Genomic DNA, 72,089 nt, shown 5'->3' with positions numbered 1-72,089 from the left:
TCACTCACTGAATCACTCACTCACTCACTCACACATTTGTTTAACACTTACTCACTCACGCACTTATTTACTTACTCTCTCACTCTTCCTTTACCCTCTTTTCCATTGCTTTCATCTATGTCATAACAGCATAGCACAGACATGAAAAAAAACATAGACATTTAAGAAAGGTTCAAGTACAAATGCAAGATAATACACAGCACAAAAATACATTACACTACAGAAAATAGCAGAGACTAAAAGTGCACTACATAATGAATAGAAAAAGCAATAAGTGTGAAGTCTTTATGTATTACTAATTCCTTAAGCAGATGTTCTGCTATAGCCAGTTAAAACTCGTATCCCATAGGTGAATGCACTATCCCGATAAGACTGATGAAGGCAGAGTTAAATACTAACTGAAGGCTGTGAGCTGAATCTCTGATATTCAGTCAGTTGTAATTCGAAATAGTCTGCCCTAATTTTGGCAGCTAATGGTTGAGAAGGGTAAGCAAGCCCCCTTTCTCTCTCCCTCTCTCTCTCTTTCTCTCTCTCTCTCTCTCTCTCTCTCTCTCTCTCTCTCTCTCTCACTGGTCTGTGCAAAGCCTGAGTCTTCAGAAACAGCTCCTATTAAATATTTATCACAAATAGCTATATTTATCATAAATATTCATAAGATAGGGCTGTTATTTTTCAGAGCAGAGAACATAACATTCTGCAATTATGCTACAGTCAAGGTAAAGCAGGGTATTAAATCTTTAGCAGGATAGAGTTTCATTTCCTTTCATTTCATTTCAAGAGTAAGATATGAGAAATTTTTAGGGACAGTTGGTTATTTGTCCCATCCACCTCGGGCCCAGTGTTCCCAAATTCACAGCAACACTACCCAGGATAAAGCATTTTTTTTTTTTTTTAGTAACCCAGCTACTGGGTTAGTGACTGGTTAAATCTCTGTGACAGTGGAGAAAAGGCAAATTGGGTTTCCCCTCCTCCTCTCCTTTATCACTATCAGGTGTTTCTGCCCAGCAGCTGGGTCACTCTATAAACCAGCTGCTGATTTATCTGTGAGATCGATGCTCCTATTTTCTAAATGAGCCACTCTGAGTCCTCTGAGCCTTTCTTACTGAAACAAAAGTGCCAGGTCCAGTGTCAAAATCCTAAATTCTCCTCAATAAATAAAACCCGATATCCATTAGGCCTGCATCTATCAGTTATTTTGGTTTTTGAATATTTTGAATCTAAAGGATAACAAGCAGCAAATTACAAATCATATTAAAGACTCTTAACAACCAAACATAACCCCATTTAATCTAAATAAAGAGCTTGAAACAGATGCTTAATCAGACCATGTACTTGTTTACACCAGACTGTATGAGTAACAAATTACTAACACCAAATGATAAACACATCAGAGTAAAATGTTACATTCGAGAATAAAATGAAACAGAGATAGCACAAATTGCATTTTTAATGAGTTTTAAACTAAATCCCTTCACCGGTCACTCTATTTAATCAATTTGTAGTAGGATGTCCATGATTATAATAATATTTGAATCGTTATTGTGATGTCAGTTGGAAAAGGGGGCTGGAACTCCTGAGATTGACAGGATTGACACTGAGGGCTGGCATAAAGAGGCAGAACACAGTGATACTCCTTATCTATACTAGATCAGACAGAGCCCACTCGCTGCTCGAAACTGTGAGAAGATATAAGGCTAGGAACTATAATTAATATATAACAGAAAAGAATAGGATGCATGTAATTAGAAAAGGTAGAAGTATATTCCTTTCACTGAAACCAGGGGGCTGAAATGCACTGCACTCCACCACGTCACCTCAGATCCTCCACTGGTCTCACTATCTCACAGGGTACAAGGTAGGTATGCATCATGACTCTACTCTGTTTTGGCACCTTGGTGGTGGAATGAACTTCCCCTAGATGTTCAGCCTGGCTGTCTTCCAACAACGGGTGAAGACCTGCCTCTTCCTGAAATACTTAAACTAGCACTTGTTATTTCTTGTTTGATTAAAAAGAACTGTTTGTCTGTGGGCTGTGTTTCCTCCCAACGGAGTTTCAGACTGTTGGTACCCTTAGTCTGTGTCTGTAAGCTAGTATCGGTGTGTTCACTGACAGAGACTTCAAAGCACTTTTGTACATCGCTCTGCTGTAAAGCTAAATGTAAATGTGTTCCAGCATGACAATATCCCTGTGAACAGTGAGGCCCATGAAGACCTGGTATGCCGAGGCTGGACCGTGAAAACCAGAGCGGCCTGCACAGAGCCCTGACCAAACCCTACTCAACACTTTTGGGATAAACTGGAATGATGTCAAGACCTAAGACCTTCTCACTTGATATCAGCACACAGCATCTTATGCTCTTGTGGCTGATAACTGTACATCCAAAATCCTCACACAATCTAGAGCGAAAGCTGTTACAGCAGCAAACAGGAAACAAACAGGGTGTGTGTCCTGGCTGCTAGGTTTATGTAAAATCATAATGCAATTGATATCACTTTGTAAAGTCAGGTATCAATTTCTATTTAAAGGAGATATCAGAAATAAAAGTTCCAGAAATAGAGTAATGATGAAATGGTTATTTTTTTTTATTATTTATTTCAGTTATTATCTGTCATCATTAGGCTGCTAGAGCTTACATGCCTCTTTTCAAACTGAAGCATCACAAGGCAGCCTGCTTCAACATGCTTAAAAGAGATGCTAAATACCCTACACAATTAGGAAGAGTTGCCCTAATCAACACAGGAAAAAGAAATACCACCCTTCCATCTTTACCACCCACAGAACAGCGCCAAGCATCTCTCTCAGAATTGGACAGCAGAAACACAATAAATACAATTACACCATAGCAGAGGTTTAGATATCAAGTGATTAAGGTCTCAGAAAGGGAGTTCTAAATGTAGTGGGTTTCTTGTGAGAGCAGCAATATTTTCTTGAACATAGAGAATGATATAAGAAGAGGAAAATGTGTTAACCTATCCATTTTTAATCAATATGCAATGGAAGTAGACATGATTCTCATCACCTCTTCATATTGTATTTTAATGTTGCTGAGGTATTCAGGTTTATTTGACAATATTTTGACTACTATGAAAGATTTCAGCCTTGTGTTTAAACTAAAGATCTCTCTATAAAGAGCATGAAAAACAGCAAACAGGAACCTTTTTTTCTTTTCTTTCTTTTCTTTTTTTGCCAATGTATTGTTGATTCGGTTCTCCTCCTTTTTCCTGTACACTTGACAACCACTCTCACTCTGTTTCACCCCAGCTAGCCCCTCCACCACCATGCCTTCTCATTTACTACCCCCCCCCCAAGCCCCCACCTTTTCCCCTCTACCCTCCCTCTTTCTCATGCTCATCTTTCTCCTGTTTTCCTGCTTTTGGCATCAGCATATCAAAATCATTATCATTACCACTGACATCAAAATTCTGTCCACTTCAACTCCACTTTGCACGATATTAGAATGACGTGCAACCTTGCACTAGTCCACAATTTCAGTCTAATGCAGGGCTGAAAGAACACATGCTAATGTTCATGTCTTATATAAGGAACAGTCTTTGTCATTAGAACCATACATTGAATGTTCATACCCACTAAGAAAATGTCTGACTTGGTGGAAAATAAAAATGGAAATTGAAGTGAGTGCAGACACAGCTGCCTGTCGCAGGCCAAGATCATTGCTCTCTCTCTCTCTCTCTCTCCCCTCTCTGTCTCTCTCTCTATAATGTGCACAGGTGCTGCTTAATTCAATTGGAAAACGTTGCCATGGTTTTACATTAATATGTTTCCATGTTACCCGCACAACGGTTGTCATGGAGATGATGGGACTTATTTAAGCTGAAACTTTAGACTGGTTGGAGGAGAGAGAGACAGAGAGAGAGCTAGACAGAGCTAGAGAGAGAGAGAGAGACAGAGAGACAGAGAGATGGAGAGAAAGCTTTAGTTTGTGTTTTGATTATCTCTCATTTAATTTAGATTTGTTTTCATGCTCGGTCATGAAAATGGTGTAAAACTGATGCACTGCGCACAGATCTTTTTGTGTTTCATTAGAGAAAGTGAAACAAGCTGGTGCTCTAATTAAATGACTTGCAGTGAGCAGTACTTCCTCTTATAACCTCTGATTGCTCTCTATTTCTCTCTGCTCTCTAAAAGGAAAAAAAAAACAAGCTGTAGGCTATTTCATTTGTTTATTAGGGACATTCAATGGATTTTGCTGAGTTTTTGAGGCAGGCTCTTTTTTAACAGACAGTTTAATTCCATTTTTTAGTTGAATGACAGAGAGTGTACTCTGTAAAATGGCCCCAGTCTAGAATTTATCTCCGCAAATGTTTCCCATAGATCTCATTCTGACTCTGACCAAAGACTCCATTGTATGAGCTTTTGCATCACTAAGCACTATTAAGCTATAGAGACTGCAGAGAAGAATGCTTTTATTGTAAGGATATTGCCATATAGTGTTATAGAGTTATTGAGACAGTACATAGGAAACCTTTTAGAGGTATATTTATATCAACCTTTTAACTGAGACCATATACTGTGTATCTTTATTCAGTCTGACATAAAGAATGAAAGGATGGCTAATACGTCTTTCTATCTGCCCATGTAAAAGATAGATAGATAAATCGATAGATGGGTAAAGACAGAGAATGGGTGCAGCTCTGACTAAATTATGATGTGCACCGAGTAAAAGAAAGAAAATACTGTATGATTGTTACTCTTGAGCTTGTAGATTGTGAGATTTGGAGTTTGATTCCAAACAATAACACAGCCAACTGTGGCAAGGCATCCAAGATAGATAGCTAAATAGTCCACGCTCCCTTGTCATTCGGGGGAATCTATGAGCTCATGTAGCTGAAACACTGGTAAGCAGAACAGCATATTAGGACGTACAACACGTCGAACCTTGAGGCAAATGGGCTACAACTTTTTTTTTTAGGGTTTTTTAGCATTCCTGCCTTCTTGCTGAACCAATCTAGTCATTCTCCTCTAGACATTCACCTGTCTTATTAAAAAAGCACTTCTTCTTGTAGAAATGCTTCTAACTAGATGTTTTTTAGGGGTTTTTAGCACCATTCTGTGTAAACTCTAGTGACTGTTGTGTCTGAAAATCCTAGTAGATCAACATTTTTAAAAAATACTCAAACCAGCCAATTTGGCACCGATAACCAAATTATGGTCAAAGGCAAAGAGATCATATTTTCTCTCCAGTACTGATGGTTTGATCAATTAAGTGACCATTAACTGAAATTCTTGACATGTATCTGAATGATTTCATGCAGATAGTTTGTGCTGCTGCCACATGATTGGCTGCTTACAAAACTGCATAAATGCATACAGATACAGGTATTCATTTATTATTTTAAAAAAAGATCTCAGTTATTTGATGTATTGTTACTTCAGATGATTTTTACAATGCTAGAATGAAAGTTTATGATTTCTGTAGGCAAATATGTGATAGGGAATGGCACTTTCTTTTATGAATTAGTTTAGGCTTAGCCTTGTTTATTCGAAGGCTACAAACATTGGCACGTTCACTTTCTATTAATTCAAACCTGCTTGCTAATTGTCAAAAAAAAAAAAAGAGCTCAGTTTCTCCCAGTATTTTTTCTTAGTTTTTCCAAATGTTAACTAGTTAAAAAACCATTTATAGTATTATTATAAATGAAGTAAAAGTGGCAAAAATTTGTGCACTAAACGTAATACTTTGTTTATGATATTTCGTATTACATAAGGCACATTTGAATAGTTATATATATAACATTATTTGTCTGTTAGTAGGATATACTTGGGCTGATTTAAAGTAAACTGCAGTGAGATGTTTTGTTAAGAGGAGCTGTCAAATATTTTCCATTACTCCAAATAGTCTACTGTCTAAATGTTCATCTCTTACGCTAGCATGTTGCTGTTCATCCTCATTTAAACTTTTCACAGCAGAAAAGTGACAATGTATTATTATGTTGAAATGATGCTGGAGAGAAAAAAAAATACTATTGTTAAAAACCAATAGCGAGCAGCACACAAAGAGAGAGACGAGAAAATGGCAGCAGAGTTGGTCACATCTATATGCAAGTCTGTGCTTTGTCATACTTTCCATCATCTTTATTCATTACTGAGTGACTGAGAGAGAGAGAGAGAGAGAGAGAGAAGGGAGCAGACTTGGTAATCCTTATTTGAACTCAATGTGACAAGATTACTTTCTCTCTCCTCTGTGACAGTTAATTGTAGATGAGGACAAACGTCAAAAATGTTTAGCTGCGCTTGACTGGAGTTAATTACTGACCCAAGGCAGAAGTGACTAATGCATTGATTTACTGATAAAAATCCATTCTCCAAATGTTTTTGCTCCTGATTTAATTTTCTTAATATTTATTATTACAGAGAACTCCGTCACTGGCGCGATGTTTTCTCATGTGAGTGGAAACAAGTGAGTTTGTAATGTTTGTGGTGGAAAGAATTTTAAACACACTGGATGAGTGAAAATACTTCTAGTGCAATAATAATTCACTAGTGACCTTGTAATCAAGGAAATACCTCAAGTAAACATAAATAAGTCATCTGGTGAAAACTGCTTAAATGACATGTTTCATGAGCTTTGCTGAACTGAAAACACTTCCGTTATCAACAGTATGAAAGATAACATTAGCTAGCTAGCTAACTGCCAAGTGATGTTTATCTTACTAGGTTCTTTAGCCAGCTAACTCATGCCAATTCATACTTGTTTCTATCTATCTAACAAAGATGGTTCTTACAAAGGATCCCATCCTATTAGTAAGTTACAGTGGATAGCAGCACGTCTTAAATTTAATACAGAACTTAAATTCTGGAAAAGATCAAAAGTTAATTGCTAGCTTTGATTCGCTAATGTAGCTCACTCCGCTAGTTAAAGGCTTACCTCCATCCTTACATTCATCCACATGTTAGTTGTTGAGCACAGAAATGCTAATTCTCCACAGGTTTATTTATTTATTTATTTGTTTAGTTGTTGTTTTTCTCCCCCAGATCATTATTATTCTGTTTCCTTGAAGATATCTGATAAATTGGGCCAGGGATGTTTATCTGTCTCTACTGTCTCAGACATGATGCTAAATAAAGCATTAGCTGCATGCCTAGACCTTTATTTTTGATTGGGTCTCAAAATTGAATTATTTAAACTGGACAATAACTAATAGTCATCCCTGTTTAATTGCATTATTATGGTTTACTCTGTAACTATTATCAAAAACAAATCTAGTGAAGCTAAATTTATTAATTAAAAAAAGGTCAATTTATTCCACTGAACTAAAATACATACAGTTCATTATCCTCATGCTCCCCGACATTAGCATTTCTGCTAATTATGAAATCTGTATAGTTAACAATTGTGCACTTTAACCGCTTTGCAAAACACCACTCAATTTGAACTACTCGTTTAACCTTGCAGTTCAGCATATCCAGATGTCAGGTACATCTGTACATTTGCACCGGTTTGAGACGCGAGAAGTAGAGCATGATGTACAGTTAACTTTAATGGCAAAACCCAGCTCTGTGAGATGCAGTCAAGCTGCTGAGAGCTGGACCTGCTTCTCATATATTGTCAGCTTTGAGTGATAAGAGCCTGGCAGCCTATTTATTTCACTGGGTCTTGATCAATACTTGTGAGTTCTGGCTAAATTGCCTCCATTGCTTATAGCTCACACTGTGAATGAGGATAGAACATGCTGGTCAGAGTTTATGGGAGAACTGAAGCCAGACTCAAATGCTACGGCAAATGTAATGGTCAGTCTGGGGAATTATATAAACCCTGTATTACAGAATTTCTTATCTCCCCGATCATTGACAAATATATAAATATATGTGTATAATATAATATATCTTTAACACTATCTTTTTTTTCAATGATAAGAGTATGATACAATGCGACATGATGGTGCAACGGGTAGCAATGATGTCTCACAGCTCCAGATGAATAAAAAAATAATATGATATTCTTATAAATAAAAGCATACTGAAAGCTCTTGTTATTCAGACAAAGGTGTACTATTACTATTGTGCTAGATGCTTCAATTGAAACCATGTTGCAGCTTTTAGGCATCACCATATGTCATGATGGGAATCAGTCTATTCAGTAGTATTTGGTAGTTACTTATTCTTGCCAAATTGCAATTGCAGCTGTTTTTTAGTCTCATATTTCAAGAACAAGAATCCATAAAAGTCTCATTAGTCAAACATAATGCACGCTGATGCAGAGGAGCAGTGTTGCCTGCTTACAGTTCCAGCGTAGCTGGTTGTTGCATCTTTTCCTGGTGTTCATGTGGGTTCCTCAAAGTTCTCTGGTTTCCTCCCACCTCCCAAAGCATGATGGAAGGAGGACTGACTGCCCTATATTGCCCCCTAGAGAATGTGTGTGTGTGTGCGGTGTGTATGTGTGTGCGTGCATGTATGTGTGTGTCTATGGTGCCCTCCAATGGGCCGCCCTCCCAGTCAGAATGTATTCAGAATGATTTATGTATGTTTGTACCTGAAAAACACAAACAGACATGAATAGAAATTTGCAATTTTCTATAAGAGATAATTTGCCTGTTGCCTGGCTCTCCAGCATTCTGCAAGATGTTGTGCTCAGCATCTCAGAATGCTCTAACCCTAATTATTTAATTGGTAAGATATCATATATGAACAGCTATATGGAAGAATTTGATTTTAACATTACCTGTCTTTAAGCATATGCCTTCCCAACATTACCGTCCATTTTATAGATTTGATTTTGTATAGATTTATGTCAAAGAAAAGAGATAAAGTACCTTAATAAATATAGAAATTCATTTGAATTGTATAATTCAATTCTACTTTTGAGATAAAAACCATAGAATTACTTTAGGTGTTGTGAAATTGATTCACTCGAATACATTAACATTTCTGAGTAATCACCAGCAGTTGCCCATGTGTAGTTCTTCTTACAGTATTTCACAAATTTCCTCAGATGTTTAGAAAAGGTGCAAGTTGTCCAACTTGCATGTCGCAGTGTTGCACCATGCTGCTTAAAATAAATGCAGAGTTAACCAGAACACTTTGAAGTGTTTTGACAGTTGCTTCTTCACTTAGTGACATTTCAACCCCTTACCACCTGTACAGAGAAGGGGGAGGGTTCAAACACTTCCTCTGACCTCGCTGTCCCTGTGCCAGAAATGCTGTTGTGGTTGCATCACATCCTCTATGAGACAGCCCCGACTTCTTCTGCATTTCCACTAAAGCATCATGCTGTGTGTTTTCATAGTAAACAGTCAGTTTTCACAATGAAAAAGCACATTAATGACAACTGACAACAAAAACATGGCTTGAAAATGATTTCAAATACATATACACAATCATATGCAGAATTCTATACAGATACCCAATGTCTGTCCTCGGTTTTGCCCATCCTGCCCTTGTCTTCATTCTTATTCCTGTGTTAGCGTTCACAATGACTCTACATCTCAGTTAATGTGCCAGCAGCTTGGATGAGTATGGCTGTCATTCCCACACACTTTGCCACAAAGAAGCACAGTCATTAGTATTATGCCACCAATGCCTGGGCTTCCTGCTACCACCATCCTTGACTAATTTTTTTTTACTTCTATCGAGAGAGATGGCGAAAAGAAAAGACAAATCCCCGGAGCACCAACAAGCCTTCACATCTCATTTGACTGCGCTAATTACCTTTCACATGATTAATTGGACCAATTTGGATTAGTCTTGGAAGAAAACGATTCTTGGCAAAGTGCAAGCCATTAGTTAGTCATGAAAACATTATTAATGTAAGGATTTAATCTGGGTAAATATGACAGAATTAAAGAAATAAGGCCAATTATTATGTGGCATGCTCAGTCAATCTCCAGTGTAGTGAGAGTAATATGCGTGACTGCTTCAATTAGAAATGCAGACCTGCCAGTCTCGCTTTCTCTCTACTCTATTTCACTCTTTTGTACATCAGTGCCACATTACATAACAATGAATAACTGGTGTGTTGGTGATTGATGAAGTATACACTAATCAGCCATAACATTAAAACCACCTGCCTGATATTGCTCCATGGTCCAATGTTCACATTGTAGTCACGTGTTCATTGCAGGTGTTTTCAGTGGTACACAGGGGCACTGCCTCTCCTCAGCTCAATACACTGTGATGCACTGTGTGTTCTGACACGCTTCTGTTATAGCCAGTGTAGAGTTTTTCAGCAATTTGTGCTACAGTAACTCTTCTGTGGAATTGGATCAGACAGACAAATCTTCTTTCCTCACATGCACAGTCTTGACCCTGTCACTGGTCCATCAGATGTCCTTCCTTGGACCACTTTTGGTATGTACTAACCACTGCATACTGGGAACACCACACAAGACCTGCTGTTTTGGAGATGCTCTGACCGAGTCATCTAGCCATCATAATTTGGCTCTTGTCAAAGTCACTCCTTACGCTTTCCCATTTTTCCTGTTTCCAACACATCAACATTGAGAACTGACTGTTCCCTTGATGCTTAATATATCCCACCGCTTGACAGGTGCCACTGTTACAAGATAATCAGTGTTATTCACCTCACCTGTCAGTGGTTTTAATGCCCTGGCTAATCAGTATATCTACATCGATTCACTATTTAGATGAACCTCATTAGACTCGCACCACAACAGAACACATTCAGGAAAGAGATTAGAACTGCAGCTGCAAGTGTCTGCCAAATAATAATGAAGATAACCATGTTCAACACTACTTTAAAACAGTCTGAATGTTAGATAACGTTGCCTGCACACAGTTTCATTTGGGTTATTGAACTGTTAGTACAGCAGTGCTTATAATGAGACAATGGTGGTGCTTATTACTGCATGAAATACTAGCTTAGTGAGGCTTTTTAAAATGGAAAACAACACATAGAGGAACTTTGGGCTGTTTTAATCACAATGACCTATTAAAAAGATAAGTGCAGGTCTGGATAGAGCCATTGAAAGTTTCATAACGATCCCTTCAAATTCGCAGTAGTAATGACTGCACGCCAAACCTAAGATGCTATGAAGATAAAATAATTCAAAATATTACAAAGCCTCATGTCAATGAAGTTAAACTAACAATGTTTACATGTACATTAGTGCGATTTTGCAGGCGCCCTTACCCCGAGCGCTGTGTAATCTCTATCAAAAACATCTCCTCGTGCTGTTTTAATAGTTTAGGGGTCTAAGAACACAATCAAGCTGAAGCACAGATAATGAGAGGTTAGCGCAGCAAAAAAAAACACACAAGTGAAGAGAGTTTTTCAAATAAATTAAATAAGTGCTAATTGACAACAACACAGTGTTTAATACTCTTGTATTGAGAACCCTAAATTCATTCATTTATCCTCTGTAATTACATAATACTGGTCAGGGTTGTGGTTGATCTGGATTCTATCCCGGGAACACAAACTGGGCTCCAGCTGAGAATACAGCCTGAATCGAAGGTCAGTCAATAGCAGAACACCACAAAAAAACACACACACACTCACAATTCACTCATTCATTAACTCCTATGGGAAGGAAACCTGAGAATCCGGAGGACACCTACACTGATAGAGGAAGAAATTTGGAAACTACACACAAGCGCACAATAACCTGAGCTGTGCAACTGTGTGCAACACGTCTTCTGGTTGTTGTATTGTTGTTGTTGTTTTTTAAGATATTTATATTAATGCTTCATGTCCATTTTCTCATCTCTATGATTCTATCAAGACACTCAGTGTTATAAATAATTCTGTAATGTTTTCTGTAATTTCCGTAGTGCTTTGACATTTTGTACATGTGTACAATCATGCCAATAAAGCCTAATGAATTGAATTATAGTGTAAAATAACAAATGTCAGAGATGTATTTGCCTTAGCGTCAGTGAATATCAGGAATTCAGACACGGGCCAATCAGAGCATCTGTTACCTCGTGTATTCAGAGGAGTGTAATTAAGGTTTTTCTCCATGTGTGTTCAACTGGTTTGTGATGTAGCATGAGCAGCAGTTCAAAAGGATGCGGTTGGCAGGCTTCATGTGTCTTGGAGGAAGCATGTGTTAGCCCTCACCTTCTCTGGTTGGTAACTGTCATGCAATAGGAAAATTATCTAGCGGGTGAAACATGACAGTGGCTACACTGGGAGAAAGTAGTGTTTAAAAAAAAAAAAAAGTGAACCAACAATTTCATGAAAAAGCGTCCTCAAACTCAAAAATATATCTGTGTTGTGAGCTGAAATAAAATAAGTCATTGGATTAAAAAAGCTATTAGTCTAATGTGATTTAAGGTAGCGAATGTGTGAGGAATGAGCCGAAGAAGGCCATCTGGGGGGTTTTGTTTAAACTGTGTAGCCCACCGCATGATGACAAAAAGTGTAATTAGGTACACTTAGTCGTACCGCCTCCATATGACCATAAACTCCTACATATTACTAAGATCTGATTACATGGCTGTGCTTTCCCTTTGAATCCACAGTTAGCACATAATCAGATGGATATTTTCAAACCCAACTTTTTGGTTTCCTTTTTATTCAGCAAGAAAAGCTGAACTTTTTGATATTATGTACTTTTTAGTGTAAGACCCCTATAGGGTGGAAAAGGTTGCAGGGTTTCCATGAGAAAAATAGGTCAAAAGAATGTATGAATGTTCACAGGTATTCTTTGCGAGCTATTGATGAATCAGCACTGATAATTCGTAAAAACGAATATTTTCAAGGCGTGTTCGGAATTGCCTATTAAACAAAATTAAAAAAGCAGAGCAAAAATGTCTTGTGTGTTTTATTGTTTCTCACAAGTTGGTATGACAAGAATTCATTGTTAATGGTGGCTGTGGACTTCATGTGTCATAAATGCAGATGGTTTAAATTCACCTTTGAGGACAATTTGTTTGTAATATAAGCTTGATAAATGAGGCATCCTGAGCACTTCCATATGTGAGCAGCGATGTGAAAATGTTTATGTAGCGGATGCTGTAATGACTGAATCTCTGTAAGTTAAAAGTTCAGCACAACCTATCCAACCCCCCCCCCCCCCCGATCAATTTAGTGAAGAAGTTTCTGGAATTGCTAGAGCGAGCCAAGGCATGACAAGGCTCATCTAACCAAGAGGAGATTGTAATTCATGTGATCTCTTTCACCTTGGGCAAAGTTAAGTGTTTGCTCCATTGTCTAAAAAATGTTTACTGATTTAACACAAGGCAATAACGGGTAATTGATTATATTGAAACCTGACACACGTGCTCTTGAAAAATATGCAGCATGAAGGCAACGACAGTGAGCTGAATGCGCAAACACCGGTGTGGAAATATAAAATTTTCTCCTCATCTGGCGCACAATCTGTTTCCTTTAGTGTCAAGTGACTTTTATGAAAAATCTCTCAAACAGAAAGTATCTTCAGGAGCAATAATGTCCTGCACTAATTTAATACCTTATTACCATAAGCTTAGTGCGACGCATGCATAATAAATTTGTTGTATCACACCCGACTCAGGCATAGGTTTGGAACAGGATTGTGGATCCTGAAACGCCAGTCCCATTTGCATGATATGATGTGAGAGTTGAATGAATTGGAGGATTATGTAGAACGCTGTCTTCCTTCCCAGGCCCATTGTGCTGCAAAGAAGTATCACATACCCACAGACGGGTAGGAATTTGGAACCAACCAATGAGGAATTTTGGAGAAGAAGAAGAAAAAAAAAAAAGAAATACAAATGGATGTTTCAAAAGAGAGCCGAAAAAAACAGGGGAAGATATCAAACACTTTGACATTTCTAATTTTCTTTTTTAAGATATAAAGAGACTCAACTTGTACTTGCACAGATTTAAAAATGATTTTTATTTTGAGGTAAATGAATTGAAACTTTAAGGTATATCGCCGCTTTGAGAGTTGTTGTCATTTGCTCACTTCAGGTTATGTAGTAGGTTCCCTCTAAGAACCAAGTATGCTTCAGATTTTACAATACAAAACAGTAAAATAAAATAAAAATAAAAAATAAATAAATAAATAAAAAACAATAACCCTTTCCCAACAGTCCTGAACATCAGTCGATACTTTGGAAGGTTGCCAGTTGAAAGCTCATACTGAAAGCGTACATAAAACCACACCTCATGTAACTTGTCACACAGTGGAACTGTGGTATCTCTTACATTAATCAGTTCACACCTTCGTAAAAATATAGCCACACATTTCCACACGAAATATTTTGACATTCGCAGCTTCTCCGTTGATTTTAATAAGCTGATAAAAAAAAAAAAAATGTTCTTCAGGTCTATACTGCCAAAGATAAGTGTTTTTGAAAATGAGAAAGGAGTGTATTGAGTCAGGACCTACTTTGCATTGCATAAGCCTGTAATATTTGCACAGAGTAAGAGAGTGTCTTCGGCTCTATTTGAAAGTTCATGACTAAGCAACTTTTGTCCTTCCTTTTCAATAAGTATGCTCACTTAAAAGTTAGTAGGTCATAAAGTATGAGTAGGAGTACACGGTGAAGCTTCAAATTTGTGAGAAAACCCTGCCATTTGTCTTTCATGCAACTAATGCATAAACATGATGAACGTGCATGCTTACCGATGCACTCTACTTCAGAAGAAGAGCAAGAAAAAGCAACTGGTGGAACGGTTCATCTGAAAAAGCTTTGGGATATGCTAATTCCGGCATGCCCTGGTGTTGTACAACGCAGATGTCCAAAGGCTGGTTTGCCTTCTAAAATGTGCAACTGGCGCAGAAATAACATTCATTGATTGTGAAGCAGAGGACAGGGCACGTGTTGTGTGAATATGAGCCTGTTACTAAAGGTGACATGTTTAAGCACACTTCTTTCCTTTGTTAAAGGTCACCTTGACTGTTGAGGAACCACTAGTCAAGTTTCAGTCGTGCCATTTCTACATTTATCACGTCTTCGTACATTCACTGAGACTGAAAATAAGCCTTATTATTTATAATTATGTGTACTGTACAGATTCAGCTGGTTTTAAAAAAAAAAACAACAACAACATATGCCTTCCTTTACAATGAAATTCTTAGTTTATTCTTGAGTAAAAGATAGAAACTCTCATATATTTATATATAACAGCTGGTAAATGTGACACAAATTTTATTTATACAGTATATGTGGGTAAAGATATATACAGTTAAAAAATATACAGATATACAGTTAATGTACTCTGATATTGCAGGAAAAGAGGTACAAACTAGCTGTTGATGTGACTTGGTATAGTCATGTGTGTCCTTTTAAGTGTATCACAGCGTGTGTAAAAGGAAGGCAGAAGCACTGGTACTAGAGCGTAACAAAGGTGTTTGAACTAGAATGATTTTGAGCATTAAACCAGCATGGTCATTACGCCGAGGCAAAGCACATATAAGTATATATGTATTTGAAGACTTGGATGTTAAAATATTTGTCTTCACAGTAAGTTCCTATATACAAATTACACATATAATTTGTCCTGAGACACACACACACACATACAGAAAGAAAGAATGAAGGAGTATCACAGCTGGAAATGTACTCGGCATCATTATGGCTGATCCAAATATATGGAGACTGACATTACTGTCATGTAATAAAATGACAAACCGTCTCACATTGTTTTTCTTCTCTTCTCTTCTCTCTTTTTTTTTTTTTTGTTCTGAAAGCATTCTCAGACTAAGTAGGAAAAAGCCTGGAGTAAAAACCTATAGCTTCTCAATCTAGCATCCCTTCATCTTCTGTCATATTTTATTTAATTATCTACTTCAAGGCCAATAGAGTGTGGAACAGGCCGCTGAAATTAGGCAAGGATGAGTCACTCTTGAAATCATACTCTAAAGGTTACCTGATTCCAAAGAGCAGTAATTGCACTAGTAAGCCTATTATCTCTGATGGCATCTGTGATCGCAGCAAATAAAAAAGTGGAGCATTCTCGTGGTGTTTTTATGTGCTTTTAGGTTCAGGGACAATGCATGTAAGTGCTGTGTGTGTGAACTGTTACTTCCACTGAGGGCCAGACATGTTTGTCTGCCTTTTTATGACGTGACCTTTTTATGCAGTGTGAGGATGCTGTTAATGTTATGGATTTTTTGTGTAATTTTGTATAATAGATATTGTTATATATAAATATATATATTTAGTGGTAACTCAGCGATTAAGGTGTAGGTGTGTGTGTGTGTTCAGATCATGCCTAAAAATTGATTCATTTTATACAACTACAATAAGGATTGTTGTAATAGATATATTAACATTATTCACCAAATCCATTACAGGCCTAAAGCTTTGACAGTTCTGTTTATATGAAACAAGAAATTAGAAGAAATCTAATTAAAGAAGAAAGTTGCACTTCCATTAAGAAATATGTTTTCAAATGTGGTTCCTTTTTTTATATACACACAATGTGCCAAACCTTCTTCTTCTTCTCCAATTCTACAATCGCTCTTTATCACAGGAGAGAAGAGGTGAGGGGGGCTGCAAATATATCAACAGCAATGTTATTTTTCATCAGTCTCAGCTACAGCTCACGTTCATTGTCACAGAAAATGAGAAGGTTGCTGCAACACTGCTGAGAATGGGGGAAGGCCTGAGTGGAATAAAGGTACACAGATTCACCATGCATTATTCAGCAGCCAGGCCCTGTTTATATGTGCTGTTGATTTGTGCTGGCTGAAATGAAGGAAAAGGCAGAGGAAATGTGTGTGTGTGTGTGTGTGTGTGTGTGAGAGAGAGAGAGAGAGAGAGAGAGAGAGAATATTCTCAGAATCTGTCATTTCTCTCATACTATATATTTTTAGAGTTCCTGACTTGGCTTGTTGCTTTGCCTTGGTTTGCAGGAAAGAACAGCGCGTATACCGTATATGAACTCTTATATGTATTATTGCATGATGTTGCAGTATGCTAATGATATTTACATCCTTTCATTTTCCACTCTGCATCTATAATCTCCCACTTTAATGGTTAGGCTATAATGCATAGCAGTAATGTTAACTAATGTACACTATAACATTATATAGGTTATACGGTTCCCTCTGAAAGTATGGACACAGCGAGGCTAAAGATTCTATCTAAAGATTCAGATCTAAAGATTAATATTAGATGAACCCACCTATTTTTCAAGTGATCAAAATATTAGAGCTCTTTCACTTAAAAGGAAAAGAAGACCAGAAAGCTTTCTTAAAGGACAACAGTAAGGCATTTTGAAGCTGAGAAAAGAGGGAAAATTCGGAATGTCCTGAAAAAGAAAGAAACCACTAGCGGGTTTGGCCAAGGAAGACAAACAGTTGATGACAGAAACATTGTGAGATCTGTGAAGAAAAACCCAAAAATAACAGTCAGTGACATCATCAACAACCTTCACAGGGCAGGGCTGAAGATATCAAAATCCACCTTTTGAAAAAGACTTCAAGACCACAAGATACAAACCACTCATCAGCAGTGAGATTCAAAAGCCAGACGGGAATTCACACAGAAATACAGCCACAAAAGTTCTGGAACCAGGATTAACCTCTACCAAAGTGATGGAAAGGGCAAAGTCTGGAGAAAAAAAAAACAGATCTGCTTATGATCCAAACCAGATGAGCTCATTGGTCAAGCCCGGTGTAAGTAGTGTCATGACTTGGGCTTGCACGGCTGCTTCAGGAACAGACTCACTAATCTTTATTGATGATGTAACTCATGATGGTAGCAACAGAATGAATTCAGTCTACAGTCTACCAATTTACAGAAAAATGCATCCAAAAATGCATAATTGGGTGGAAAATCATCATACAGGAAGACAATGAGCCAAAACACACGGAAAACAAAACAAAGGACTTCATTAGTTGAAAAAGTGGAAGGTTTTAGACTAAGGCCAAGTCGAGCACCAGACCTGAACCCAACCGAGATACCTTTCACATCCTGAAGAAGAGACAGGAGGGAGAAACCCCCTGAAACAAACAGCAACCGAAAGAGGCTGTGGTACAAGCCTGGAGAAGCATCACAAAAGAAGAACGCAACCAACATTATGCAAGTGATATGCAATCAAATATTAATCTTAGATAAAACTTTAGAGTAGACTTTTCTTACTCTTCTGCTGTTGTTTAACAAATTTAGATGTAAATACCAGGAAATACAAAGCAAAAGAGTTGCTGTTCCAATACTTTTAGAGGTATATGATAAAATTATATATTATTATGATATTACATTTTTTTTTATTATTTTGAAATGTTCATATATTTGCCATACTCTATATTGTGCATCTGTGATCAAAGTGATTAATAATCTATTGTGTAATCCCCTGTATATTTACTAAAAAATGCTCACTTTATCATCACAGACAAAGTTTCATTTCTGAAGAATAGGGAGAAGCATTTGGACAGTCCATCATCGCACACGAGGAGACTGAGTTTCCACTGCTGGCGTGACATTTAGATGTGGTTGCAGAAAAACATAAGCTGTAGTAAAAAGGAGACAAGTACATGCAACAGATATTACAAAAAAAAAAAAAAAAAAAGCTGGTGCTTGGTGAGAAATGGCTGGTTTAACGACAGGTCAGAGAGAGAAAGAAAGAGAGCATGCGGTAGTGTGGGCGAAACGAAGCAGTTTCATAATGTTTCAGTGCTGAAAACTGGCGGCCTTCACGTGTGTAACTATCTGCTGAGTAAAATGCAAACACCGCTCATGATTCACAGTTCCCACCAAACACTTTCAGTACTGAAGATTTCTGAAGCTTTTAATGAGAGGCTCAACACTGATTCTTCAAAATACACTTAGAGCTATTCCATAAAGTGCTTTCATACTTTATTAGCAATGCACAGTAACATTAAAACATCTTATGGTAGGCCACCTTTTAAATAATGAAATTGGCTGATAAAAGCAGTTAGAAGCGTATTACTAATGCAAGAGTGCATTAGTAATCAAGTAATAAGAAGAAGAGCATAATGGCTGATTCTGAACTAAGCTGTTTACAAATGCAGCACACATGGTTTACCTCTAAACTGGAACACTGTAAACAGCGAGTTGATTTTGACTGGGCTTCTTCAAGTCCCATTGTACTTGGTTTTTGTCTCTGAGACAGTGTAGTATTGTATTATTCATGGTTTTTGTGATCAACTATCTTAGTTCTCGCTAAAAGTCACGCCTGACCCTCTTAGCACTTCGAAAACAACAACAGAAGCTTTGAGACAACACGGGTAATTAGAGAATGACAAGCGCCGCTCCACAGGGTGGTTATTGGGAATAAATAAAGGATACTGTTGTTTCAAAGAGCTTGGAAGCCCTTACGAGTGGGGCATGAACTGAAAACAGCACTAGATTTTTTTATTCACCAAGCAAAAAAGAAAGAAAGAAAGAAAATGCACAAATAAAAAATATGAACAAATAATAAAAGAATAGAGATTTGCAATCACTGAAGTCTACATTTAACACAAATATACAATAATTATAATAATAATAATATATGTGTATGTAATGATATGTGATAGGTAAATTTAGTGTGTGTGTGTGTGTGTGTGAAATTTTCAGTTGTTGCACCCTGAGATCTTGTAAAAAATGATTTAGGAGACAGCTGTTAAACATTCTGTTGTCAATACCAGGATGCATACCTGCCGGAAACGCTCATGTGCATGCACACACACACACATACACACACACACACACACACACATACACACACACACACACACTCCTCCTACGCATTCCTTTGGAATATGCAATCACTGTCAATCAGTATTGTGCTATTAAGCAATCAGCAACAAAGTGATACAGAGCAAAAAGTTTTGGCACTGAGATAAGCTTCTTCTTTTCCACAACAAACTGCTGTTTCTTCAATTTTCTTCCTTACTACAGTGGGTTTGTGTGCATGCACGTGTGTTTTTGCATGTGTGTGTGTGTGTGTGTGCGTGTGTGTGTGCACCTTTTTGTACTAGGCTTCAGCCTGTTCTACATAAAGCCACAAGCTGATATCATAAAACAATGATTCTGTCTTCTGTCCTTAAAGACAGAGAACATGAACAAGAGTAGGAATGAAGATGTGAAGGTTATTAACATCTGATGACAAATGAGTCTTTGTGAGCAAAATAACAAGCTCATCATCAGATTGTAATCAAGCCTTTCTGCTCAGCATTTAAGATGTGAAGGAAGCATAATTGTTCTGCTGACAAGTACATTTATATCTGCATACCTGTAAGCCAACTCAATCCCTATAGAGAAAACTCCTGAAATGGAGTACTTCCCTATTATAAGGATAGAGAAAGCAGCAGAGCAAGCTGTCCTGAGTTTAGAAAGGAAAGTGAAAAAGAGCAGACTCCCTCCACCTATCTGTCTCTCTCTCTCTCTTTTTTTCCCCTCTCTATCTCACTCTTTCTCTCCCATAGAATTACAGTGTTGCACTTGATTGTTGATCGTCACTGCATTCAATGTGAATGTGCTGCCATCTACTGGATTGAGGATTGCTAACACTCTTTTGCTATCCAGTAAAATACTGTAAATGTTCTAGACTTCTGTTGTTTTGCACTTTATTTCAAACTGTATAATGTATCCCAAAATTGTTTTTCATTTGTGTCATGTCCAGTGAAACAGAATGTTTTGGACAAAGGTCCTGTGCTTTCTTTTAACGTTGAATATTCGAAAGAATTTTCTCCATTCCATTTCATGGATATGGGGAAAAGACATGAATGATGGACTTGTTTTTGTGAACAGTAAAGAACATCAAAATGTCTAGCTTAAAGATATCCAAGCCAATAAATATTGTGGCTCTGCAGGCAGAGAGCTGCACTAGTTGTATCTGTTTTGTACCTGCTTTTGCTCTAGATCAGCAAACTAGGTCTTTGTTTTGCAGTACTGTGTAAAGCCATATTTAGACATACTGTATTAATTACCAGCTAAATGCCTGACTGATATTATATATTAAAGCATATAATATCTAGCTTCTGCTGCACCTATAGCCTGTAATTTTCAGGTATTGGATAATAAATACATACACCTTTGTTAATGTTTGCCAAAAAGCTAAAATACTATATTTACTGAATCGTTTACTGGCTATCCAGTAGAAAACTCAGGAAATCAATGCCAAAACATCATACCCTTCTGCAGATTGCATCTCTGATTAATTTTAGAGCATACACTGCATAATTGTTGAGCTCATTCTGGTATGACTGTATTTGGATAATATAACCAGTGAACTGCAGCAAGGGTTTCTATATTAATAAATCTAAGGGCATCTCAAAACACAATGTCAGCCAGCAAATAAAAGACACTTCGCTTGTTGGTTCATATAAATCATAAAAGTATCAAACATAAAGCACTGAGTTTGTATGGCTTTTCAGTGTGAATTCCTCAAACTAGCCTACAGTTTTCATTAGACAGCCCTTCAGCATGTAAACTGACCAAAGCCTAGTCAGAATCTCAGAAGAGTTGAATTAGGTCATAGATTTGTTCATGTGCTTTGAAGGAACGGAGCCTAACTATGCTGAGTCATCCAAACAAGCACTCTAAAGAGGATGCAGAAGCCGAAGAGGAAATAAAGGAGAAAATATATTTCCACTCTATTCATCTGTGTCCTTTTCTACTGTATGCTCATGAGCAAAGCTGAGCAAAGATCTAAGAGCAAAGAGTTTCAGACAAAAACTGTCCATTTGTACTAAAGTACTGTTAAACGTGATTGGACTCAGCTATCTACCCTGTTGATCTCCTTGTAATTTTTTTTTCTTTTCATTTATTGTGTGTGAAATACAATAAAGTATTGTTATACATGACATGCCCTCGGGTGCTATATTCTCAGTTTTCCTGTTTGAAAGAATGAAAACCAGGCTACAATGCTGAATCAGGACCCCTGAAACAGAAGGTATGTGTACCGTGATCAGGGGCCCAACAATGGAAGCTTGGTGTTGCTGGGGTTTGGACTCACAGTCTCTGATTAGTAAGCCTCTCTGATTATTAAGCATCAAACCTTAATTGCTGCCCCACCTATGACCCTTGATGAAAATACTTCTGTGTTTTTTAGATACAAGAGGTGTGTGAAGATTCTGGAAGCAGGCCATAACTGATTTATAATTGATCATGATATCATGTAAGTAGCAAGTAGCATTTATTTGTCACATATACATTACTGCACAGTGAAATTCTTTCTTCACATATCCCATCCTTGGGGGTTGGGGTCAAAGTGCAGGGTCAGCCATGATACAGCGCCCCTAGAGCAGGGTGGATTGGGGGCCTTGCTCAAGGGCCCAATGGTGGCAGTTTGGCAGTGAGGGGACTTGAACCAGTCAATGTCCCAGAGCCTTAACCACCCACATAATGTAATCCCATGTAATCGTGAATATGGTTCTATAGCCAACAATGGTTTTACTTATCAGTATATGCAAATGTTGATTAAATTGCTTTACTGTAACAGAATGTCACTGAAACATGTTGGGATCCGCTGGAAAGGAAGACTGGGATGTGTAGGTAAATCCAAGGGAGCAATATGAAGTATAGTGTTGTACTGTAGGTTATATGATGACCTGCTACAGTATGGTGTGATTTACTGCCATCCTACAACACTAAAATACTGTACATGCATTTTTTGGAAGGCTTGATTCCAGAGATACACCATATAAGTTCAGCTTTATTGATCATCTTCACCAAAATGAAGGTAGAGCATTATAGGCTACTAAGCCACTGTAGCTGTCCCATTAAGGATATATCACAATATGCTGCTATGAGACATTGAACCATGTTACCCTGGACTAAATCAACACATCTATTAGTTTACTTCAGCCGTCTTCAGAATAATCTCCTTCAAGAGCAGAAGGAGTGAGGGCAGCCAAAGCATTCACACTGTTATTCGGGATAATGTCAGTGTTTTACTCTGCTGCTGGGGAGAATGAGTGCTTTACTGACAATCATACATTCTTCAGTCTGTTTCTGTCAGCATACTCCTCATTCCTCAAGCCTATAGGAGTTATGCACCACACACCAGTGGAGGATTGATTACAAGAATATGAGTGATCTGGGGCACATAATACTCAAGTCTATCCAGGGATAGATACAGCACATTGGAGGGTATTTCCAATTCCTCTTTTTCTTGGCCAGAGCTAAGTTGGCATGCAATGTAGATGAGGCTCTGTGGCCTGACCAAATCTAGAGACAGGAAAAAAGAATACGAGTGACACACACACACACACAAGTTGTCTGAGTGTGCCATCACTTGTAAGATTGTTAGTGATCTCAAATATATAGCATTATACACATTTTCTACATTTTATGGAATTGGAAGTCAACTGCACTACCAGCTTGACAATTATTTTTAAATAATAGTCACATTCAGTAAGATTGAACATATCTTCTTTCTGTCAACTTGCTAATTATGTTACTTACATAATTATTATGGTAACGGGAGAATAGGTTAGCTACTAAAATGCTAAAGTTGGCAGTAAATAAGTAGACATTAGTAAAACCTTCTCAATATTAACAGTATAAGTTCCAAATAATTTGTCTGTCTCACAAAATTCTAGCAAAAATATATTCTTAGGCGTTTCTGTCAAAACCTCAGACAACTGAGGTCAGGAAAGATTTGCTTAAGTTTACTTTAGCTCAAGCGTGTGTTTAGTCTACATTTGTGTCTATGTGACCAAAATAATACAAGGACTGGGTTTACTTGGATTCTTTACAAGCACCAGAATGGTTTGTTCTCAAACCAGCATGCATTATTCACCAACTAAAGTGCTTTTTTTTGCCAGCTGTGAAAAATAGGCCTGCTATGCAATACTTATATAAATGAAAATAGAGTTGCTATGGTAACAGCGGCAATCCTGACGATGGCAGCTAGGTGCAGGGACATCAGCATGAGGCCCAATAATGACCAGTCAGAGACTAAACTTATTTGAATGGGCTCAAACATGATTAATTTTTCATCATTGCAACACTTTTATATGTACTGGTTTTGATCCTAACAATGGTAGCCTGAACCAGCTGAGTATTTTATGATATTTGTGTGCTGTTACATGTGTCATTTTTATGAAACTATAAGCTTTTGACTAGAGTATTTAATGCTGGCCTGAGTCAAATTGTGCATATATGTGTTAAACCACTAGAGGCTGAGGGAATCACCCAGATACATCCTTATTCTCATCTATAGGCATGTTGAGGACTTTTATTTATTTCACTATTTGACTAAATGTAATTCAACCCCGCTTGGATATTCCCTTCTTAATACCTCTTACATGTACACTAAACTTCTGATTATGATGAGGCTGCAGAAAGTGTGTCTCCAAAAGATGGAGATAGACTCCTATAATCTTTTCTGCAATGGTGAGTGTATTTTCTTAAACGTTTTGAGGGATTAATGCTAGTCTGTGGAACACTGGGCGCTCACCTGCTTCAGGTTTGTTCTGTGGTGCAACCTTACTCTTTTTTGAGGCTTAGTAGAGCTTACATTCTCCTCCAAGCACATCTCTTCCAAGCATTTTACATTCCCCACTATCTATCTGACCAACAGACGATAGCAACACTGGGACTGAAGTCTGTTCACCCATCAGTCTCATCTCCAGGACAGGTTTTAACTCCACTCATATTTTCCTCCATCCCCTGTCATCTGAGTGAACCATGGCCATCTGATCAAACTGTCACAAAGGAAATATGCTCAGTACTTCCATGTTGAAACAGTAACTAACCCACTGGTTGGAAGACATCATCACTCTGGTCTATAGGTTGCTGGACATCCCTTAGCCACTACCATGATGAGTCACTAAAGGTATGAGGAGTGTCTCTGTCTGATGGGCATCACATAGACACATGCGGGCTGCTGTTACCAGTACTCCAGGTTCTACATCACCCCTTCTAATGGTGCAAGTGTGGCAGTCTTAACCTTTTCAAGTGCTAAGTTAAACTGAGTCCTCATATTACGGTATACATTGTCCAGGTGATTATCAATGTCCCAGTTGGATAGAGTTCATAGAAACAGAGTTTCATATGTAAATTACAATTCGCTTTTAGAAAATAGTACAGTGATTCAGGGAATGTTTCTTAACCTATGAGGTGAAATTGAACTAATTACTTCATAACCATTTAAGTTGTTGATTTCAGCATCTCTTCTGGGACTTTTTTGCTAGCATTACCTAGGTAACTTATTGTTAATAAACTACTAAGTAGTTAACTTACTAAAAAATGTTTTGTCTATGTAGTATATAGGAAAATCCTTACCTGAAAAATGTAATAGATGTAATATTGAGGATGGGTTCCCCTCTGAGCCTGGTTCCTCTCAAGGTTTCTTCCTCATATCATCCCAGGGAGTTTTTCCTTGCCACCGTCGCCACAGGCTTGCTCATTAGGGATAAAATAAAATAGTTTAATAATTTATTCTTATTTCTAGGTATTTATTTATTTATTTTTTTTAATATTTTTATTTTCATTTTCCCCCTCCACTTTCTCTGTTTCTCTTCTTTTGTAAAGCTGCTTTGAGACAATGTTCATTGTAAAAAGGCGCTATACAAAATAAATTGAATTGAATTGAATTAATAAAGCTGCAGTTCATTTGCATAAAAGAACTGATAAGAAGGTAGGATTGCCACTATACCAAAATTATGAAATAATACAGGAGCCCTTTAAATGAAACTTCATTGTCATCAAATGTCAAATGTCATTGTTTGAAATTCCATACAATATTTTTAAAATAAATTTAACACTGGTTACATCATATTGTATTTCTATTTTCTGAATGCAGAACATTTGCATCACTTCATTTTTCACTATGCTAGTGGCTCTGAAAATATAATTTATTGACATGAACTTGTCTTATTATATGCATTTAATAGTAGCCTACAGAAAAACTGATTAAAGGCAATAAACAGTATGGGTGCTGCACATGGGGCATAAATGTGTTTGTTTACTCATGCAGTCCTTTTGTTTAATCATATATTCTAATATTATTAGCTTATATAAGCCTATCATTTGGAACATGTAGTACTGAATGAAAAAATATTGAGCTTTCAATGCTTCGTGCAACACTAATTAGGGTCATTTTGTTATAGGGTTGTCGACAGCAGTGGTTCTCAAAATGGGGAACAGGATCCCTGAGGAGTCTGTGAGACTTTTTTTTTAATTAGATTTTTATCTTGATGTAAGAAATTTCAATCCCTCATTATGAGTTATAAAATTTATTATCAAGTTCTTATAGTTATTAGCCTGCTTTTCTGGTTACTTGAATTGAATGGGTTTAATTAAAATCCCAATAACACAAAAACTAGTAACCTATATAAAATGTCAGCTTGGACTTGTGTTCTGTCTGTGGGAAGTTCAGGAATAAAAAAGCTCTATGGTGCCAATAAATATCCAGAATATTATTGTATATACAGGTAGTACATCAACACCGATCAGGCATAACATTATATTGTGTCAGTCCCCCTTTTGCGGCCAAAACAGCCCTGACCCGAGGCATGGACTCCACTAGATCCCTGGAGGTGTGCTGTGGTATCTGGCACCAAGATGTTAGCAGCAGATCCTTTAAGTCTTGTAAGTGATGAGGTGGGGCCTCCATGGATCAGACTTGTTTTTCCAGCACATCCCACAGATGCTTGATTGGCTTGAGATCTGGGGAATTTGGTCAACACCTCAAACTTGTTGTTGTGCTCATCAAACCATTCCTGAACCATTTTTGCTTTGTGGCACAGTACATTATCCTGTTGAATGAGGTGATACATGTCAAAGTAACATCCACATGGATGGCAGGATCCAAGGTTTCCCAGCAGAACATTGCCCAAAGCATGACACTGCCTCCACCGGCTTGCCTTCTTCCCATAGTGCATCCTGGTGACACGTGTGCCCCAGGTAAATGATGCACACGCACCCAGCCGTCCACATAAATTTAAAAGATGTGATTCATCAGATCAGGCCACCTTCTTCTACTGCTCTGTGGACCAGTTCTGATACTCATGTGCCCTTTGTGGGCACTTTCAGCGGTGCACAGGGGTCAGCACGGGCACCCTGACTGGTCTGTGGCTATGCAGCCCCAATAGCAACAAACTGTGATGCACTGTGTATTCTGACACCTTTCTATCAGAACCAGCATTAACTTCTTCAGCAATTTGAGCAACAGTAGCTCGTCTGTTGGATCGGATCACACGGGCCAGCCTTCACTCCCCACGTGCATCAATGAGCCTTGTCCACCCATGACCATGTCTCCGGTTCACCACTGTTCCTTCCTTGGACCACTTTTGATAGATACTGACCACTGCAGACCGGGAACACCACACAAGAGCTGCAGTTTTGGAGATGCTCTGATCCAGTCGTCTAGCCATCACAATCTGGCCCTTGTCAAAATCTGGCCCTTGTCAAAAGCCCTTGTCACTCAAATCCTTATGCTTGTCCATTAATCCTGCTTCAAACACTTTAAGGACTTGCTGCCTAATATATCCCACCCACTAACAGGTGCCATGATGAGGAGATAATGAGGTGTTATTCACTTCATCTGTCAGTGCTCATAATGTTATGCCTGATCAGTGTAATAATGGGCTTAATATTTAAATAATTTTATTACGTTAATGACATTCATTGTAGGTTTAAACATACTTGGCTTCAAATATGTTGAGAGCTCTTGGTTTAGCTCTTGGTTTAGCTTTATGGTCACTATGGAAGAATGGAGAAGTTTCTCCTGGACTGCTTTCAGACCAGTTTCTAATATAATGAAACAACATGTTAAGAGTTTGTAAAAATGAAAGACAAATGATTATCTATATACCCTGTGGGATTCCTGAAAGGTCCATGAAGCATAGCAAGAGGGGGTTTGAGGGTTTTTTTTCCTACAATGGTAGAAATGGCAACCCGCCACTCTCACTATTTGTTACTTAGTTCCTCTAACATTATCCTATTCGACTAGTTAACTGATTTTAATAGGGTTAAAACTCATTGTAACTCAAAAACAAGCATCCTGGTAAATTACGGCAGTATTTTGTCGGTGGGATGTTCAGGAATACACAGCAAGGCACTAATATACAGACCAAATAGCATGGTTGAGATCTATATAATGTTCATTATAAAGGTTTATGCTTAAAATGTCACTTCAAGGGACTCCTGGGTACAAAAAGTTTAAGATATCTTGTTCTTTGCCATTTCAAATTTTCGAAAGTAACACTAAATGCTTAAGCTGACAGGCATACAAATTGACAAGGGTTGAATCCTAAACAGCATTCTATCGGAGATAAAAGTGCACTACTTAGGATGCTACTATCTTTATCTCATGCGCTCTTTAGAGCACCTATATAGTGAGCAGATAGACGTTTGGAATGCAGACTCGGTTCCTGTTTCTCAGGCCTCTCCTACTTGCTGCGCTCCGTGCAGCGCTCCCTGCTGGACAGTTCCTCTACGCGCTGTGGCCAAACGTCTGCGCTGCACAGCCATGGATGTAATCTAGCTAGGTAGTGACAAAGATGCTGCAAACTTTCTTCTGTTCGTCCTGCCAGAGCCATTGAAAAGACACGAATGCTTGCTATGCCATCGGAAGCAGGTAATGGTAGCTTCTTACTGTTCTTGTTAGTTAGTCCGTCAGTAGGCTTTTGTTTTTTCCCCCTGCAGGATTGTCCCGCATTGCGGCCTACAATAACACAGCCGATGTGGCTAAGGTAGCTGGCTAAGCTAACAGGGTTGAAGAGCCGAATCGAGTTCACCTTGTCACCAAGTTGCTCATGGTTCCATTTTTGTTAGAAAGATAAACATTTTCTGTATTCCACAGACAAACAGGCTTTTCACAGAGTACAAGTCGCTTTGAAACGCAAGCTGGAGCCTGAACTGTCAGTGAATTTGAATGATCCGTCAAACAAGGCTAGGCTTCTGTGCTAGCACTGATTAGCCTACTAGCTAATACTGGCACCACCTTCCATTTTTAACAAAATAAATAATACTGACAGATACGAGAGTTTAATGTGCTGCTGGTGCACTCGGATCTGCGAGGTTTTTCATTTCAGAACTGAAAACAGCTCGATGTAATTCCACAGCAGCAGCAACAACAACAACAACCACCACCAGCTCAGGCTAATGTTTGTTTAGACGGAATAAAAAGCATGTTATATCTTGTTTATTACATTTTAATAACTCATTTTCCACAATGGACATCTGGTTTATTTATAGGCTGTTTATTTGTTTGTTTGGGTGTGCAATGACAACGGCTGAATACGCTGAGGAAATGAGAGCGATAATGTACTGTCGTGATTAGCTTCCTGTCATGCAAAGTCTCACCGAGGCTGCGTCCCAAATCGCCTAGTACAGTAGTAAAGAGTGTACCAAACTCGCCGCCGTACTCTTGTTGTGTGCTATCTAGTACGAGAGTATGCTGTTTGAGACGCAGCAGCCTCTTTTCCGTTTGCTGCCCCTGGAGCTAGCTAGCTAGCAGTGGCTACGGAAGTCGCACCTGCAGTGTTTAAAGTCTCCCTGAAATCAAAATTTGGACATGAACCTTAGTGTTATGGACACCGATACGAAGTTATGATTTAATAAATGACTTTTAGATGTACTTTCATTTAAATTTTATAGTCTGTCGCTTCCAGGAGCAGTTACGCTTATTTTTTTGATGATTCATCCTGTACTAGTTCTTTATTCATTCAATTAAATACTCTCTATATAGAAAGTGTATGCCCCGCCCCCTGAGGTGGATCTGGCTCTACAGGAGCGTCTTTTAGCCACAAACATGGTTGGTGTGTTTTTGACTTTTCGGACATGGGGCTGGTCAGTGCTGGTATGTCTGCTACCTTAGTCTAGCCAACAGTTTACCCGGCGTCTAGGATGTCGTCCTCGTCAAGCGTGTGTTGATAAAAACCTCTTGCTAAGCTCTCAATGTTTAGCTTAAGCGCCTGTCAGGTTTGTTTAGCTTCAGATGGGGGTGTGGTCTATAATATGGGGTGTGTGGCCTATCTCAATCCCTTGGCATCAGTTAGTCGGTTTAACACGCTGTCAACCTGACTTCCGGTTTCACAGCTCTCATAGTCTATTCATGGAGACTTTGTATTTAATCCTGTTATTTTTGTAACATCTCTGCACTGGTGGCTCAGTGGTAGGTTTCTCACCTATCATGTGGAAGGCCCGGGTTTGATTCCCAGCCAGTGCCCGACCCTAGCCACTAGAGGTAGTGCCGGTCCCAAGCCTGGATAAAATGGGAGGGTTGTGTCAGGAAGGGCATCCGGTGTAAAACCTGTTTTACCCGCTTGGTCTGCTGTGGCGACCCCTCACACACGTAGGGAGCAGCCGAAAGATGAACAACAACAACATTTTTGTAACATCTCTATTTTGCAAATCTAACGTCCAACAATGTTTTCTTGTTTTTCTGAAAGGTGAAGATGAAGTAGCCCTCCACAGCCATGTGTCTCAGTAACATTCGTGTTATTTTATTATTCCAGTCTGCTTCACCTCACAGCTCGTGAAGATGATTTTCACTCCAGTCTGTTTACATTAGTGTATATGAGGAACAGTGTAGAGAGGAGAAAAGAAAGTCTGGAAGCAACCTGGAAAGTGTCAGCAGTGTCGCCCCCCCCCCTTTCCTCTTTCTGATCCTCACCTGGAATCTGTGCAGACTTTTTGGAAAGAGTTTATTGTGATCTTTAACAGAGATTGTTTAATGTTGAAATTCTGCACTGGTTGCATGAACATAATGTGGAAATATCCTTCTGGTGGTAAATGATTCTTCAGTTTATCGTGACTCCAGCCAAAATCATGAACTGAGATGTATTTTATGGAACTACTTCTATGGAGTCTCTATAAAGAACATCTTTGTGTGCATTGTTGTCATTTAAAGATGTGTTCGTTTTGCTCTGTTACCCTACCTGACGGATTTTCAACCACTGTGCCGAGGCACACGAGTGCGCCGTGAGAGATCGTCAGGTGTGCTGTGGGAAATTACACTTAGAAAATTTATATATTATTTAGTTACTACAAATAATTCACCACTGTTGAACACCTGTGTATGCGACACAGTGACTGGCAGAGTAATGAAATACTCCTCCATATCAGTAGGTAGCGCAATAATGACCTTGTTAATTCATGACAATAGTTACAAGAATGCAGGCTATTTTGTATGCCCACATGAACACACAGAGAAACAGGCAACTTTAATAAAAACACAGTGGTGAATGAGAGAGCCCAGGTTTCACACTGAGAGAGTATAAACAAATTGAGATTAAATTTTCATTATTATATACTATGTTAGGCTATAGTGTGTCATTTTATAAACCTTTTGGTTGGTTGTGGGCTGTGGGATTTATTTATTTTTTTTATTATTATTTATTTTTTTTTTTTTTTTAATGTAAAAAATGTGCTGTGCCTCAGTAAAAGGTTGAAAAACACTGCTCTACCATGACTGTGTTTTTTTCTTCAAGGATGTAGATATTTTTTACTACTATCCTTTACCACCTTCCATCTCCACAGTCCCTGGTTCATTCCTGAGTTTAAGGCTTCTGTCTTTTAGGACTCTTGTATGAGAGGATTTCTCTCTGGGTTTTCCTTTTTTCTCCCACAGAACCAAACCAGTGGGTGGACCGGCTATATTAAATTGCTCTTTGGCTTTTGTGCATGTGAGGGTGTGTGTGTGTGTATTCGAGTTTTTTGGGTGTGAGGTGAACTGGGATCTCATCCAGGGTGTGGTGTTCCAGCTTCACACACACTTCCCAGGATTGGGCTCTGGATCCACTTCGACCCTGATCAGCGGTTACTGAACATGAAACCATGAAAGTTCATAGTTGAACTTGTGTGTTGTTGATTGAGCTCTGTCATTTTCTTAATGCTTCTGAGAAACTTATTGCTTCATTTGCTTTTTACAAGCTACAGTTGATGTGAAGGTGAAAGTTTTTTTTGTGTGTGTAACTGCAGGAAACCGTAGATGTAATAAATAGTTCTGCAGTTCCACTGACAGGATGCATGGTGTGTCTCTTTCTTGATTTTTTTTTGTTTTTTTTCTTCTGAATGTGTTCTTAAGTGACCAAAACAGCTAATATCTAACCGTTTTTATTATTTTATCACCACAAGTCTGAAAATACAATATATTAGAAATATAAAATGAATCAGAGAACTGTGGGCTTTCAGCATGAGACCTTATGAACAAGCACAGCAGAAATGGGTTTGATATCATAATTTGCATTGAAGAAATAAATTTGTGTGGTTGTGTTTTAAAAACATTTCCATGAATCTATTGCCCTTATATATATAAGGGCAATAGATTCATGGAAATGTTTTTAAAACACAACCACACATAAATTTATTTCTTGTTTTTATATATATATAAATAAATAAAATGTTTATTTTGGTGAAGCAGCATCCAAATGAACGCTGCAAAAAACTCTATTGTGAGACATCTATTCAGGTTGAGTTCTAGTTAAACGTGACATTTAGACCAAAATGTCAATTCCTGTTGCTGCTGAATTGGGAATTATTGAGTCATCCTGCAGCTGTTCTGAGATAATAGTCGCCTAATTGTGTTTCTGTGTTTTCTGTGTTCTCAGAGCTCAGCTGGATGCAGTAGAAATCTCAGCCATGTACTCGGAATGGAGGTCTTTGCACCTAGTGGTGCAGGGCGATCAGGGTCACGTCAGCGTCCTGCACTCGTACCCGGCTGCCGTGGGCCGTGACGTTGCCAATGCGGTGATGCGCCCGCTGGGGGCCTCCCTGGGAGCTTCTGCCTCCGACTGCCTCCTCAAGACAGATAAAGAGGTATGCTGGGACGTGTGTGTGGGTAAAAATACTGTGTATATTTAAACTGATCACAACACATCCATGCAGCTCTTTCAGCAGCCGTCAGTCTTAATTTAAATTCATGTGTTAAAGCTTAGAGAAGCGTTTCTGTAAATGATTAAACACACATTTATTACTTATTAGGCTCATTAAGATCCTGCTGCTCAAGCTAGGGCTAAAAAAGTTCATTTTTTACTCGATTGTTCATGAAAATTACAGTGGAACTTCGGCGTACGAATGCCTTGCTTACGAATTATGAAATTTTGCAAGGAATGTGCATCAGCATACGAAGCATTTACGGCATACGAACCAACAGAACTGAACACTGGCTATGGTGGACGTATGTCCAGGAACCGTTCAAAACTTGTTTGCTAAGGGAAAGTGAACCTACGATACTAATATTGCCTCCGGCATGCGTTCAAAAGCTACATGAATTTTCACTTGTTTTTTTTTGTTGACGGATGGGTGGTGTGGGTGGTCTGTTCTATTTTTAGCCCAAGCTTGGTGGCATGACTTCCTGTGAGGACCCTTGCCCCTTGGAAAATTTGGATCACAATTTGAATTTTCACTTTTATTTTATTTTAATAAATAATTTTAAGGAAAATCTTTCACATATTGTTACTCTAGTTCTTCTTGTTCTTTCACCGTTAAGGCTAATCTAGTGATTGTTCCCTGTTACCAATAACAAAAACTAATTTAAAATGACAAATAAGGAACTACTTCTGAATATTTTTAATTAAAAACACAAGAATTTAATTTGGAGCTAGATCCTGATCTGAACTGTATTATTTCACACAGACGTTGCTTCACCATTAATCTTAACAAGTAAGACTTAAACTAGTCTTGTGTAGCCAGAGCTTCAGATTGACGGCAGAAGGTCTGGACTCCATAGCAACTTTTATTGGCCATGGACATGTAAAGCAATCAAGTAACGGTTTGTTTTTGTTCAGCTTCACATTAAGGGCCGTGGAAATGTAAAGTCGATGTCCCTACAAAAACAGACCGGTGTGCAACCATAGATCATTGGTTAACGTTGTGTAAATTAATGAATCTATACCGTAAACTTCACATCATTTGGAAAAATCAGTGTTTATCTGATCCTTATGAGCGCTCAAACACGATGGCTTCTTTCCTCCATTAGGGAGGTAGACAGCTTTGTTTCTAGCTAGACCTTTAAAAAACGTGACACACATCTCCCAGAAATCGTGTAGAATCCAACCAATCAGATGACACCTTCAAAATTTCTACCGGTTTGTCGGCGTGATGTCTAACGCTGAGACCTAAACAGACTAAACTTCTAAATCGAGCCACTTTCATGCAATGTAATCTATAAGCCAGCCCCTGAATATACCAAGCAGGGACTTACGGTTTAAAAGTTTGGGCATTCTTGCTGTGCTGCTGTGAATGGTGTCTTTAGTTTGCGCAGACTTCAGCATGTCACACTTAGGCACTATTTTGTAGTATAAATAGTGAGAGTCGTAGTCTTCATATTAAAATCCAACAAGAATACGTGCACTTCGAGTACCCGGATGTGGTTATTTACGAGGAAGTACTAAGTATGCAAAGTGTTAGATTGGTGTTATTCACTTTATTCTAATTTAAGACTGTTCCAATTCTTAAAGGTTTCATGGTTTAAGTTGAATAACACATATATATGCAAATATCTGAGAAATAAAGCTGAAATTCTGGTCTATCTGTGTATTTTCTGTTATTGAACCCAAATGCAGCAACAACAAAAAAAAAAAAAAGAAGATTTGGCTTTGTTGTCCCAATACTTTTGGAGGGGGCTTTACAGCTCTAGAGACTTGAGCATTTTGAACCAATCCAAAGCTGCCTGTCATCTCATGGTGGATAAACACTGTTACTGCTTTCCTTTAATTTGTAACTTATCCGTATATCTTTATGCAATTTTGAGAGCTGCTCATGTCACGCAGATCATTTAGTATTTGGTTAAAGGCTGCTGCATAGGCCAGTATTACTGTAACCTTAACATATAGTATTGTACATGGTGCAGGTTAAAGTCACTGTCACTAGCACTGAGAGTCTTGCTGGAGCTATTTTGGTAAAGGCATTTGGTATCCTGCCAGGAGGAAAGCTTTGTGTGGTGTATTTGCATAATTTTGCCTTGGAAATGTTCATAAGATATGCACAGGAGACTCGTTGCCCTCGTTGCCCCTGCTGATGTTAAGCAGATTCTTTAGTCATGTATCAGTGTTAATGTGCGAGCTTGAAGCACTTCCTTTTATTTCTGTGGTTTTTTATTTGTGAGGTGTTTGCTATTGCAAATTCTGACCCGTAAGTCATGTGTGTGTGTGTGTTTTCACTTCATGTTGTTGAGCTTTAACTTCCCCATCTGTTATATTGTATTTGCGGTTCCTGCAGGCTTCTGTGTAGCCTGATAACAGTAGAAGGATATCCTGTGAATTCCCTCTGGTCTCTCTCTGGGTCTGATCTTTATCGATCGTCTCCACCCCCAAGCTTCCACAAAGGCCTCAAGCTATTTCGATAATGCGAGTCAGTGCCAGGAATGTACTTAGGCTGCTTTTCTTTGTAGGCACAGTTTTTAGGTCAGGTACTTTTAGGTGTTTATTAGTGTTATCAGACAGATACCACAGACAACCTTCCATAATGATCCCACTGACATCTTGGCATTGTCCTGTTCAATTTGCATAAGTAATGCTTCAGAAGTGCTGCTATCAATTTTAGGATATCATTTTTATATAGATTTGAGGCCCCCCACAATTCAGTTTGCAGCCCACGCAAACAAACACAGACGCCCATAACAGGTTTGTTAAAATACGGTTGTCGATGCAGAGAAACCAGGCAAGAAAACCCTAAATGACTTTGACTCTAGCTGTGGATTACGTGTTGATGATCACTCGCATAGGATCATTATTTCTTAAATATCATGTAGGTAAATATCCAGTGTAGCATGAACATTAATTGTTCTACAGTTGTCAAAATCTTTATGCTCTAAAATAAAATATACCTCTGTAAAGTCAGATTTCTTGTAATACATGTTTGTTACAGACGTTTCTCCAATAGCTTTCTATCACTACAGTAGATTTTCATCTCGCTGAGGGCATTTCCGAGAAAAAAATTATTAGAAGATCATTTGCTGTCAGAGTAACTTTATTAACATGACTTGAGGACAGTTCATTAGTTGTGATGAAGGATAAGCCCTCTCTAATCTAATTACCATGAGCTCGTACCATGGCCTCATTTTGTTTTGTTTTTTTTTGTTTTTTTTTTGTTTGTTTTTTTTAAATAATGTGAATAAATCCACACCATACAGGTCAGGTACTACATTACCCACAATTCTAAAGTAAGACCCCTCAATTAAGGAGACCTCTGAGACCAAAATAATGGAACTGAACAGTGACGTGTTCAGCACTCTTGGAGACCAAAGAATCTGAAGTTCAGAAGTATCTAAACAATGCAAGAAAAACAAATGATCTTATATAAAAATGTGAGTCTGTGTTTATCGAACAATAAGTTGGACATTACACCGATCAGGCATAACATTATGACCACCTGCCTAACATCCCCATGTGCATCAATGAGACTTGGCCACCCATGACCCTGTCGCTGGTTTGCCACTGTTTCTTCTTTGGACCACTTTTAATAGATACTGACCTCTGCAGACCGGGAACACCCCACAAGACTTGGAGTTTTGGAGATGCTCTGATCCAGTCATCTAGCCATCACAATTTGGCCCTTGTCAAACTCGCTCAAATCTTTACGCTTACCCATTTTTCCTGCTTCTAACACATCAACTTTGAGGACCAAATGTTCACTAGCTGCCTAATATATCTCACCCACTAACAGGTGCCATGATGAGGAGATAATCAGTGTTATGTTTGGCTTATAAAGGAGAGCAGTAGTTGTCTGTTCTTTTGTCTTTGTTACTCTGGTGCTTCAGAAAAGCGTCAGCAATGCTTTTAAAACACCAAAAACACCCCACAAAACCATGTTCATTAGAGCAATAAGCGCTTTCATTTCACAGTTTAATTAAACAATATCACACAAGCAGCGGTGTGGGTTTACTGAATGTCTGCAGTATGATTCAATATAATCACACATTTGTGAGCGCAATATTGCAACACTTCTATGAAGAAGATAATATCAGTTAACTGACATTTCAGACACAATATGGGCAAATGGTTTGTTTATTTTTGCTCTGCAAGCAGAAATACACTATATTGGCAAATGTTTTGGGACACCCCGCCAAATCATTGAATTCAGGGCTTGGGCTTGGTCCCTTAGTTCCAGTGAAAGGAACTCTTAATGCTTCAGCATGCTAAGACATTTTGGACAATTTCATGCTCCCAACTTTGTGGGAACAGTTTGGGGATGTCCCCTTCCTGTTCCAACATGACTGTACACCAGGGCACAAAGCAACGTCCATAAAGACATGGATGAGCGAGTTTGGTGTGGAGGAACTTGGCCTGCACAGAATCCTGACCTCAACCCGATAGAACACCTTTAGGATGAATTAGAGCGACTGTGAAAATGTCTTGGTATGCTGAAGCATACCTGAATTCAATGATTTGGTGGGGTTTCCCAAAACCTTTGCCAATATATTGTACATCCTAAAAACTCTACACTTTATTACACCATTGGTTAGTCTGTACAAATCACATTCATTTGCACATTTCTATAAAAAGCGCTTCAGGTGAAATTGGCTTCCCTTTTTCCATCTCTTTTACATCTGACACGCTTTCATATTGTAAAGCAAGTGTTGTCAGTTAAAAGACGCATTGTTTGCCACTGTGTGCAACTGGAAGTGGTGAAGGACAGACAGACAGTTTTTATCAATAGTGTCATTTTTCCAGATGCTCAAAGGCGCTTTGAGAATGTTATTTTCTTTATACATATACAGAATAGAACTATGACTATACAACTTGCATCACGGTAGCTTTATAAGAATTGCCATGATGGACAGTGGAGGGGAAAAAAAAAATTGCTTCATTACAGTACCAAGAAGCATGCTATCTATAAACTAAGCTTGCACATCATTTAATGTTTAACTTACTGTTTCATTGCCATTTCATGACTAATTTAAGAAATAGTCTGTGGAAATGTCTCTAATCTTTCCTGTGATCTTGTGCTTGTCTGTAGGTGAAATGGACTATGGAGGTGATATGTTACGGTCTGACTCTTCCTTCAGACGGAGAGACAGTCAAGCTCTGTGTGGATGTCTACACCGACTGGATCATGGCACTGGTATCACCACGAGACTCTATACCCCAACCCATCATTAAAGAGCCTAACCTTTATGTCCAGACTATCCTCAAACATCTTTACAACCTCTTCCTGCCAAGGTAATAATGCATGATCTGCTACAAGATCAATTGCAAAGTGAAATCTTTTTTTTTTTTTTTTTTTTTTTTTTTTTTTTTTTTTTTATGTAATGATTGCTGCGGGTTGATTTTGTTTGAGTGTGTTCATCAGTGACTCGAATCATTTGAGTCAGTTCATTTAAATGATCCATTCAGATTTGTTCATTTTGCCTAGGTCTGGTCATTTGCCGAATTTCTAGCACAGATATATTCGGCATATACGTTATCATGTGACCTACTAATGATCAAGTACAACTTGCACAGCCTCAAGCTCTGCAATAAGTCCTTGTAATATAAAGGTCAGAACAATCAGATTGCAGTGATATGAAGTGGATGTTGTCCACAGGTAAATTTTAATGTAAGGATCCTGTACATCTGTGAAGACACTCCGGTCTGTGTGAGTTTATTTCCACAGAGATTACGGACATCCCCTGCGTATGCTTCTATGGTTGTTTAGAAAAATAATTCATTTTTATACCCAGCTCATTGTAAACCATTACTGCATGCACTGAAATGAAGAAAATCAACTCAAACCAACAGAGACCAAACAGTACTCACTTAAGTCCATCATGAGAAAAGATTCACTGACTCAAACCTCCTGAAAGCAAGTGGAGTCTCCCTCATAATTTACTGACTCAGGATTTACTGACTCAAGGGGAATGGACTGGCTCCAAAGACATAGACGGGGAAGTCTCGCACACGTTTAGACGCAGACAGATAAACATATACATAAAATCTCTTAAAATCTATGTTTGATGATCAGTGAAATGTGAATATAGCAGTGACTTTATACCTACTTATTCACTGCCTGAATAAATAAGTATGCTTGTAAACATTTAAAAAAACATTTAAGGATTACAATAAAATGATCTGCAAGCCTTTTTTTTTTGCTTTTGTTATGAGCAAATTACTACAAGTCTGCCCCCCCAACCCAAATAAATAAATATTTAATAAATAAATGATTCCTGCATTTTATCAGAACGTAATACTATCTCACTTTCTCTAGTGATAGTAATATAGTACAAATACAACGTGTTTTTCTAGTCTGATCCACAGTCATATTTTGTGCTGTGAATGTACATGATGTAGCCTGACTGAAAACAGACTAGTGATTAGTTTTGGATGTTGGCCAGTTTGATACGTGTTATGCTACGTTCACACACACTTGAGATATTTTCTCTCTTTGAGTCACCAGTCACTGTACTGTAAAGTCCCCAGTAGGCATTGCTACTACTGGTTGATGCCACTTCTGGTAACGTGTGTCAGTGGGTGGTGCAACTAGCATCCCAAATTCACTTGAATTCACTATATTCTGAAGAGATGTTGGTTTGTGTATAAAATTCACCAGTGTATATGTTTATCATGTTATCCGAGATGAAGGAGAAGCGGTGTGTGCTGTATGCAGTATGAATCTATCTTCACTGTTATTGGTAGCTGCTGCATCCACTTGCCCCCCTATTTACATAAAGTTCAACTTTTCTCAAATTTTTTGTGTCGTTGAACACACCCACATCTGTGCACCAACGGTCGCTGCTGTTTGACACCAGAAGCTCTCATTGAAAATAAGTGATCTCTGGTCACTTTGTCACAACGATTCATTACATTTGAGTGCACAAACAAATAAAATCCATAAGCTGTATCTCATCTATAATGATTTTACCCCAATCCATATTAATTTTGCTGCTCGTGCACAAATATGTGCTATGTGAAAGTAAATGTTCATCTGTTTTGTGTCTCCTAGGCCTGAGCACTTCAGCCCTATGCACTTCAAGCTGTGTCAGCAGGTGCTGTCTGCAGTGCAGAAACTCGCCCGGGACTCCTCCTGTATGGCCCGAGAGACGTGGGAGGTGCTGCTTCTCTTCCTGCTCCGTATCAATGACACGCTGCTCGCCCCACCCACTGTGGGAGGTTTGTAAATCATAGCAACATTGTGCAGCTCTGCCTGCCACATATCAGTTTTTGTTTCCTCCCTTAATTTGAAAACAGTGCTGTACAGCCTCTGCTCTGTGCTACAGTATTTACTCACATGGTACTCTGCTTTTTAAAGTTTTTATTTTTCCACACAACCTATTTTCGTATACGTTACTCGCACTGCTGATGCAGTACAATGTTATTTAATTCCATTACCTTTGAAAATGCCAGGTTAGCAAAGTAAGCAGTTATTTCATGCATTTCATAGTGTGAATATTTTATAGCGTTTAGCCAATACAACATGCTGATTTAGTGTTTTACAAGCCCTTTGTTCTTGTCCACTCCAGGTGGCATAGCTGAGAAGCTGGCTGAGAAATTGATCAGTGTACTGTTTGAAGTTTGGTTCCTGGCCTGCACACGCTGCTTCCCGACACCACCCTACTGGAAGACCGCCAGAGAGATGTTAGCAAATTGGAGACACCACCCACCTGTGGTGGAGCAGTGGAGCAAAGTCATCGCTGCTCTCACCTCCAGGTACAATTATACGTGACCTGATGTGAATTCGTCCTAGAGATATAACAATTTCACTCATTCAGAGTACATATATGTGGCAGTCTCTTTACTTTGACACCTTTGAAAAAAAGAATAAGTAGATTGTATTCAAATCATAAGGAAAATACACTATGTTGCCAAAAGTTTTGGGACATCTGCCTTTATATGCACATGAAAGTAATATGGAGTTGGCCCGCCCTTTGCAGCTATAACAGCTTCAACTCTTCTGGGAAGGCTTTCCACAAGGTTTAGGAGTGTGTTTATGGGAATTTTTGACCATTCCTCTAGAAGCGCATTTGTGAGGTCAGGCACTGATGTTGGACGAGAAGGCCTGGCTCACAGTCTCCGCTCTAATTCGTCCCAAACGTGTTCTATCAGGTTGAGGTCAGGACTCTGTGTAGGCCAGTCAAGTTTCTCCACACCATACTCACTCATCCATGTCTTTATGGACCTTGCTTTGTGCACCGATGTGCAGTCATGTAGGAACAGGAAGGGGTCATCCCCAAACTGTTCCCACAAAGTTGGGAGCATGAAATTGTCCAAAATGTCTTGGTATGCTGAAACATTAAGAGTTCCTTTCACTGGAACTAAGGGGCCGAGCCCAACCCCTGAAAAACAACACCTGAATTCAATGATTTGGAGGGGTGTCCCAAAACTTCTGGCAATATTATGTATTTTACATATTATTAATAGTTTAAGTGTTCGTACCAAATAAATAAAATACATAGTGAACTCCTTTCTATATAACTACCAATAGTGCCAATTCTCAAAAATGTGATGACTGTTTAATTGCTGCTAAGATTCCCGTGTAATAAATAAATAAACTGATGATGACCAAACCCGTGGATCAACATCATTAGTCATGCTCAGTGGAAATGTCACTTAGGCAGACCTAGGCAGGGTTGCTATAGACTGTCAGGGATAATTAAAACAGGTTGTGATCATTTCAGATCATTTCTTTAAAAAACAGTTAATATGACTGTTTGATTCTAATAAAAGGGCTTGTTGTCCAGTGTTGTAATTTCCTCTTCAGTCACTGTAAAAACCCAAACATATTAATCACACACCTTTCTGTTATGGTATTTCAAGCAGGACCGTAGGCAGGCTAATAAATTTTTTAAACACTTAAAACTTGTTAGACTCCATCAAACCATATATAGCACGTTAGATACAGTTAAAAATCTGCAACATAAGTAATCACTAGAGTGCTAAAACAATCATAACTTACATTTGTAAACAAAGTTGGCTTAGTTCATCCATCAGTTAATTTTTTCAAGGTGAGAGGCTTCAGAATATATGGTGTCATTTTCAGTAAGGGATCATAGTGAGCGTCAGTTCTCCTTGGGTTTTGCGGTGTATTATGGGCGTTTAGCAGTTGAGAGAGACAGCACTTAAAATGTCCGACTCCCTAAAGGGTGCCCTGACTATTGAACTAATTATCTGAGACACACCCATGGTTTCTATGGCGGTATTAATTATGTCTCTATCTTATTTAACACGGATTGCCTTTAAATGAATCATCATAGCAGTTGCGCGATGGGTTGGCACTCCGTCCAGGGTGTATCCTGCCTTGATGCCCGATGACGCCCGAGAGTTTCTTTCAAACGGTGATTACATAATGTATGTCTTTTTATCTGTTTCTTTTTGCAGACTGCTGAGGTTCACCTATGGACCGTCATTCCCTCCTTTTAAAGTGCCAGAGGAGGATGCCAATCTCATACCTACAGAAATGGACAACGACTGTGTAGCACAGACTTGGTATCGCTTCCTACACATGCTTAGGTATTCAGCCACACAGTATATCTCCACTCACTGATTTAACACATACAGTTCTACAGATTTCCAGATTATTTTTCTTCCCTTCAAGACTGCTTTTGAAGGAGCCTAATGGTGTAAGCTGTAAACTATATGTTAGTACAATGGCTGAAATGTGAGTGCAGAAATAAATGAATATATAGAGTACTAACTTCTATTAAAGCTTTTAAGTCTGTGTTTCAAAGAAATTGGTTTTATCAGTTTTTTTGCTGGTTTGATGCCTCAGCGGTTATGATCCTGGAGCTGGTTTAAGGCAAGGAAGTATGTTTAAGGGTTTTAGATAGCAAATTAAATAACACGTGAACACGCTGTTGACTGTTTGCTTAAGGAAATGAAGCACACAAATTTGCCAGAATACACAGTATATTCATAAATACAGAAAACATGTTACATAGATATGGAATTATGGAAATATGGATTAATATGGGCGTTGAAGAGAGGGAAAACTTTGGCAGATCCTGTTAACCTTCTCCTATATGAGAATGATGAATGCTTTAGGGGATTGTGGTGAACAAAACAAGAACTGTATGAGAGATCTGTATTTAGGTGTGATTTTCCTTCAGAGACTTGTTACAGAACTGATAATGTAGAACTGCCATGCCCAACTCAAATCCTGGGCATTTATCAGATTAGCTGCAGTAAACAAGGCTCAGACGCTGTAAGTGAGTTTTGTAAGATTAGGCTTTAGATCTACAATGTGAGAAATCATCAAGACCAGAGCTGGGAAGCCAGTCTTTAGAAATTATTAAGTTAGAGACACTGACTAGGCTTACAGCAGGATGTCTTACTGATGTTACATTTTCCATTTGAATTTTCAATAGAAAAAAACAAACTTTTTTTTCTGTTTGACTTCATATTTGTGAATATTTCGATATTTTACTCAGGGACTGTTTAAACAAATCCCAAAGATCAGAACTATAATAAAAAATTTTTATTCCTTTTTTCTTTCCCCCCCTGACAGTAATCCGGTGGATCTCAGTAACCCTGTGATTGTGAGCTCTACTCCTAAGTTCCAGGAGCAGCTGCTGGGGGTGAGCAGTGTTCCCCAAGAGGTGATCCAGCACCCCTGTCTCAAACAGCTGCCTCAGATCTTCTTTCGAGCCATGAGGGGCATCAGCTGCCTGGTGGACGCTTTCCTAGGTGAGACCGCTTGAAATTGTATTAATCCATTCAAACGTAGGCAACAAAAAGCCACACGAATGCTCATGTTTCACTATTATATTATATTGTGATGCATCAATACCAGTGCTGGTATCTTGTATCAGATTGATACTGTGCTCATATTCTCAGACTCGTACAAACGTGAAGATCAACATCCAGTAACAGGTGACACCATGCCATGGAAATCTAGTGTAGATTACGCTAATGAACAGACGACACAAAATGACAAGCTCAGTGTGTGTTAATTTAACCCTCAGGAAACTATGGAGGCACTGAAACAATCACCTGGGATTTTTTTTTCTTATAGCAATAAAAACAAAATGCACTCAAAAAATGACCCAAATGACCTACGACATGCTATGCACTTACATTATACATTATGTTTACTACTGTTTACTCTAGTGAATAAAATTTCTATTTACAACACTAAAAGTTAACACTAAATGTTTCTTACTAACTGCAAGTGTAAGCCGTTTTTCAGTCGATTGCAAATAACAAACGCACCTAATGCTGCTTAGGGATGCTGCTAGCTTTAACAGAATATGGCGAACTGTTTCTGTTGAAAATAAATGAATCACACATCGTGAGCTAATTTAAGACATTTGTAACGTCTAGTCCACTACACTGTAATCAGCCATTTTGAAATTTTTTTCTCATCCAGCGTCAGCATCTGGTAGCTCCGCCCCTCTTCCACTACATGTGCAAAGCTGTGACTGTTTAGTGCATGACATGTCCAGCATTCCACACTTTGCTTTTTTTTTGGTTGAATAAGTGCATAATTTGGGGACTTTTAAGTGGAAACACCCAACTTACATTATTTTTACTGCAAAACAGTGTGGAATAGTGCACATGTATGCAATTTGGGATGCACCTGATTTTACAGTTGACCTGCTTAAGAAAATCTGTCTTAACAATATGAGCATTGTGGGTTTTTTTTTTTTGTTTTTTAATATTCGTATTTCTGTCATAGTTTAACCTCCTAACTATAATTTGTCCCAAAGTACAATTCTGTTTCCTCTTCTAGGTGTGGCAGTTTTTAAGAAAAACGAGATTCATGAAACTCTGCCCTCTTATGGTACTCATTGAAAGGCGCACCTTCTGTTTCCACTCCCTTCATGTAAATCTGGGGAATAGGGGTTCACTAATCAGTTAGATACGAAAAATTCTGTTTTCATGCATGTATGTCGTTTAGATTTGAACTCAGACTCTCATTTCAGTGTATGTGGTTAGGACTGGCTGGTTTGACTAACTGCAGAACAAGTAACAATGCTGATTACCCCCTGTGATGCTAGGACCCCTGTATTCAATACACAAAAATGGTCATGTGATTAGTACCTGTGCATAAAGCTTGTTATTGTTGCATGCTTCTCTTAACACATACAATCAAACAAGAGTATATTTCAGCCAGCCATCAATAATAGTCATCTCCTTAAACCTTTTAGGTTTTCCCCACTTTATGTGCAGGGCTGTATGCTTTCCTTCTCACGCTAATTGCTAGTGTGTGCTCTGTAGGTGTAATTACTAATTACTTAATGCTTTGTATTTGCAACTTCATGGCTCTGTGTGTGTGTGTGTGTGTGTGTGTGTGTATGGGGTGCAGTGTTTATCACTGTGCATCAGTGGAACTCATGTCTTTCTTCTTCTCAGGATCCACACTGTCTAGGAGATATATTCGAGACAGACTTCCCTCTCTAGGTATTCTAAACATGACCAACCTAATCAACTAGTGACTAACCAAGTACGGGGTTAGACACTCATCACCGCTGATTGATTTATCTTTTTTTTTTCTTTTCATTTGGGGTGTAGTAGTGTGTAGATGGGTTTTGGAGGTTGATTTTATGGCATCGTTGAATGTATGCTTGCATTCTTCGGAGTCTTGGGGAATGTAGTGTTTCAGGGATTAGAAACATTGGACTGCAGATTCGGGCAACGAAGTGAAAAATGGTACAGTTTGTTTCTAATTTCTGATACACTGTGATATTTGTACTAATGTTTTGCTTTTCTGTGTGTGAACCTGTCTTATCATGAGCAGTATGATATTAGATGGTCCTTACAATATGAAGTGCTTTATATACACAAGTGTCTGTGTGTGTCTCAGTGTGTCTCTCTGTCAGTGTGCCTATAGGCTCCTGCTTTGATACGTCAGCATTTGTAATCCTATTTGTCCCCAGGTGTCGCTGCATTTCGAGACAGGCTACCATCTTATGGTATTTCCTTTAAAAAAAGAACAAAGCTCTTGGCAAATCACATGGGACTTGCAGTCTGATTGGCTGGTTGAAAGAATGCATGCAAAAAAAAGTGAAAATCATTGACATGTTACAAAATGTGTGGGGGAAAATAAAGGATGAATGAAAAATATACATGGAAGTGCTGTTCCTGAAACCATACCCTAGCTCTATAAGGGATAATTCAGAGGGCATAGAGAACAAACAATTTTGTGGCTCAGAAATCAGATGCTCTCCAGTCTTACTCCAATGCATTCTTTCTAATGATCTGTGCTGAATTTCTCTGCAACACAGATCATTTATTTACATTACTGCAATTTATTCAGAAGGTTATCTTGTGGGCAGTGGATGCTTAATCATGGCAAATCTGTTATACTCACCCAATCAGTACTTATCATTAAGCATCATGGAGATCTACTGTACAGATTTTTAATTTTCTTTTCTTTTTTTTAAATTGATGTATTATATAACACCCGTCTTTGATTACTGTTTGCTGAAATAATTATTTTTGCTCACTAACCAAGTGGAAACCAAGTGAGCACCTCTGGAACCTCCTGGTGTTTGATCCACCCTTTAACGGCTCTTGTGTCTTTTTATAATTTTTCCTATTAGAACACACAGTAGCTGCAATGATGTACTACATGAAAGTATTGTGGCTAAACTGAATTGCTGAATCTGTGTGGCCAGAAGCAGAAGCTTTTTCATGTCTTGACTATTGTCTTTGTCTTGGTTTGCTGTACCTTTTCTTGTTTCACGTTTTCTCTTTTTGTTTTTGTATGTTTTCTTTTTTCTTTTAACCATACAGGTATATCCAGACCCAGGTCAGACAGCGCTCCACCCACGCCTGTTAATCGGCTAAGCATGCCACCACCCCCAAACACCACCAACACCACACCCCCTCACAGCCGCAGACACAGACCAACAGCGGTTAATAAAACCACCAGCAAAGCCTCTACGGTAGGTTCCATCAAATAAACTATGCAAAAACTACGACTTAACTTTCCTCAGACTTTTACTGACCGCAACATCGCTTGAGCTAGAGTGCTGTTGCTCGTTGTATATCAGCACAACGTCGGGTTGGCTGCAGGTATTCACAACCATGCCATTTAGTACAGCACTATGATTGAGGATGCTTTTATGCAGCAGTTTTATGTTCAAATATCTACTTACTGACTTACAATATCAGAAATATGCCTAAATATTTTGTTCGTTTTTGCTCAGTGATACAAAATAGTCAGGATACAAGCCAATGATAGGTGTTTTATGTGTTACCATGACAACACGGACAGAACTGAAATCCTGTAGGAAGTTAAGTAACAGTTTCAAAGTAACAAACTATTGCTAGAATTGCAATATTTACCCACTGAACATAGACAAACATTGAATTGTACCACTTATTTAGTTATACTAAATATCATCAACTCCTCTTTGTCCATACAAAAAAAGTGGACTGAGAACAAACTACTGTTTAATAAATGTCTAATAAATGTTTAATATATGTATAATTCATTCTACGTGGCTTGGTGCTTGGCTTTCCAGACTGGCCAGTCCAAAGTGTTGCACCAGCCGTCCTCCACCTCTCCTCTGTCCAGTCCTAATCAGACAAGCTCAGAGCCGCGCCCGCTGCCTGCTCCCACCAGACCAAAGGTCAACAGCGTGCTGAACCTTTTTGGCCAGTGGCTGTTCGACGCAGCGCTCGTTCACTGCAAACTTCACACTGGCCTCAGCAGAGAAAGCAGCGTGACAGGTAAGGTGTTCACAGGGATTGGACCTCTAATACTGTCCAAACATATTGCAGTCACTTGTTTTTCTGTTCTTTTTTCTCATTATCTCCCTTCCTGATTTCTTTCCATTCTTTTACTTATACAAAATAGCCTATTCCTACCTGCAAGATTGCACCGCATTTGAAGTCTTTATCATATGTGCCATTAAGGTAGCACTAATGTTGTCCAGCAGTTATCAGCTCAGAATATCCTGTGCTGTAGTGTTGTAACATTATTGATGGGGAAAATGCTAGTAGTCTTTACCAAACCAGGGAGGAAAGTCTGACTATTTGGGTAAAGTTAAGTGGTTGGGGCATTTCTTAAATGTATTCTCAAAAATTTCTGATTTTGTTTTTCTTTTTTAATGAGCATTTTCAGGATTTATAACTGTCCTCTATGAAAAAGCTTGTATTTGTATTTCAAATTGCCCTACAAATATTTGGTGTCTCATGCAAAATGATGAAGTGATGTAATTTAACAAGGCTATTTTTAGGTAACAGTTTATTTGGTGCTTCCTGAGTGGCACCGCATAAAAGCATTCATCGAGGACTTTGCAAGGAAGAAATACCGGCCATGCTCGCCGAGTGGGAGGGATGCCATTGCTCCCTTTGGCCTGTCGAACATAAGTGCTTTTCACACTTGAAACAGTTAAGCCTGGGTCATTGTAAATTCCGGATAAACAGAATTCTGGGTTATTTTCTTTCACATTTCACACTGTTCATACTTTACCCGGGGTTAACTATAAAGCCTACGAAATCCTATACATTTCTAAACCCTGAGTTAAAGTTCTTATTTGCATGTTTGTGCTATCAACAGCCACGATTGGATAAATACGGCATGTGACCAGTTTATGTGACTTTTCTCATGCTTTCTCATCAGTGAGACAAAATGTAAATACTCCTTGGCTGTTTTAAGTCTCTTGAAGACACAGAAAGGTAAGAAAACAGAGAAAAATACAAAAGAAAGCACATATTTATATGAATAAAACATAATTTGTCCAATTCCTTGTAAGTATGGGGCATCTGCAAATCACTTGATTTGAGGCACATTCTGTTCAGTTTCTGATTGGGTTTCTAAGCATCTCACCATAACATTCTAATACCATGTTATTTCACACTGTACGCTGTGCCATCATGTGGCAGCTCAAAAGCAGTGCTAACCCTGCTTCAGAGAAGGGTTTCATAACTGGGTAAAAACTGTAACCTCGTTTCTAAAAAAGTGTTAATATTCCTCTATGCAGGGTTTATTATGACAATAGCCCAGGGTTAAATGCAGTGTGAAAAGCCACAGAGAGACTCATGTATGTAGAAAAGGCAGATAACGCTTTCCTCTAAGTGTGTTACTCTGCCCTGTGATGCAGCATGAGCAGCAGTTTGAGAAGCTGTTTTCCACATGACTCGGAGGAAGCACGTGTTTGTGTGGGTGGGTATTGGCCAAATGACTAAATTCTGCAGAAAATGGGGTTGAGACGCTAGGAAAAAGAGCTGAGACGCTATTACTACTTGTCCGTTCATCAAAACATTCGAAACATTGCAAGATAAATTCCTAGACATTCCTAGACAAATTCCTAGACATTGCAAGAGAAATTCCTAGACATAAATTCCTAGACATCCTAGAAGTCTTATGTAGTCTTTCATCAAGTCACGATCATGAATCAGGCTAATTTTTTTGGATTAGAATTTCACATTATTGCTAAATTAATTGTTTTAGTTTTTTGGTCAAACGCTTTTGGGTGATAATGTTAGTAGTAGGAGTAAAAGAATTAGTAATTTATTAATGATGTAATCTAAGCCCAGCATGCTCCCTTTGTCTTTCTTAATCATAGTGTGTTAATATGGGGAGAATATGGCCTACATTTGGCCATACATTAAATAAACGTCAGAAGCTTCAGAAGTGTATCACATGCATGTGGAAGTGAAATTGGATTATTAACATTTGAGAAGTTGTATTTTAAAACTTGTCTTTCATTTTACAAAAGCAAACAAAAAACATTCTAAAGCCCATATTTTTCTTGAAGTCATGAATACAGTATTCTGAGCTGAATGTCCGATTGATTTGTGGCTTAAATGTCCATGTGTTTGCTTGTCTCCTTTTTGTTCCATTTCTATACATGCATGGTGAATAACTGAAAGTCAGTATCTAAAATAAACGAAAAGCACAACGATATTGACATTCTTTATAGTTTCTGGATCTCTATTACTGCTGTTCTTTGATTTGTTTCCATTTTATCTCTGTTATCTTGCAGCAACATTTTTCCAAATTCTTCTTTCTTATAAATCTTGTAAGTAGGAACACAAGCTTTACCAGTTGCAATTATTTGGTTCATTTTATTTTTTTTCGTTTCGACTTGTTTCTTTTGCTTTGACATTGTCACATTTTTATTTTTTTTTTGTTGTTGTTGCAGTATTGTTTTCTTGGGACAAGAGATTTGATCATACATTGCTTGAGTCTGGTATTAGGGGTCCGGGAAATTGATTGATTGCTGCCCAAATGTCACAGGCTCAAATGCAACAAATATTCTGGATAGCAATTGATGATAATCAGAAGGTCCAAAGTGCCAGCAAAGGCCTGAGAATGTTTGTTGTGATTGATCCTAATTTATTGTTATTATTATTATTATTATTATTAATATTATTATTGTTTTTTTTTTGTTTTTTTTTTGGATGAAACATAACATACGATCATACAACCTGTTGTTGCCCATATCATACATCTCAAGGACCTCTACTAACCAATCTCCTCCAAAGAAACACAACCAACATTGTCTTCAGTTACGCCTGGTGTTTTATTTTTAATTATTATTATTTATTTTTGTTTACAGCTTTTTGTTTACAGTTTTCTGAGTTCTTGTCCCATTTTGTATGGATGTTCCTGCATGTTGTGGATGTGTGTGCAGTTTGTTTCTGCCATAGTGTGCCTTTTATTGTGTTAGAGGTGCTGACCAACAGTGATTTGCCTTTATTTTGATTTTTTTTAATATTTGTTTTGCAAATTTTGAACTGCTGTGTTCAGTAACAGGGAGGCTGACCAGGAGAGCTTGTCTTTTTTTTCTTTCTTTCTTTTACCCCCCCCTTTTGCATCTGATTTTCCCCCAAAGATCCAGACCCATTACTGTACAAGAATTGTGTGTGATTTAAATACGCTGATGTTCGTAGATTATAATCATGCAGCATTTATTAATGTACCAGTAAAGTAGTTTATTCCAGAGATGCTAAAACACCAGATGAGCAATAATATCTCGTCTAAGTGACATTTGAACTAACAAGGAAATATTTTGTATATAAATATAGAGCAGGTAGATAAATGATATTAGTTTACTGGTCAAACTTAATACCCTATAACGCAGTGAAGCCTGCATTGTAGTTGCAGGCTACAATATTTTTGGTTCTCTTTGTCTGTAATCCCTGTTAAAACCAATTTTAGTGGATGTATTTAAAATAAAACAACACTTAAATGTCACTTAAATTTAGCCTCTCTTCCTATCCTGTCTTCCTTTCTCCTTCTCCCGCTTTCTCTCAGCCCTTGCTACTCAGGCTGGAGTCGAACTGAGGAGAAAAGGTTCTCAGATGTCCACTGACACCATGGTGTCGAACCCTATGTTCGACGCCAACGAGTTCCCGGATAATTACGAGTCGGGTCGAGCCGAGGCCTGTGGAACACTGTGCAGAATCTTCTGCAGCAAAAAGACTGGAGAAGAAATTCTACCTGTCTATCTATCCAGGTAGAGGAATTATGGGTTTTTTCACAAGAATGTTTCATGACATCAGTTTGGCTTTAGGCTATGATGGAAATTCTGCTTAATGAGCACTTTATTAGGAACACCTATACACCGTTCATGCAATAATTTAGTCATGTCGCGGCAATGCAGTGCATAAAATCATGCAGATATGTTTCAGCAGCTTTGGTGAATGTTTACACCAACCATCACAATAGGGGAAAAATGTCACAGATTTACACCGTGGCTTGATTTTTAGTGCCACACAGGCTCTTTTAAGTATTTCTATAACTGCTGATCTCCTGGGATAACTGTAGTTGAAGATTATTAAAATATTACATGCTCTTTTTCCAAAATTCATCTGTCCAGGTTGGGTGAGCATTTGGGTACCACTGTAGCCTCAGGTTCATTTTCTTGACTAGCAGGAAAGGAACCTCATGTGGTCTTCTGCTGTTGTAGCCCATCCACCTCATGGTTTGAACTTTTGTGTGTTCTGAGATACTTCTTGGCTCACCACAGTTGTCGAGTGTTTATGGGAGTTACCATATCCTTCCTGCTGACTTGAAGCAATCTGGTTATTTTCCACTGACATTTCACATCAAAAAGGACGTTTCCACCAACAGATCTGTCGCTCATTCAGTGTTTTTTTTTTTTTTTTTTTTTTCTCCTCCACACAATTGTATGTAAACTCTACTGACTCTTGTGTGTGAAAATCTAATTCTAAAATACTTAAACCAGCCCATGAGGCACTAACAATCATGTAACGGTTAAAGGAATCATCATCACATTTGTTTTCCATTCTGTTTGAAACATTACCTGAAGCTCTTAATCTGTTTCTGCATGATTGTTTACACCATACCACTGCCATACAATAAGCTGATTAGACTGCATGAGTAAGTAGGTGTATGTGTTCCTAATAAAGTGCTCAGTGAGTTTATACTGCTAGTATGATGATTAGTTTATTTCACTGCACTGCAGTCTACTCTTTCCTATGATGACTATCTCAGGGGTGAGTCAACAGCGATGGACAAATCATAGGGCCTACCCTTGCCAGCTTGTAAAAGCATTTCATCTGGTTACAGTTGCCTGGAAATCTAATGAACAAGGTTAAAAATAGTGTCATTTTATAACATAAATTAACCTCAAAATCTAGCTGAGTGCATCAGTACTAGACCTGAAATAGTCCATAATAATCCTGATAATTTTTACATAACATATCATTGCATGATTAGGACACTGGTGGCTCAGTGGTAGGTTTCTTGCCTACCATGTGGAAGGCCCGGGTTCGATTCCCAGCCAGTGCCCAAAACCCCAGCCACTGGATGCAGTGCCGGTCCCAAGCCCGGAAAAAATGGGAGGGTTGCGTCAGGAAGGGCATCCGGTGTAAAACCTGTGCCAAGTTGTTGTGTGGACATCTGTGCTCCTGTCATCTGTGGCAGCCCCTCATAAACGTAGGGAGCAGCCGAAAGATCATCAACATCATTGCATGATTGACAAAACGTTAGAATGTCTTTGACTAACATTTTATTTATATATATATATATATATATATATATATATATATATATATATATGTATATATATATATATGTGTGTATATATATATATATATATATATGTGTGTATATATATATATATATATATATATATATATATATATATATATATATATATATATATATACATATATATATATATATATATATATATATACACACACACACACACACACACACACACATATATACCCCCAGGGGCATTTTAATGTAGCCAGTTCAACTATTTGTATGATTCTGTGAATTGAGGAGCCCAGAAAAAACCCACACAGGGAGAACAATAACTGTTTATTAGTTTCATTACATTAATAAACAAATTAATATTGCATTCCTGATAAACCTAAAGCAGAAAGTTCATTGCCCTGAAGAGTAAAAGAAAAAAGCTTTACCGCTAACTGTTACAAAGCTCTACTGTATGCTCCTTCCTTAGATTCTGTCGATTTTCTTTGTTAAATTAAAAAAAAATCTTTTTAATCTATTTGTCTTAATTTGACTTAAATTATCTGTAGCCATCTCTGTGAGTTATTGTAGTTGTTACTATAGAAACTGTATCAGAGAAACCGTCCAAGTTTTGCACTGCACTATTAAAGTTTCCACATCCCTGTGTTGCTGATTTGTAAACGTTCACCAGCTATTTATTAACCTTTAAATTGAATAACTGTTTAATGCAGCTTAAATAGTGCTTTATTTGAAATAGTGCTTTATCAGCAGGCTTCTGAACCTACTTTTCTAACAGGGTACTATAAATAAAAAATCAATTTTCCTTGACATGTAATTTGCTTGACCTGAGGCTAGTGATTTGTCCACCCTTTTGCACATACATAAAAATAAGTTAAAGGAAACCTGATGCAAATTTGTAAAAAACAATCTTGAAAACTGGTAGGAAATTTTGAAGTGACATGTTAGAGAGTACCACCTCCATCATAAAACTGCCTGTTAGGAAATTTATGTCCAGTTGCTTTGTGTATTGTGTATTTTAATAAATTTGTTTCCTTACTATCTGACCAACGGTCATATTGTTAGACCACTTCTACTTGTATGCATTATGTAACCACTGAAATGTTTTGTTTCAGAGCTAATTTCCTCGTTTCTGTTCTCCGTTCATAACAGGTTCTACATGGTTCTCATCCAAGGCCTTCAAATTTCTGATTTCATCTGCCGGCCTGTTCTGGCCAGTATTATCTTGAACTCCTCGTCCTTGTTCTGCTCTGATCTGAAAGGGATCAACGTAGTGGTTCCGTATTTTATATCTGCACTGGAAATTATTTTACCTGACCGGTGAGGAGCTACATGAGGTCCCTTCCTCACTCATTTGACTCTCTATTATCTATTGCAGCAAATATTGAATAGTTTCAAATAAACGTACATATTGTTCACTTTTTATCCCAATATGTTTTTCCAATTTTTAAATGTCTAAGAGGCATTTCTTTCCTATTAATGTCTTAATAAAAATATATCAGCTTTAATCTTAATCAATTTTATTAGGACCCCATCATCACAAATAGATCTTTCCATCATTGGAAAATTTTTGCAATTATAATTATATATACAATCATGGCTGCATTTTAAGCTGCTCAGTAATTCATTTGTACCACACTATAAGCTGTATTGGTCTTCAGGTGCATTCTTAATACGTTTCCTGCAGTGCCTACAAGCCCACTTCTATTTTCCTGCGTTCATTTCTCAAGTTCTCTGAAGCAAGTGCACCAAAAAGTACAATAGATAATCCTTATCTAGTAGAGCTTGGTAGAAAACAGATACTTTAAAAAGAAAGTACTTTAATTCACATAATTGTGTTATTAATTTATTACACAATCATGCATGTGTCTACGTGAATTGAGACCTGTCCCCCCCCCTCTATTTTGCAGTGAATTGACCAAATTTAAATCATATGTAAACCCCACTGAACTGAGAAGAGCTTCCATTAACATACTGCTTTCCATGCTGCCCCTGCCTCACCACTTTGGCAACGTTAAATCTGAGGTAAACGCTTTGTTCTTGAATCTCAGAGATTCCCTAATCACAAATCGCATTAATGTTAAACTTGCTGAGTGAAGTGACTGAAGAATCTAACTGATTGATTTTTTTTAAAGGTACTTTTGGAAGGGAAATTCAGCAATGATGAGGGCTCGCTTCATGATAAGCCAGTCTCCTTCCTGTCACTGAAACTGCGATTGGTCAATATCTTGATTGGTGCCCTGCAAACAGAGACTGATCCCCTTAATACACAGATGATACTAGGTTTGCTGTTTCTTCTGTATTTGATTTACCTTAAACGTATTTTTCACTCCTTTACCCAGTGTGTCAGTGTGATGGATCTCCCTCCGGCTTCCTCTGTATCAATTTTCTTATATTGTGTTCTGTCCCCAGCTGCAATGCTGAATATCGTTCAAGATTCTGCACTTTTGGAGTCTATAGGCGCGCAAACCGAAGTGGTAGGCTTGATATGAATTTTGTATAAATAACTATTTTTTTTCTCTTTACTGTCATTTTATGAACATTCATGGCTATACACTTCAGTGAAATTCTAGTCAACTCCAGAATTACTGGCAGAATTTGAGTTATGTATAGTAAGTTATTTTGAGATTAAACAATAGTTTAAATCAATTCAATTAATTCAATTTTGTTAGTATAGAGTATTTAACAAAGGACATTGTCACAGAGCACTTTTACAGAAATACATAAAATTCTATGAATTCAGGATATACAATTTAAATATTGAAATATATCAACTTATCCCTAATAAGCCAGCCAGAGGTGCCATAACTAGAAAAACCTTCCTAAGAAAATATTAGGAAGTGAGGAACCTTTGAGAGGCTCAAATGGATCTGGAGGACACTGGACAGTGCGATTATAAATCATTTCCCTTCTGTAACTGTGTATTACATGATCACAAAAGGGCAATTGTGTAACCAGAAAATTCAGTATAGTTAACATGAGGTCTGTTTTGTTGAAGTTATTAACTGTTCAATGATGGAGAATTAAGTGAAAAATTGTTTGTGGCAATTGCAGTCCTAAAACTATCAACAGCAGCTGTAGTCCTAAGCCATCTTTAGGCTTTCTAAGTGCTACCATCCACAGTAATCTCATGTATCTGCAGGCTGTCCATGTGGAGCCATCTTCAGCATCAATGAGCAGCCTCCAACCAGAAGTAGGGCATCAGGATCTCTAGTATCTTAGGAGCACATAGCTTTTTGGGTTGCTCTCAGGAAGAGCTTTTTCATGTAATCCTTTTAAAATGTTTGTTGTTGAACTGACAGCCTCAGAGAATCAAGTAAACAGTTACAATCCTCAAACTTTCATTCAGGAACTTGTTCATTATTTGCTTCCCTCACTGTGCTCACGCGACTATAGCTCTCACGAGACCTTTTTTTTTTTTGTGGAAAGGGTCATCAGGTTTCCAATAGTTTTAATCGAACATCTTTGCCCATAGTCCTGACAGATGCCAGAAATTGTTGAGTTAACTATTAAGAAAATGCAAATGAAAGCAAAATGATTTGTTTATGTAGTATTGCCTTTTCTCCTCTTGTCATGTTCAGGGAAGCGTGGACAGCAGTCATTCTTTGGCTAAGAGCCACAGTCGCAATAATAGTGGCATCAGTAATTCTAGTGCAGGCAGCTCTGAGGCCACTACTCCAGACAGTGAGAGACCTGCTCAGGCCCTTCTGCGAGACTATGGTAAGTCCAGAGGGACATTCCGTGCTGATGCATTCTGGGCAAAGAAAATGTTTGCTGTCCTTACATGCGACAAATGAAGAATTGCATTAGAATAAAACAAGTCTAGCATAACTAATATTGCACAAAATGTCTGTCTCAGTAGGCCTGTTGTCATCTAAGTTGGTCTGTGTATTGCAAACTATATAAATTGCTGTGATGTTTTTCACATCAAGGCATGTTGTCGTCGTAGACTCTGCATGGTGCCAACATGTTTGTTGGTCATTATCTGAATGCTCCATGTAGCAGGATAATTCTACCCAAGAACCAAGATTACTGAGCATACAGTAAAAGCTAATACACAATAGTGTGATGTACAACTTTGTGTGTTTTGGTATTTGTTTAGATGCATGGTTTTAGAATCGATCGGATGCACCTTGTTATTTAGAGGATTGATGTTTTGTGGAAGAGAAGCAATCTGTATTATTAGTTTGTGCAGCTTTAACGTAAGTTAAAATGCATGCATGCTTGCTTGTGTGTATTTTTGTCATTATGTGTTTGACATTACTTTTCTCGTTTCATGTGGCTGCAGGCTGTGTGTCAGTGCTTTGCTTTGCTTGGCTTGTGTGTGTGTGTGTGACTAACCCGCTCTCTGTGGCATGCTGTGTGTTATATCCCAGCTCTCCACACAGACACGGCAGCCGGCCTGCTGATCCGCAGCATCCACCTGGTCACCCAAAGACTCAACTCACAGTGGAGGCCTGACATGAGCATTTCACTTGCTGCCCTGGAGCTTCTTGCCGGCCTGGCGAAGGTACACACAATCGTTTTGGAAAATGATTGATAAATGGGGGAAAAAGAAAATTTTCAAACAATGCGATATTATTTATTGGTCTTAATAGCTCAGACCTAGGCACTGCAGATGATCTGTTTTATTCCTTTTTTATTTAGGATTTACTTCTGCTCTTAGCTTTATTTCTGAGGCCTTGTTAAACAGTGGAGCTCTCCAAGGTGATGAAACACAGATGTTCAGTTAAGCAGGTCATGCCAGCAGATTTCTCATCCAGCACAACACCTGGTAGACTGTTTTTAACCCAAAAATGGGTTAGAAAAGGTTATGAATAACTTGGCTTAATCTTAGACTTGCCTTTAGCTTATTCTTAAACGTATTTTAAGATTAATTTGATGAATTAGCGTAATCACACATTGAATATTTGAGAGAAATTGTTGGCGGACTTTATTATGAACAAAATGTAACTGACGTATTCCTGCGTTTAATATTTAACTTTGAGTTGCTGAGTGTTTAGGAACACTTTAGCTGATCCATGACTTTCTGTTTCACTACAGTATAAATATCAGGTGACTAGGAAGCCAATTTAGCCATGCAGCAACACGGGATGATTAGGATGATTTGTTTATAGTGATAATTAAGAGGTTTAAGAACATTCAGAGGTAATGAACTTACCTGAAGGAGGATACGTTTATTTAGCCCCAAGCAGTGAGGAAGTTAGAGACGCAAAATCTTTTCTAAAATATCTACCCATTTAAGGGCAATAAAATCTCTAAATACATCACCAACAGACTAAAATGCACGCTATAATAAAGCCATTACTTTCATATAACCAACGTAAATGCATGGAGTTCACAAAGATGCTATTTAGAACTTTGGTTTCTGATACTGGTTTCTCTGGTTAGATGAAACAGGTAAATTGTCAAAACGATGGATATGCAGAAAAGAGCACAATCCCTACTGCTATCCATGGTCTAGTATATGTGGGCTGAGAACTTTTTTGGGATGTAGCATAACGTTCAAAAGAATTTTAAATGCCTACTCTTCTAGCCAAATGATACAAAAGTGTTCAATGATCACAGAATCAAGTTTCTTGCATGTCCATCCCAATTCCTGATCTAAACCCCACTTAAAAATGTGAATCAGCTAAATTAACTGAAGAGGAGCGTCTTCTAGTGTGCATCTGGAGTCATCTTGAATTAATGACTGATTTCAAATCACTTGCTGTGTTTTCTTCAATCACATTATAGCGTTCTAAAATCTCATGCATTGTAGAAGAGGACTGAGTTTGGTTATAATGACCAAGGGATGTAGCACATCATGCTAAAAGTGGTCAACGCTGATAGGAACTGCATTTTCAGACATTTCTTAAAAAATTTCTTTCTTTTTTTTTTTATTAGGTGAAGGCAAGTGTGGAGTCTTCAGACCGGAAACGAGCTGTGAGTTCAGTTTGTAGTTACATTGTGTACCAGTGCAGTCGACCTGCCCCACACCACTCTAGAGACCTACACTCCATGATTGTGGCTGCCTTCCAGTGCCTCTGCGTGTGGCTCACAGAACATCCTGACATGCTCAATGAAAAGGTACGCAGTCATAATAAGGCAATAGAAGATTTTATTGATGTGATGAGTATTGGTATGTACACTATATTGCCAAAGGTTTTCCGACATCTACCTTTACATGCTCATGAATGTAATATGGAGTTGGCCTGCCCTTTGCAGCTATAACAGCTTCACATCTTCTGGGAAGGCTTTCCACAAGGTTTAGGAGTGTGTTTATGGGAATTTTTGACCATTCCTCTAGAAGTACCTTTGTGAGGTCCAGCACTGATGTTGGACAAGAAGGCCTGACTCGCAGTCTCAAAGATCTCAAAGATGTTCTATCAGGTTGAGGTCAGGACTCTGTGCAGGCCATTCAAGTTCCTTGCTTTGGACCTTGCTTTGTGCACTGGTGCACGGTCATGTTGGAACAGGAAAGGGTCATCCCCAAACTGTTCCCACAAAGTTAGCATGAAAATTGTCTTGGTATGCTGAAGCATTAAGAGTTCCTTTCACTGGAACTAAGGGGCCAAGCCCAAACCCTGAACAAAAAAACACCTGAATTCAACTTCTGAATTCAATATAGTGTATGTTATTTCTCCATGGTCCTTGGTTGTTGAGTTTGTGCATCTTGCCATTTTTATTGCAGGATTGCTTGATAGAAGTGTTAGAGATAGTTGAACTGGGCATCTCTGGTAGCAAGTCCAAGACAGGCGAACAGGAAGTGAGGTATAAGGGCGACAAAGAACATAATCCTGCCTCCATGAGGGTCAAGGATGCAGCCGAAGCTACACTGTCATGGTGAGTTGCCATAGTGACTACTAATAATAACCAGATTTAGAATAACTTAGGAAAAAATACTGAACTGATTAGTCAGTGTTATTACATATTACCTATTTTAGTTTGACGTCAGTCACTCCACAGTGACTATCATGCTGCTCACTGATTTTCTTTTCCAGTATAATGCAGGTGTTGGGGGCATTTCCATCTCCAAGTGGTCCTGCCTCCACCTGCAGTCTGCTGAATGAGGAGACGCTGATAAAATACTCCAGGCTGACATCCACGTCTCACCGTAACTTCAGATACTTTGTCCTTGACAATTCAGTCATCCTGGCCATGTTGGAGCAGTCCCTCGGCAATGAACAGAGTGAGTTACTAGGGTTCCTAATGGAATTAGGGTGACACGTGTTATACATCTTTTTCTGTGTCTTTTACTATTTTTGGTGCACCAAGTGAATTTCCTTGTTTCCTTATCTAATTGAATAAAAAAAAATCCATGGTTTAAGCAATGCAAGTACCTGAAATAATTTTTAAAATAATACTATATTCAAGATTAAGTTAATGAATAAAATGATATAAATTTGATACAAAAGAAATCTCAACAAACCTTTTTTTGTTTACTACAAATAGAAAATCTCCAGTGTCGTTCATTGCATAAGTATTCCTCAGCTCACTTGGATATGTGTTTTGAATCATTTAGAAATGAGCTTAAACATTTCTAGAGAGTAGCAGGTTCTGTGCCAGTGTATTTTGGTATTTAGAGCTGTGTAGAAACACCTTCATAACAAGAATCTTGCTTTAGTCTGATTTAGTCACTTTGGTTGAAAAAAACAGGTTGACTTTAATTCAGACATGTCTCTTGTATCAAAAACCACTGAATCTCATTAGCCAGTAAGATATTTTCATATATTGTGGTTATGTTCCTGTGAAGTTTTTTTGAGCTTTGTTGTTTCTTGTGTTAAACACTCTTCACCAAGGCTCAGCCTTTTTATTTTAAAGTACAGTTGTGTGCAATGTTTACTAACAGCACACATTTTCTGTTTACCGATCACCAATATCACCTATGTGGACGTTTATGCAACCAAGGCATTTTCTAGACATTTTTGTATGTCTCTTTTTCCAGACCCATGTCCATCTGCCACAATGCTGGTTCGAGGCATGTGTGGTCGCCATGCCTGGACAATGAAACTGTTCCACCAGCCTCGAGGCGCCAGGGCCAATCAGAAGGTAATCTTACAGCCCTCTACAACCAGTCAGAGCAAACAGTCAGAATGTGATGTGAGAGTTTGTATCTATACACATTACGCTGCAGTAAAATCATTTAGTACCAATATCCAGTAAAAAAAAAAAAAAAAAAGAAAGAAAGAAAATAATAATTATTATTGTTATCATTATTATTATTATTATCATTATTATTATAATGTGCACTGAAGGAGGCCTTGCACCGTAGGTGCGGAAGCCCTATTGTTTTCATTAGAATTTTATATTTATTTATTTTTATTTTTTTCAACCTTTCGGGGCATTTTGGACCCCTTAACATGCTCAAAAACTCTTGAAAAGCAGCAGACAGGTTGGAATCTGCAGCCATTAGGACGTCACCATGGCTCGGCCCTGGGCGTGGCACACACCCGTTACAGCGCCCCCTGGAAAATTTTGCTGCATAGCTGATACACACTTGCACGTATCCATGTACAACTTGGTACACACTTAGATCTCATTGAACTGAACAACCTTCACACTGCATGTCATTAAGTCTTATCCACAGGAAGTGAGTTATTTTGAGTTGTTTGCAAAACGCATCCAATGGAATTTGAAATACTCCTCCTAGGGAACTGATACAACAGCCACCAAACCCAGGCTAAAATGATCTCAAGACATTGATAATGCAAAATTAATGAGGGATTTTTGATATCTCAAACGGTTCAGCCCTTAAACTTATGGCGAATAAAACAAAACAGGAAGTGGCTAATAACTTCTGTGTACATTACGTGATCTACATGAAACCTTAGGATTATGTTAAGCATTAAAAGCTGATCACACTGATATGACAACTGTGAGTCTCGGTCATAGCGCCACCAACTGGCAGCAGGAAGTGTGTCACCTTTAGAAATCTCTAATGTTTTCCCTTACTTTCACCTGATTTGGTTGAAAATCAGTCAGAATAATGTCAGGACATGGCTGATGTGAAACTATGAAGGAATTTGTGATATTTTGAATGATGTTGCTATTGTGAGGACATAATAGAAAAAAATTAATGTTCTTATATCTTAACAGTGGAAAGCCCTAATGTTTCAAAAAAAATTACATAGAAAGAACAATTGGTTGTGAGTAATTTTGCTTAGTTTCATGATTTTGTGATGCTCTAACGGCTCACAACAAATTTATACATTTATCAGTCCATTGACTGGACATGGTTTTGGCCTGACTCCTGCAGTACTAGACTATGTCCACTAGAGGCTCTTTCCACTTTATTTTTATTTTTTTAAATATGGCTTCATGTTCACAATTTATATATACAGAGTCAGCCAAAAAATGTACACTTCAAGAAAAGAAAAAGTAGACATTTTTTCCTGGGTGACTCACTCACTCTCTATATATAAACTGATATAGAAATATAGTTTAGAGGGAGAGTCATTGTCCCTTTTGACATCACTGGACATTGCTATGATCTGTTTCATTACACCCAAAGTGTCACTTTTGCCCTTATATAGTTAAGACGGAGAGTTAGTTTTCTTCTTGCCATCAGTTGATATTGCTGTCATCACTTTCATTAGACCCAAATTGTCACTCTTGTCCTTTTGGTATTTCCCCTTTTAATGCATGTACCCACTGTGCTCACTGTGTCTGGTGTGCCTGGGCAGTGATGGCACTGTGTAGTGATGGTCCATAGTGCGAGGGCCCATCATTGCTGCTTGCAGTTATATTTATTATTATTATTATTTATAATATTAACAACAAAAATAATAATAATAATTTGTTGTTTTTTTTCTATATTGTCTCTCCTACAGCAGGTGTTTGTTCCAGAAGGTCGGCCAACCCCCAAAAATGATGTCGGGATTCGTTTTAATGTCAAACACAGGCCGTTCCCAGAAGAGGTGGACAAGATTCCATTTGTCAAAGCTGACCTGAGCATTCCAGACTTACATGATATCGTCGATAAGGAGGTGAGAAAGATGATCTTAGTTTGACTGGAAGATGTTTGGTATGCATTTGTGTCTTTAAAGAAAGCTAAAGAAAATTAGAATGAGATGCAACCTATTTTCACTGACAGGAGTCCTTGATATCATGTACTGCAGCCTTCAAGCACTCAGATGGTTTTGTGAGTTTGAACTTGTGTCTGTGGGTGTGTGGGTCACTGTCACAATTCGGCCTACTGAGTCGAGTCATGACACATGGTGATGTGTTTGGGCACCGGTTACCATTTCTAATTATATTTGCATGAGTTCTTGTTATGCTGTTATTTTAAGGACACAGACAACTAAAACAAGATTTTCAGTAAATAAAAACTTTACATTTCTGTTCGAAACACCTGTTGAATGCATATTATTTGTCCACAGTAAGGTTTGAATTAGTTTGTAGGTATGTGAGATTTTATTTGGGCCTAATTTTGTTGTAGTTAGACCCAAAGGTTCGTTTATATTTGAATCATACTATATAGTTCGTAGTGGTAGTTGTCAAAGTCGCTATCATTTACTTCTTATTCTTGTTCGCCTGAGAGGCGGACATGCTAACATCCTGTTATTCAAATAAGCAAATGAACTCGTCATTATTTTATAATTCAATTCAGGGATGCTTTCATTAGCATCATTAGTAATTGTGTTCGTATTACAGAGGGATGGAGATTATTTACAGTCTCAAAACAGTTCTGAAGTGAAGTGTATGTGTTTATGTGAAAGTGATCCTGTGTGTGTCTTCTGTGTGTCTGTCAGCTGGAACAGCAGCACGATAAGCTGCGTGGTGTGATGGTAAAGCAGATAGATTATGAAACCAACCTGGAGCACCACACAGAGGATCTGTGGAGGAATAAACCCTTCCCCGACCCGCTTACTGACTGTAGACCTCCCCCTCCAGCGCAGGAGTTCCAAACTGCGCGTCTCTTTCTCTCACATTTCGGCTTCCTGTCACTAGAGGCGCTGAAGGTAATCGATTACAACGTTGTTTCTTAACTATAGATATTTTTGTGGAGCCTCTTACTTACAGCATGATTTTATTTATAGTTTATTCTGTCATTTATGCATTTTTTTAAGCAGTTTCATATGGTATACGTACTATGTGTCTATTCATTCATCCTTTGAATGCTTACTTACTTATGTAATAACTCCTTTATCTATTTTTTTTTTGCATTACTTGTTATTTTCTCATCAGCTTCCTTTGCCTTTTACAGATTTGGCTCAGTGCTAAATATTTAGCGTGTTTTATTCTGGCTGAATTGTGGAATATTGTCATTAGAATTCTAACTAGCTTTTACTGAAGGAAAAAATGCAAAGGAATCACTCGACACATCAGGATTCTAGTGGACATTGGACTAGCAGTAATCATATGGGTCTGTTTTTCTTTTACTTTCTAAGGAGCCAAGTAATAGTCGTCTGCCTCCTCACCTCATCGCTCTGGACTCGGCCACATCAGGCTTCTTCGATGACATTGGCTACCTGGACTTGTTGCCATGCAGACCATGTGACACAGTATTCATCTTCTACATGAGGGCAGGCCAGAAAAGCAGTCAAGAAGTAGGAACAGTCTCTGTGCACTATCTACAGGATGTTTATAAGCATTGTATTTGTGTGTATTGATCAAGATTTTTTTTAAACGTCTTCTGTGGGATGCTGTGTGTGTGTGTGTATAGATCTTGAGGAATGTGGAGTCCTCAGCAAGCGTGCAGCCACATTTCCTGGAGCTGCTGTTGTCTCTTGGCTGGCCAGTTGAAGTAGGGCAACACCCAGGCTGGACTGGGAGTGTGTATACCAGCTGGACTATCAACACATCTAATGGCACGGATACACCAGGTACACATACCCACACACACCCACAAACACACACTTCATTCAGCAGTCTGCATTAGACTGCACACTATGTAACACTGTCACTGTCTTAATGTTAGTCGATTATAATTTTCTCTTCGACACTTATAGTTAGTTAGCATTGACTTTTATGAGACAAATTCCACAAAGTGTATGTTTCTCGATCACATCTTGAGTCCCAACATCAGCTTTAGGTTCAATTTGATGTGGATGAATAAAAAACTTTCTTTTCTCTTTTCCTGCTGGTGCTGCAGATGAGTTTGTAGCTGTGGGAGACACAGGAGGAGGAATTTTTAATGGTGAAAAAAGGGTGCTCTACTATGCTGATGCTCTCACCGAAATCGCCTTTGTGGTGCCCTCACTCAGTGACTCCTCAGGTAAACTCCAACAGAAGACTGGAACTGCTCCTAGGATAAAAAAAAAAAAAAAAGATAAACACTTCAAAGTTTTTGTGCAGTCAAACTAATAGTCACTAGACAGGATGTGTGGGTGGCTGATAGCTTGATCTAAGTCTAGATTTAATCCATGAAACAGATTACACACTGACAAAAATTGGCACTGGTTTATTTCCTTACTAGTAAGTAATCATATCGCATTTCTTGAAGCCATTTCTCCGAGACATGATACGCTATGTTGCCAAAAGTTTTGGGATGTCTGCCTTTACATGCGCATGAATGTAATATGGACTTGGCCCACGGTTTGCATCTATAACAGCTTCACCTCTTCTGGGAAGGCTTTCCACAAGGTTTAGGAGTGTGTTTATGGGAATATTTGACCATTCCTCTAGAAGTGCATTTGTGAGGTCAGGCACTGATGTTGAACAAGAAGGTCTGGCTCTCAGTCTCTGCTCTAATTCATCCCAAAGGTGTTCTATCAGGTTGAGGTCAGGACTCAAGTACCTCTATACCAAGCTCTCTCATTCATGTCTTCATGTTCCTTTCTTTGTGCCCTGGTGTGCAGTCATGTTGGAACAGAAAGGGGTCATCCCCAAACTGTTCCCACAAATTTGGGAGCATGAAATTGTCCAAAATGTCTTGGTATGCTGAAGCATTAAGAGTTCCTTTCACTGGAACTAAGGGGCCAAGACCAACACCTGAAAAACAACACCTGAATTTACTGATTTGAAGGGGTGTCCCAAAACTTTTGGCATTATAGTGTATCACAATATATAGGATTGCTAATAAACTGCTAGTGAAGCAGTAGTGTTATATTTATTTTAAAAAAAGCTGTTATAATGAATAATAAAGGTATTGTTATTTATTATATTTATGAAATAATTAATACGAGTTGAAATATTTTTATAAAAGTTTAACATTTTAAAATTTTATAGAATAAATACAAATCATTTAACATCGGCTGCTTCCAGTTAGTTTGTAATTATTAATTAATACATAAATAAATAAAAGATATCATGATGCTTTGGAATTTAATATTTTAACAATTTATTATCATATCTGTAGTATATTGTTGTATTGCTCAATTATGCTTACTTGGGCATATTTCATTCTTGTCATGCTCAGAATTTGAGAAACCACTAAACTGCACAGTAGGGATTTTTGTGCCTTTTTTATTTATTATTATTTAGTTACACATATTGTATTTCCTGAAGATTGTTGATGGGCAATTGAATTGTGTGTGTGTGTGTGTGTGTGTGTGTGTGTGTGTAGCGGAGTCGTCTGAGAACAGTTTCCCAACAGCGGACTCTGATTCCCAGATGGAGCTGATGCCCAGCCTACTGAAACAACCCAACCTCACACTGGAGCTCTTTCCCAACCACTCTGACAACATGGGGCCTGCACAACGGGTAAACATATATACAATCTCTCTCTCTCTCTCTCTCTCTCTCTCTCTCTCTCTGTCTCACACACACACACACCCACACTTACATTATCTCATCCCCTCATATTGGGGTGTCCCTACCTACACAGCCAATCACTCAGTTTCCCAGGAGAGAAAATGGGTACAGGTTAAACATCAACAGAATGAGACTGCAGAGCTGGAGGCCATGTGAATTGGAGCTAGAAATTGGCAGTGTGTCCTGCAGTGTAATGAAGAACTTGCTGATTTCATTTCCCATAGCCACAAAGTCTTTACAGCAAACACAGTCTCATTTTACATGCTTGCCCTTGACTCGTCCACATGAAAAAGGCACACTTTGGGAGCAGCATGTCACCAATATGAGCAGAGTCAAACCCTTAATGTTTTAGCATCTTAGATATAAAGGCTAGATTTACTGTATTTTCACTATATTTGTTCACTGTGTTCAACATTTTATTTGATTTTATTTTGTCAGTCTCCCACAGTGAAGAGTAAGAAGATGCCATCAGGAAGGAGTATACCACCTCTGGGTCCAGAGACTAAAGTACTGGTGGTGTGGGTGGAGCGCTATGATGACATAGGTAATAAAAAAAAAAAACAAATGAGTCTGTATCATAGAGTATTCAGAGTATTGGCAAAAGGCATAAAACTTGTGGTGAATTCTAAGAAGGGAATGAATGATACATACTAATGTATGCTAATGTATGCTTATCAAAGTAGTGCCTGCTGCCTGATCCAGTAATAGAATAATATTGCATTTTCCAAGTTATGAATTTGCTAGAGGATTTACTAAATCAGAGCCTGATTATACAATTAATTTTTGCTTAACTGTAATAATTCCTCGAAGGCTTGTGTGATCTTTTAGTGGTGCCAGCTAGACTGGTAATCAACAGAAGTGACAAATATATACTCGCTGTCCACTAGTACACTCTCTTTAATACATTTGTGCGCTATAGTCCAGATATTGAATCATGTGGCAGCAGCACCTTCAAATGATGAAGATACTGATCAAGAGCTTCAGTTAATGTTCACATCAAATATCAGAAAAAAGTATGATAACTGTAGTGTGATTGTTGATCCCAGATGGGCTGATTGGAGTATTTCAGAAATCTGGGATTTTCAGCAGATAAAGGTTCATAGAATTTACACCATTCTGGAAAAAACAAGGAGCCGCCTGTAGGCTGAAACACACACCTTGTTGATGAAGGACAATGACCAGACTGGGCTGAGCTGATAGAAAGTCTGTATTAACTCAAATAATCACTCTTTACAACCATGTTGAGCTGAACAGCATCTCAGAACACACAACTGCTGTTGCAGTTCATCCACCTCAAGGTTTAATTTAAACATTAACTAAAGCTCTTGACCTAAATGATCTGCATGCTTTTATGCATTGTGCTGCTGCCACATGATTGAATGATTAGATAACTGCACATGAGCTGGTCTACAGGCATTAGCACACTGATAAAGTGGACAGTGAGAGCATTTCATTTCTCAATTCACTCCCTATCTGTAGCTATGGAGAAGTAAATAGCAGCTGGCTTTCTTCTGCCTAGCAACAGTTTCCATTTGTTTTCTGCCTCTTATTATAAATGGACAGTACTCCTTATTTAATTGCTGTAATTATTTAGTGTGTGCACTAGACAAGAACAAACTAATTTACTGGCTGCCTCGCATGCCCTCACTGTATTTATCTCTGAAATACAAATAAATATCTTTATTAGTCACGGTCATTGTTTGATTATATCACTTTCTGAAATCTGTCTCTTGCCAGAAAACTTTCCGTTGTCCGAGTTGCTGGCCGAGACCAGCACAGGAGTGGAAAGTGCCATCAACAGCAGTGCTTCCAGGTCAGTAGCTCCACATTTTTAATACTTAACTATTGACAACATGGTTCAAATTTGCGCGCTCACATTCTGTCTGATTTATGTGCCGAAAGTTAGAATTTTCTCCATTCTCTATCTCAGGCCCAGCTCATCAGAGAAGGATGTACCAGTCATATTCATCCACCCACTAAAGACTGGCCTCTTCCGCATCAAGCTGCATGGAGCTATGGGGAAGTTCAGCATGGTCATCCCCCTCGTGGACAACATGGTGGTCAGCCGGAGATCACTGGGTGGGTTTCCTCTTGTTTGCTTTATTTTGGCTTGACATATACACTCACCAGCCACTTTATTTAATCTGCATGCCTGCACATTCATGCAGTTATCTAATTAGCCAATTACATCATAGCAGCACGGTCCATAACAGCGTGCAGATACAGCTTCACATCAAACATCAGAATAGTATCTTAGTAACTTTGTGCCGTGGATTTTGGTGCTTGTTGTGCAGGTTTGAGTATTTTAGAAAATGAAATAGAGTTGAGAAATAAAAAACTGTGCCCACTATAGAATTTATATGCCTGCTGTTGGCTGACAGGAGCTGAACCTGATACAGTCTTCTGCTGTTGTAGCCCATTCACCTCTGGCATTTCCATCTGCGGAAACTCTGCTCACTAGCTTATTTTTGTTGTTGTTAGTTTTCACACCATTCTGTATAAACATGAAAATCCCAGGAGATCAGCAGTTTCTGTAATACTCAGACCAGCTCATCCGGCACAACCAACCATCCCATGTTCAGAATAACTAAGATTACATTTTCCATCTTTCTTATTTTTTAAGTGATTTCTTTGCACTGTTTTGCATGCTAGAATAATTGCACGAGTTGGCAGTATACATGTTCCTATTAAAGTGGCTTTTAGTGTACAATTGCATATGCAGTATTTCTTAGAATGTATAGAATACTTAGCAGGACAAGCAAAGACCATGCCATTCACTTTGAGCATGTTCTGTTGTTATACCAGTGTCCTCTCTGTCCACATTTGCCAGGTTTCCTAGTGAGGCAGACGGTAATAAACGCATGTCGGAGGAAGAGACTGGACAGCGACTCGTACAGCCCTCCGCATGTACGGCGAAAACAGAAAATTGCTGAAATTGTTAACCGTTACCGGAACAAACAGCTGGAGCCTGAGTTCTACACATCACTGTTTCAGGAGGTTGGAGAGACAAGCCTAAATCCCTGAACACACACACACAGCACGAGGCCCTTTTTTCCCCATGGTGGAGAGTTGCTGTTTTATTAATTGCCTAATGGCCATAGTCTTTCAGCTGTCAAAAGCTATGTTCATTGCCCATGCGACAGCTTGTTAGCTGGTCCGAACGCCGACGCTGGAAAGGATGCTCTTCCGTTTTCTCATTACTGTATTTCACGTTTTAATTTTTTTTTTACATCAGGTGAGACCGGAAAAGAAGAAGCATAGATGCAAAACATTTACTCCAAAATCTATTATTCATTATAAACACTAATGTGAGTGTCAGCAGCAGAGTATGAAAGGTCACCCTGGCTTTTCATCTGCAGACACATTCACACATGTACACTAGTGCCAGTCTGTGTTGATGCATAACACGTCTCTTTTCTTTTCAAACTCAGGTGGTTTTACCATTTTTCATATGCATTGACACGGTCATGGTCATGCACTCCAACAAGCTGACCTCAGCTTCATTCATATTCTCTCTCTCTCTCTCTCTCTCTCTCTCTCTCTCTCTGTCTTCACCATTGACTTTGACTTCACAGAAGTCCTTATGCTGATACTCCGTTCAAAGAATGTTTGGCTATTTTATGTATTTATATAACAGTTAGGAAAATGACTTTAAAAATCCCTTCGATTATTTAAAGTCAACAACAAACTACTGAACTCTCCAGTACAACGTCCCAGACATTTGACGCTTGCTACCATCCTATGTAATCCTGTGAGACTTTTTGTTTTTGTCCATTTCACTCTTTTTTTTCTTTTTTTTCCAGCCTAATCTAGACATATTTTCAACTGAAAGTCATAAGGGCTATCTTTTGGTTTCATTTTAAATTTTTTTCTGGTAAATGTAGAGGTGCCATGCTCTTTTTGTTTGTTTATTTGTTTTCAATTTCTGCTGGATGTCAGAAACACTGGTCTTTTTAGACATTATTTACATTGTTTTCATTCCTTATTTTTTAGATTTAAAAAAAGATTATTTGATCCCATCATGTTTCATCTCTTCTTCACTGAGAGATGCATTTAGTGTCATCTTGCCTTCCTTGGTGTGTTTTGACATGTAGCTTTTAAAACACACGTCACTACAGAGAACTTGACTGAAAGGAATGACTGTTAAAACGTTACTGTACTGGTCCATGATGCTCATTCAGGTTAACTTGCTTTGTTTTATTTCCCTCCATTTATGAAAAGGAAAATCATCTGTAATTAATAAAGGACAAGTCTTGTGCTATAAACGCATAAACCCCAGTCTTTAAAATGAAAACATTTAACACTGATATTGTACACACACAAATTATACACCATATCAGTTTTTATATCAATAGAAAAACTTCCAATGTTCAGCTGATAAAGTGATAAATTGTCCCATTTTACTATAGAAGACACAAGTTTACTGAGCTATGTTTCCCAACACACAGGACTTGGACCTTTATTTGGTTAGGTTGAGACGTCCTCCTTCTCATTTCTGTAAATAATGAAGGCATCGACTTTGTATAAAGTTGGACTTTAAATGTAAATATAAGGGTGTGAAGTTTTGCTCACTCATCTTATTCTATTAGGAAAGGCACAAAAAAAGAACGCTTGTTTGTATTTATGCCTATCATATATGTGTCCTAAAGAAACACATTGGGTATTGAATGTAACACATATAATGAAATAAAGATTTTAATTAACTTCTTATCATAATTTGCTGTGCTGTTTTACATGCCTTCTGTTTGTGTGTGTGTGTTTATGTGTGAGAGAGAGAGAGGGAGGGATAGAGAGAGAGAGATGATTAAAATAATGCATTATTCCATTTTGTTAAAATTTGAATGGTCAGTTACACATACACTATATTGCCAAAAGTATTCGCTCACCTGCCTTGACTTGCATGTGAACTTAAGTGACGTCCCATTCCTAATCCATAGGGTTCAATATGACGTCGGTCCACCCTTTGCAGCTATAACAGCTTCAACTCTTCTGGGAAGGCTGTCCACAAGGTTTAGGAGTGTGTTTATGGGAATTTTTGACCATACTTCCAGAAGCGCATTTGTGAGGTCACACACTGATGTTGGACGAGAAGGCCTGGCTCTCAGTCTCCGCTCTAATTCATCCCAAAGGTGTTCTATCGGGTTGAGGTCAGGACTCTGTGCAGGCCAGTCAAGTTCATCCACACCAGACTCTTTCATCCATGTCTTTATGGACCTTGCTTTGGTCACTGGTGCACAGTCATGTTGGAAGAGGAAGGGGCCAGCTCCAAACTGTTCCCACAAAGTTGGGAGCATGGAATTGTCCAAAATGTCTTGGTATGCTGAAGCATTCAGAGTTCCTTTCACTGGAACTAAGGGGCCAAGCCCAGCTCCTGAAAAACAACCCCACACCATAATCCCCCCTCCACCAAACTTTACACTTGGCACAATGCAGTCAGACAAGTACCGTTCTCCTGGCAACCGCCAAACTCAGACTCGTCCATCAGATTGCCAGATGGAGAAGCGCGATTCGTCACTCCAGAGAACGTGTCTCCACTGCTCTAGAGTCCAGTGGCGGCGTGCTTTACACCACTGCATCCGACGCTTTGCATTGCACTTGGTGATGTATGGCTTGGATGCAGCTGCTCGGCCATGGAAACCCATTCCATGAAGCTCTCTGCGCACTGTTCTTGAGCTAATCTGAAGGCCACATGAAGTTTGGAGGTCTGTAGCGATTGACTCTGCAGAAAGTTGGCGACCTCTTCGCACTATGCGCCTCAGCATCCGCTGACCCCGCTCCGTCAGTTTACGTGGCCTACCACTTCGTGGCTGAGTTGCTG

At 38.5% G+C, this 72,089-nt stretch overlaps 1 protein-coding gene across 9 annotated transcripts; it reads left to right on the top strand.

The window, feature by feature from the left end:
• The first annotated feature begins 28,235 nt into the window (after nt 1–28,235).
• Nucleotides 28,236–70,438, top strand: ralgapb (Ral GTPase activating protein non-catalytic subunit beta). 9 transcript variants are annotated; one of them, XM_058402920.1, is made up of 34 exons: nt 28,236–28,391; nt 32,368–32,575; nt 37,718–37,920; nt 39,680–39,846; nt 40,197–40,383; nt 42,052–42,183; nt 43,178–43,356; nt 44,402–44,452; nt 45,025–45,072; nt 45,549–45,584; nt 46,408–46,559; nt 47,142–47,349; nt 49,611–49,646; nt 50,885–51,086; nt 53,747–53,914; nt 54,505–54,619; nt 54,730–54,877; nt 55,007–55,071; nt 56,176–56,314; nt 56,971–57,104; nt 58,481–58,663; nt 59,268–59,419; nt 59,578–59,765; nt 60,522–60,625; nt 62,407–62,562; nt 63,328–63,537; nt 63,967–64,125; nt 64,242–64,401; nt 64,671–64,793; nt 66,084–66,220; nt 66,710–66,815; nt 68,009–68,084; nt 68,202–68,350; nt 69,102–70,438. In XM_058402920.1, the coding sequence occupies exons 2-34, from the start codon at nt 32,399–32,401 to the stop codon at nt 69,293–69,295; spliced, it is 4,644 nt and encodes a 1,547-aa protein (XP_058258903.1). In that variant the 5' UTR covers nt 28,236–28,391; nt 32,368–32,398; the 3' UTR covers nt 69,296–70,438. The 9 variants fall into 9 exon arrangements, with proteins under 9 accessions (XP_058258903.1, XP_058258906.1, XP_058258905.1 ...); XM_058402923.1 differs by lacking the exon at nt 49,611–49,646 and having other exon boundaries at nt 56,983–57,104; nt 62,410–62,562; XM_058402922.1 differs by lacking the exon at nt 49,611–49,646 and having other exon boundaries at nt 62,410–62,562.
• Nucleotides 70,439–72,089: the final 1,651 nt, after the last annotated feature.

Source organism: Hemibagrus wyckioides, linkage group LG11, assembly GCF_019097595.1.
Source record: "Hemibagrus wyckioides isolate EC202008001 linkage group LG11, SWU_Hwy_1.0, whole genome shotgun sequence".
Lineage (NCBI taxonomy): Eukaryota > Metazoa > Chordata > Actinopteri > Siluriformes > Bagridae > Hemibagrus > Hemibagrus wyckioides.
This window is presented reverse-complemented; position numbering and strand designations above follow the sequence as displayed.

What these genes read in the sequence shown, in the direction of transcription:
- ralgapb (XM_058402920.1), top strand. Translation starts at nt 32,399, where the DNA reads ATGTACTCGGAATGGAGGTCTTTGCACCTAGTGGTGCAGGGCGATCAG. An exon ending in GAAATTATTTTACCTGACCG is followed by an intron (nt 53,915 to 54,504) that starts GTGAGGAGCTAC and finishes TCTATTTTGCAG; the next exon opens with TGAATTGACCAAATTTAAAT. An exon ending in CTGACATGCTCAATGAAAAG is followed by an intron (nt 58,664 to 59,267) that starts GTACGCAGTCAT and finishes TTTTTATTGCAG; the next exon opens with GATTGCTTGATAGAAGTGTT.